The following is a 59,742-nucleotide window of genomic DNA, read 5'->3' as shown; positions in this document are numbered from 1 at the left end:
TCCTTATAATTATTGCTGTCAAGCTATCTCCGAAGTTGTAGATTTTTGTAATCAACATTGATTACATGAACCGTCTTCAGTACCATGAACACCACACTATTGTGGTCATCCTTATAATTATTGTTGTCTAGCTATCTCCGAAGTTGTAGATTTTTGTAATCAACATTGATTAAATGAACCATCTTCAGTACCATGAACACCACTATTGTGGTCATCCTTATAATTTTTGCTGTCAAGCTATCCCCGAAGTCGTAGATTTTTGTAATCAAGGTGATTACATGAACCATCTTCAGTACCATAAACACTACTATTGTGGCCATCCTTATAACTATTGCTGTCAAGCTATCCCTGAAGTTGTAGATTTTTGTAATCACCATTGATTACATGAACCATCTTCAGTACCATAAACACCACTATTGTGGCCATCCTTATAACTATTGCTGTCAAGCTATCTCCGAGATTTTAGATTTTTGTAATCAACATTGATTACATGAATAATCTTCTGTACCATGAACACCACCACTATTGTGGTCATCCTTATATTATTGCTGTCAAGCAATCCCCGAAGTTGTAGATTTTGTAATCAACATTGATTACATGAACCATCTTGGTACCATGAACACCACTATTGTGGTCATCCTTATAATTATTGCTGTCAAGCTATCCCCGAAGTTGTAGATTTTTGTAATCAACATTGATTACATGAACCATCTTAAGTACCATGAACACCACTATTGTGGTCATCCTTATAATTATTGCTGACAATCTGTCCCCGAAGTTGTAGATTTTTGTGATCACTATTGATTTCTTGAAACATCTTAAGTACCATGAAAACTACTATTGTGGTCATCCTTATAATTATTGCTGTCAAGCTATCCCTGAAATTATAGATTTCTGTAATCAACATTGATTACACGAACCGTCATCAGTACAATGAACAACACTATTGTGGTCATCCTTATAATTATTGCTGTCAAGCTATCTCCGAAGTTGTAGATTTTTGTAATCACCATTGATTACATGAACCATCTTCAGTACCATGAACACCACTATTGTGGTCATCCTTATAATTATTGCTGTCAAGCTATCCCTGAGACCTTAGATTTTTGTAATCACCATTGATTACATGAACCATCTTGAGTACCATGAACACTACTATTGTGGTCATCCTTATAATTATTGCTGTCAAGCTATCCCTGAAGTTGTAGATTTTTGTAATCACCATTGATTAAATGAGCCATCTTCAGTACCATTCAGTACCATGATTACAAGAACCATTCTAGATTACAAGAACCATCTTCAGTACCCTGAACACCACTATTGTGGTCATCCTTATAATTATTGCTGTCTAGCTATCCCCGAAGTTGTAGATTTTTGTAATTTACATTTATTTCCTGAGCAATATTGAGTACCCTGAACACCACTATTGTGGTAATCCTTATAATTATTGCTGTCAAGCTATCCCGGAAGTTGTAGATTTTTGTAATCACCATTGATTACATGAACCATCTTCAGTGCCATGAACACAACTATTGTGGTCATCCTTATAATTATTGCTGTCAATCTGTCCCCGAAGTTGTAGATTTTTGTAATTAACATTGATTACATGAACCATCTTTAGTACCATGAACACCACTATTGTGGCCATCCTTATAAGTATTGCTGTCAATCTGTCCCCGAAGTTGTAGATTTTTGTGATCAACATTGATTACATGAACCATCTTCAGTACCATGAAAACCACTATTGTGGTCATCCTTATAGGTATTGCTGTCAAGCTATCCCTGAAGTTATAGATTTCTGTAATCAACGTCGATTACATCAACGGTCTTGAGTACAATGATCAACATTAATGTGGTCATCCTTATAATTAATGTTTTCTAGCTATTTCTAAAATTGTATATTTTTATAATCACCCTTGATTACATGAACCGTCTTCAGTACCATGAACACCACTGGTGTGGTCATCCTTATAGTTATTGCTGTCTAGCTATCTCCGAAGTTGTAGATTTTTGTAAACACCATTGATTACATAAACCTTCTTCAGCACCATAAACACCACTATTATTGTCATTCTTGTGATTATTGCTGTCTAGCTGTCCCCGAAATTGTATATTTTTGTAATATACATTAATTACATGAGCCATCTTAAGTGCCGTGAACACCCCTATTGTGGTCATCCTTACAATTATTGCTATCAAGCTATCCCCGAAGTTGTAGATTTTTGTAATCACCATTGATTACATGAACCATCTTCAGTACCATGAACACCACTATTGTGGTCATCCTTATATTTATTGCTGTCAATCTGTCCCAGAAGTTGTAGATTTTTGTGATCAATGTTGATTACATGAGACATCTTCAGTACCATGAAAACCACTATTGCGGTCATCATTATAATTATTGCTGTCTAGCTATCACCGAAATTGTAGATTTTTGTAATTAACATTAATTACATGAGCCATCTTAAGTGCCATGAACACCACTATTGTGGTCATCCTTACAATTATTGCTGTCAAGCTATCCCGAAGTTGTAGATTTTTGTAATCACCATTGATTACATGAACCATCTTCAGTACCATGAAAACCACTATTGTGGTCATCCTTATAATTATTGCTCTCAATCTATCCCCGAAGTTGTAGATTTTTGTAATCAACTTTGATTACATGAGCCATCTTCAGTACCATGAACACCATAATTGTGGTCATACTTATAATTATTGCTGTCAAGCTATCCCTGAAGTTGTCGATTTTTGTAATCAACATTGATTAAAACAACAGTCTTCAGTACAATGATCAACATTATTGTGGTCGTCCTTATAATTATTGCTTTCAATCTATTTCCGAAGTTGTAGATTTTTGTAATCAACATTGATTACACGAACATTCTTCATTACCATGAACACCCCTATTGTTGTCATCTTTATGATTATTGATGTCTAGCTATTCCCGAATTTGTATATTTTTGTAATTAAAATTGATTACATGAGCCATCTTGAGTACCATGAACACCACTATTGTGGTCATCCTTATAATTATTGCTGTCAATCTATCCCCGAAGTTGTAGATTTTTGTAATCACCATTGATTACATGAACCATCTTCAGTGCCATGAACACCACTATTGTGGTCATCCTTATAATTATTGCTGTCAATCTGTCCCCGAAGTTGTAGATTTTTGTAATTAACATTGATTAAATAAGACGTCTTCAATACCATGAAAACTACATTTGCGGACAAAAGTATCGTTGTTGATTTCTATCTAGATCCTAAATTGCCCATTTCTGTAATCACCAGTGATTAAATGATCAGTTATCAGTACAATGATCTACGTTCTTATGGTTGTCCTTATAGTTATTGATTTCTACATATTTCCGAAGTTGTATATTTTTGTAATCAACATTGATTAAATGAGCCATCTTCAGTACCATGAACACCGCTATTGTGGTCATCCTTATAATTATTGCTGTCAAGCTACTCCTGAAGTATTAGATTTTTATAATCAACATTGATTACATGAAACGTCTTCAGTACCATGAACACCACTATTGTAGTCATCCTTATAATTATTGCTGTCAAGCTATCCCTTAAGTTGTCGATTTTTGTAATCAACATTGATTAAACGAACCGTCTTCAGTACCATGAACACCGCTATTGTGGTAATCCTTATAATTATTGCCGTCTAGCTATCTCCGAAGTTGTAGATTTTTGTAATCACCATTGATTACATGAACCTTCTTCAGTACCATGAACACCACTATTGTGGTCATCCTTATGATTATTGCTGTCTAGCTATCCCCGAATTTGTAGATTTTTGTAATTAACATTGATGACCACAATAGTGGTGTTCATGGTACTGAAGATGGTTCATGTAATCAATGTTAATTACAAAAATCTACAACTTCGGGGACAGATTGACAGCAATAATTATAAGGATGACCACAATAGTGGTGTTCATGGCACTGAAGATGGTTCATGTAATCAAAGGTGATTACAAAAATCTACAACTTCGGGGATAGATTGACAATCAATGTATAAGGATAGACCACAATAGTTGGTGTTCAAGGGTACTCAAGATGGCTCATGTAATCAATGTTAATTACAAAAATCTACAACTTCGGGGATAGCTAGACAACAATAATTATAAGGATGACCACAATAGTGGCGTTCATGGTACTGAAGATGGTTCTTGTAATCAATGTTGATTACAAAAATCTACAACTTCGGAGATAGCTAGACAGCAATAATTATAAGGATTACCACAATAGCGGTGTTCATGGTACTGAAGACGGTTCATTTAATCAATGTTGATTACAAAAATCTACAACTTCAGGGATAGCTTGACAGCAAATATTATAAGGATGACTACAATAGTGGTGTTCATGGTACTGAAGATGGTTCATTTAATCAATGGTGATTATAAAAATCTACAACTTCAGGGATAGCTTGACAGCAATAATTATAATGATGACCACAATTACATAGTTCATGGTATTGAAAATGGTTCATTTAATCAATGGTGATAATAAAAATCTAAAACTTCGGAGATAGCTTAACAGCAATAATATATGAGGATGACCACAATAGTGGTGTTCATGAGATGTGTTCATGTAATCAATGTTAATTACAAAAATCTACAACTTCGGGGACAGATTGAGAGCAATAATTATAAGGATGACCACAATAGTGGTGTTCATGGTACTGAAGATGGCTCATGTAATCAATGGTGATTACGAAAATCTACAACTTCGGGCATAGATTGACAGTAATAATTATAAGGATTACCACAATAGTGGTGTTCAGGGCGCTTAAAATTTATCAGGAGATCAATTTTTATTACAAAAATATACAACTTCTGGGATTGCTAGACAACAATAATCATAAAAATGACAACAATAGTGGTGTTTATGGTGCTGAAGAAGGTTTATGTAATCAATGTTGTTTACAAAAATCTACAACTTCGGAGATAGCTAGACAGCAATAATTATAAGGATGACCACAATAGTGGTGTTCATGGTACTGAAGACGGTTCGTGTAATCAATGTTGATTACAAAAATCTACAACTTCGGAGATAGCTTGACAGCAATAATTATAAGGACGACCACAATAATGGTGTTCATGGTACTGAAGACGGTTCATGTAATCAATGTTGATTACAAAAATCTACAACTTCGGGGATAGCTTGATAGCAATAATTATAAGGATGACCACAATAGTGGTGTTCATGGTACTAAAGATGGTTCATGTAATCAATGGTGATTACAAAAATCTATAACTTCGGGGATAGGTTGACTGCAATAGTTATAAGGATGACCACAATAGTTGTGTTCATGGTACTGAAGATGGTTCATGTAATCAATGTTGATTACAAAAATCTACAACTTCGGGGATAGCTAGACAGCAATAATTATAAGGATGTAGAAAATACCACTGTGGTATAATTACCACAATAGTTGTAATTATAAGGATGTAGAAGGAAATTTTTGGGAAAGTTTAGGCTGGCGGCTGGTCCTTATTTCTGCCCAATTTGTGGATTGGTGAATGAAAACTTATTTCATTTTGTATCCGAGTGTGAAGAGCTGTCTGAGTTGCGGAATGAATGTTTCGGACGAGTGTTTGGGAGCGAATGCTGGTTAATAGAGCGGATGGCTGAGAGGAATGCATGTGCTATTAAACAGTTTTGTAAGTTTTTCGTTTAGGCACTAAATATAAGGAATCCTGTTTGAGGGGATAGCCTGATACTATTTTTATGATTTGAATTTTATTATATGTTGTTGATTTTTACTATCTAAAGTTGTATTTTGTTCCTGAGTGTTGGTTTGTAGATTGTATTATGTGTTGCTATGGCCCACAGGGTTTTTGCAATAAATCTTATCTTATCTATCTTTAATCAATAGTGATTACAAAAATCTACAACTTCAGGGATAGCTTGACAGCAATAATTAAAAGGATGACCACAATAGTGGTGTTCATGGTACTGAAGATGGTTCTTCTAATCAATGTCGATTACAAAAATCTACAACTTCGGAGATAGCTAGACAGCAATAATTATAAGGATGACCACAATAGCGATGTTCATGGTACTGAAGACGGTTCCTCTCAGCCGGTGTTCATGGCACTGAAGTTCCTCTCAGCCATCCGCTCTATTAACCAGCATTCGCTCCCAAACACTTGTCCGAAACATTCATTCCGCAACTCAGACAGCTCTTCACACTCGGATACAAAATGAAATAAGTTTTCATTCACCAATCCACACATTGGGCAGAAATAAGGGCCAGCCGCCAGCCTAAACTTTCCCAAAAATTTCCTTCTCTCACCTGAATCCAAACTCTCCCCTCTTACCAACAACAAATTCTTCGAATCCTCTTTATTCAACCCCAATTTAAGATAAACCTCCTCCACCCAACAGTGTTTGGCTTGGGAATAAAACCTCAAAGATATAGAGTGGCCCTTGTGAGCTTGCCACTTTTGGATTTTTGGTCATTTAGGATTTACTGGACTTCCTTCCATATTGACATGCTTTCACCCTTTTGGCTCTTTCCTTCATTCAATACCTCCGAAAGTCCACAAAGGTCCAGTATTTTCTACATCCTTATAATTATTGCTGTCTAGCTATCCCCGAAGTTGTAGATTTTTGTAATCAACATTGATTACATGAACCATCTTCAGTACCATGAACACCACTATTGTGGTCATCCTTATAACTATTGCTGTCAACCAATCCCCGAAGTTATAGATTTTTTTAATCACCATTGATCATATGAACCATCTTTAGTGCCATGAACACCACTATAGTGACCATCCTTATATTTATTGCTCACAATCTGTCCCCGAAGTTGTAGATTTTTGTGATCAATGTTGATTACTTGAAACATCTTCAGTACCATGAAAGCTACTATTGTGGTCAAAATTATAATTATTGCTGTCAAGCTATCCCTGAAGTTGCAGATTTCTGTAATCAACATTGATTACATGAACCGTCTTGAGTACAATGAACAACACTAATGTGGTCATCCTTATAATTAAAGCTGTTAAGCTATTTCCAAAGTTGTATATTTTTATACTCAACCTTGATTACATGAAACGTCCTCAGTACCATGAAAACCACTAATGGGGCCATCATTATAATTATTGCTGTCTCGCTATCTCCGAAGTTGTAGATTTTTGTAATCACCATTGATTACATGAACCATCTTCAGTACCATGAACACCACTATTGTGGTCATCCTTATAATTATTGCTGTCAAGCTGTCTCCGAAGTAGTAGATTTTTTTGATCACTATTGATTTCTTGAAACATCTTAAGTACCATGAAAACTACTATTGTGGTCATCCTTATAATTATTGCTGTCAAGCTATCCCAGAAATTACAGATTTCTGTAATCAACATTGATTACATGAACCGTCATGAGTACAATGAACAACACTAATATGGTCATCCTTATAGTTAATGCTGTCTAGCTATCTCCGAAGTTGTAGATTTTTGTAATCACACATTGATTACATAAACCATCTTCAGTGCCCTGAACACCACTATTGTTGTCATCTTTATGATTATTGCTGTCTAGCTATCTCCGAATTTGTATATTTTTGTAATCACAATTTATCACATGAGCCATCTTAAGTACCATGAACACCACTATTGTGGTCATCCTTATAATTATTGCTGTCAATCTATCCCAGAAGTTGTAGATTTTTGTAATCACCATTGATTACATGAACCATCTTCAGTACCATGAACACCACTATTGTGGTCATCCTTACAATTATTGCTATCAAGCTATCCCCGAAGTTGTAGATTTTTGTAATCAACATTGATTACTTGAACCATCTTTAGTACCATGAACACCACTATTGTGGTCATCATTATAATTATTGCTGTCAAGCTATCCCTGAAGTTGTACATTTTTGTAATCAAAATTGATTACATGAACCCTCTTCAGTTCCATGAACACCACTATTGTGGTCATCCTTATAATTATTGCTGTCAAGCTATCTCCGAAGTTGTAGATTTTTGTAATCAACATTGATTACAAGAACCGTCTGCAGTACCATGAACACCACTATTGTGGTCATCCTTATAATTATTGTTGTCTAGCTATCTCCGAAGTCTCAGATTTTTGTAATCACCATTGATTACATAAACCATCTTAAGTACCATGAACACCACTTTTTTGGTCATCCTTATAATTATTGCTGTCAAGCTATCCCCGAAGTTGTATATTTTTTTAATCACCATTGATTACTTGAACCATCTTAAGTACCATGAACACCACTATTGTGGTCATCCTTATAATTATTGCTGTCAAGCTATCCCTGAAATTGCAGATTTTTGTAATCAACATTGATTACTTAAACCATCTTCAATACCATGAATACCACTATTGTGGTCAACATTATAATTATTGCTGTCAAGCTAGCCCTGAAGTTGTCCATTTTTGTAATCAACTTTGATTAAATCAACCCTTTTCAGTTCAATGATCTACACTATTGTGGTTATCCTTATAATTATTGCTTTTTAGCTATTACCAAAGTTGTATATTTTTATACTCAACCTTGATTACATGAACCGTCTTCATTACCATGATCACCACTGTTGGGGCCATCCTTATAATTATTGCTGTCTAGCTATCTCCGAAGTTGTAGATTTTTGTAATCACCATTGATTACATGAACCATCTTCAGTACCATGAACACCACTATTGTGGTCATCCTTATAATTATTGCTGTCAATCTGTCCCCGAAGTTGTAGATTTTTGTGATCAATATTGATTACATAAACCATCTTCAGTACCATGAACACCATTTGTGCGGTCAACATTATAATTATTGCTGTCAAGCTAGCCCAGAAGTTGTAGATTTTTGTAATCAACTTTGATTAAATCAACCCTCTTCAGTACCATGATCACTATTGTTGTGGTCATCCTTATAGTTATTGATGTCTAGTTATCTCTGAAGTTGTAGATTTTTGTAAACACCATTGATTACATAAACCTTCTTCAGTACCATGAACACCACTATTATGCTCATCCTTATGATTATTGCTGTCTAGCTATCCCGAAGTTGTAGATTTTTGTAATCAACATTGATTACATGAACCTTCTTCAGTACCATGAACACCCCTATTGTGGTCATCCTTACAATTATTGCTGTCAAGCTATCCCCGAAGTTGTAGATTTTTGTAAACACCATTGATTACATGAACCATCTTCAGTACCATGAACACCACTATTGTGGTCATCCTTACAATTATTGCTGTCAAGCTATCCCCGAAGTTGTAGATTTTTGTAATCAACATTGATTACATGAACCATCTTCAGTACCATGAACACCATTATTGTGGTCATCATTATAATTATTGCTGTCAAGCTATCTCTGAAGTTGTACATTTTTGTAATCACCATTGATTACATGAACCCTCTTCAGTTCCATGAACACCACTATTTTGGTCATCCTTATAATTATTGCTGTCAAGCTATCTCCGAAGTTGTAGATTTTTATAATCAACATTGATTACATGAACGGTCTTCAGTACCATGAACAACACTATTCTGGTCATCCTTATAATTATTGCTGTCAAGCTGTCCCCGAAGTTGTAGATTTTTGTAATCAACATTGATTACATGAACCATCTTCAGTACCATGAACACCACTATTGTGGTCATCCTTGCAATTATTGCTATCTAGCTATCCCTAAAGTTGTAGATTTTTTTAATCAACATTGATTACATGAATCATCTTCAGTGACATGAACACCACTATAGTGACCATCCTTATATTTATTGCTCACACTCTGTCACCAGAGTTGTAGATTTTTGTGATTAATGTTGATTACTTGAGACATCTTCAGTACCATGAAAGCTATTTTTGCGGTCAAAATTATAATTATTGCTGTCAAGCTAGCACTGAAGTTGCCCATTTTTGTAATCAACATTGATTAAATCAACACTTTTCAGTTCAATGATCAACACAATTGTGGTCATCCTTATAAATATTGCTGTCAAGCTATTTCCGAAGTTGTATATTTTTGTAATCAACATTGATTACATGAACCGTCTTCAGTACCATGAACACCACTATTGTGGTCATCCTTATAATTATTGCTGTCATAGCTATCTCCGAAGTTGTAGATTTTTGTAATCAACATTGATTACATGAACCATCTTCAGTACCATGAAAACCACTATTGTGGTCATCCTTATAATTATTGCTGTCAAGCTATCCCTGAAGTTGTACATTTTTGTAATCACCATTGATTACATGAGCCCTCTTCAGTTCCATGAACACCACTATAGTGGTCATCCTTATAATTATTGCTGTCAAGCTTACCCCGAAGTTGTAGATTTTTGTAATCAAAATTGATTACATGAACCATCTTCAGTACCATGAATACCACTATTGTGGTCATCCTTATAATTATTGCTGTCAAGCTATCCCTGAAGTTGTAGATTTTTGTAATCAACGTTGATTACATGAACCATCTTCAGTACCATGAACACCCCTATTGTGGACATCCTTATAATTATTGCTGTCAAGCTATCCCCGAAGTTGTAGATTTTTATAATTACACTTGATTACAAGAACCATCTTCAGTACCATGAAAGACACTATTGTGGTCCTCTTTTTAATTGTTATTGTCTAGCTATCCCTGAGGTTGTAGATTTTTGTAATCACCATTGATTACGTGAACCATCATGAGTACCATGAACACTACTATATCGGCCAGCCTTATAATTATTGCTGTCAAGCTTTCCCCGAAGTTGTAGATTTTTTTAATTAACATTGATTACATGAACCATCTTCACGTACCATGAACACCACTATTGTGGTCATCCTTATAATTATTGCTGTCAAGCTATCCCCGAAGTTGTAGATTTTTGTAATCAACATTGATTACATGAACCATCTTCAGTACCATGAACACCACTGTTGTGGTCATCCTTATAATTATTATTGCTGTTAAGCTATCCCTGAAGTTTTGGATTTTTGTAATCAACATTGATTACATGAACCATCTTCAGTACCATGAATGCCACTATTGTGGTCAAAATTATAATTATTGCTGTCAAGCTAGACCTGAAGTTGCCGATTTTTGTAATCACGATTGATTAAAACAACACTTTTGAGTTCAATGATCAATATTATTGTGGTTGTCCTTATAAATAATGCTGTTAAGCTTTTCCTAAAGTTGTATATTTTTATACTCAACCTTGATTACATGAACCGTCTGCAGTACCATGATAACCACTGATGGGGCCATCATTATAATTATTGTTGTCTCGCTATCTCCGAAGTTGTAGATTTTTGTAAACAACATTGAGTACATAAACCTTCTTCAGCAACATAAACACCACTATTATTGTCATCTTTGTGATTATTTATGTCTAGCAGTCCCCGAATTTGTATATTTTTGTAATTTAAATTTATCACCTGATCACTTTTGAGCTCCATGAACAACACTATTGTGGTAATCCTTATAATTATTACTGTCTAGCTGTGCCAGAAGTTGTAAATTTTCTTAATCAACATTGATTACATGAGTCATCTTAAGTGCCATGAACACCACTATTGTGGCCATCCTTATTATTATTGCTGACAATCTTTCCCCAGAGTTGTAGATTTTTTTGATTAATGTTGATTACTTGAAACATCTTCAGTACCATGAACGCCACTATTGTGGTCATCCTTATAATTATTGCTGTCAAGCTATCCCTGAAGTTGTAGATTTTTGTAATCAACATTGATTACATGAACCGTCTTCAGAACCATAGACACCACTATTGTGGTCATCCTTATAATTATTGCTGTCAAGCTATTTCCAAAGTTTTATATTTTTGTAATCAACATTGATTACATGAACCGTCTTCAGTACCATGAACACCACTATTGTGGTCATCATTATAATTATTGCTGTCTAGCTATCTCCGAAGTTGTAGATTTTTGTAATCACCATTGATTACATGAACCATCTTCAGTACCATGAACACCACTATTGTGGTCATCCTTATAATTATTGCTGTCAAGCTATCCCCGAAGTTGTAGATTTTTGTAATTTACATTGATTACATGAGCCATCTTGAGTACCATGAACACCACTATTGTGGTAATCCTTATAATTATTGCTGTCAATCTGTGCCAGAAGTTGTAAATTTTCGTAATCAACATTGATTACATGAGTCATCTTTAGTGCCATGAACACCACTATAGTGGCCATCCTTATTATTATTGCTCACAATCTGTCTCCAGAGTTGTAGATTTTTTTGATTAATGTTGATTACTTGAAACATCTTCAGTACCATGAAAGCCACTATTGCGGTCAAAATTATAATTATTGCTGTCAAGCTATCCCAGAAGTTGTACATTTTTGTAATCAACATTGATTACATCAACCGTCTTCAGTACCATGAACACCACTATTGTGGTCATCCTTATAAATATTGCTGTCAAGCTATCTCCGAAGTTGTAGATTTTTATAATCAACATTGATTACATGAACCATCTTCAGTACCATGAAATCCACTACTGTGGTCATCCTTATAATTATTGTTGTCAAGCTATCACAGAAGTTGTAGATTTTTGTAATCAACGTTGATTACATGAACCGTCTTCAGTACCATGAACACCGCTATTTTGGTCATCCTTATAATTATTGCTGTCTAGCTATTTCCGAAGTTGTAGATTTTTGTAATCAACATTGATTACAAGAACCATCTTCAGTACCATGAACACCACTATTGTGATCATCCTTATAATTATTGCTGTCAAGCTATCTCCGAAGTTGTAGATTTTTGTAATCAACATTGATTACATGAACCATCTTCAGTACCATGAACACCACTATTGTGGTCATCCTTATAATTATTGCTGTCAAGCTATCCCCGAAGTTGTATATTTTTGTAATAAAAATTGTTTAAATGAACCATCTTCAGAACCATAAACAGCACTATTGTGGGCATCTTTATAACTATTGCCGTCAAGCTATCCCTGAAGTTGTAGATTTTTGTAATCACCATTGATTACATGAACCATCTTCAGTACCATAAAGACCACTATTGTGGCCATCCTTATAACTACTGCTGTCAAGCTATCCCTGAAGTTGTAGATTTTTGTAATCACCATTGATTACACGAACCATCTTCAGTTACATGAACACCACTATTGTGTTCAACCTTATAATTATTGCTGTCAAGCTATCCCCGAAGTTGTAGATTTTTGTAATCACCATTGATTACATGAACCATCTTCAGTTACCATGAACACCACTATTGTGTTCATCCTTATAATTATTGCTGTCAATCTATCCCCGAAGTTGTAGATTTTTGTAATCACCATTGATTATTTGATCCATCTTCATTACCATGAACATCACTATTGTGGTCATCATTATAATTATTACTGTCAAGCTATCCCCGAAGTTGTAGATTTTTGTAATCAACATTGATTACATGAACCCTCTTCATTACCATGAACATCACTATTGTGGTCATCCTTATAATTATTATTGCTGTTAAGCTATCCCAGAAGTTTTGGATTTTTGTAATCACCATTGATTACATGAACCATCTTCAGTACCATGAACACCACTATTGTGGTCATCCTTATAATTATTGCTGTCAATCTATCCCCGAAGTTGTAGATTTTTGTAATCAACATTGATTACATGAACCATCTTCAGTACCATGAACTCCACTATTGTGGTCATCCTTATAATTATTGCTTTCAAGCTATCCCTGAAGTTGTAGATTTTTGTAATCAACATTGATTACATGAAACGTCTTCAGTACCATGAACACCACTGTTGTGGTCATCCTTATAATTATTGCTGTCAAGCTATCTCCGAAGTTGTAGATTTTTGTAATCAACATTGATTACATGAGCCATCTTCAGTACCATGAACTCCACTACTGTGGTCATCCTTATAATTATTGCTGTCAAGCTATCACAGAAGTTTTAGATTTTTGTAATCAACAATGATTAAATGAACCGTCTTTAGTACCATGAACATCGCTATTTTGGTCATCCTTATAATTATTGCTGTCAAGCTATTTCCGAAGTTGTAGATTTTTGTAATTAACATTGATTACAAGAACCATCTTCAGTACCATGAACGCCCCTATTGTGGTCATCCTTTTAAATGTTGATGTCAAGCTATCTCCGAAGTTGTAGATTTTTGTAATCAACATTGATTACATGAACCATCTTTAGTACCATGAAAACCACTATTGTGGTTATCCTTATAATTTTTGCTGTCAAGCTATCCCCGAAGTCGTAGATTTTTGTAATCAAAATTGATTACATGAACCATCTTCAGAACCATAAACACTACTATTGTGGCCATCCTTATAACTATTGCTGTCAAGCTATCCCTGAAGTTGTAGATTTTTGTAATCACCATTGATTACATGAACCATCTTCAGTACCATGAATACCACTATTGTGGTCATCCTTATAATTATTGCTGTCAAGCTATCCCCAAAGTTGTAGATTTTTGTAATTACCATTGATTACACGAACCATCTTCACTTACTTGAACACCACTATTGTGTTCATCCTTATAATTATTGCTGTCAAGCTATCCCCGAAGTTGTAGATTTTTTTAATCACCATTGATTACACGAACCATCTTCAGTTACATGAACACCACTATTGTGTTCAACCTTATAATTATTGCTGTCAAGCTATCCCCGAAGTTGTAGATTTTTGTAATCACAATTGATTATATGAACCATCTTCATTACCATGAACATCACTATTGTGGTCAACCTTATAATTATTACTGTCAAGCTATCCCCGAAGTTGTACATTTTTGTAATCAACATTGATTACATGAACCATCTTCATTACCATGAACATCACTATTGTGGTCATCCTTATAATTATTATTGCTGTTAAGCTATCCCAGAAGTTTTAGATTTTTGTAATCACCATTGATTACATGAACCATCTTCAGTACCATAAACACCACTATTGTGGTCATCCTTATAATTACTGCTGTCAAGCTATCCCCGAAGTTGTAGACTTTTGTAAACACCATAATTATCTCAATCATTATTCATCAATTTACTCTTGTTACCATCTTTAAGCTATCTGTGCGAGGTCAAATTTGAACACTTCCTGTCTTACTGATGATTTCGTTTCCAAGCTCCTAGCTCCCACCATTAGACTCCTCACCACCAACAGCTTCCTATCACACAAATCCCCACCAGTCGAAATCAGAAACTATTTCTAATTTTCAGTGAGTCCTCATTTTAGGTCTTTCAGTTTATGATCCTGAAATAGCAAAATTTTAAATTGGCGTCCAAAACAAAAGAATCAAAATAAAGGACTTAGTCTACGATATCCACAAATAGTTCTTCAGTTTCCACCAATGTTTGTATTTAGAAACATCTGAGCTTCAGATGGTTGTCCCCTCAGGAACAACCTAATAAAGAACCAATCCTAGCAAATAGTAACCAAAAATTGGAAAATGTATTCTCAAAAAAAAGGTTAGATGTGGAAAAACCACCCTTTGAATGTGATTCAGGAATGGTAACTATGGGAATGAAAAGTATCAGATATATATTGTTTTAGATTCGTATTCTCACTTGATTTGAGTTTTAAAAAAAGAACGAAAAAAGACACTGAAGTCAGTGAATCAGTAATCAGATTAATCAATGAATCAGTAATCAGATAAAATGTTAAATTAAATTCCTTTTGTTGTTGACTTGTATGTCTGTCAATTAAAAGATGATGTATATAATTAAAAGCTCCTTAACACTTTTTGAAATTAATTTTTTTTTTATGGACTCAAATGAGAGTAAGTTCAAACCAATTTGATTTGACGGCCGCATCTAACCTAATACAATGACTCTTTGGTAAATAATCATAATTATAATGATTATAGTGGCCAGATTGAGCTAGTGTCTTCTAAATCTGTGATTAAAACTCCAATTCGGCTAAAAAACTAAAACAAATTTTGACAGAGCTTATTCTTGGAAATTCCAACAACAAAGGCATGCTTGGAGATTTGGTGGAGAATTTTTATGCTTGGAGTTTGATTTGACGGCCAAATCTAACCTAATACAATGACTCTTTGGCTAATAAATAGAATTATTTTGACTATAGTTGCCCGATTGTGCTAGTTTCTTCTAAATGTGTGATTAAAGCTCCAATTTGGCTAACGGACTAAAACAAATCTTGGCAGAGCTTTCTTGGAAAGTCCAACAACATACTTACACTTGGAGATTTGGTGGATATTTGCCAAATCTGACCGTCCAGCTTCACTCAAAGTTTTCTCAATTTATCTCATCGAATGATTGCTTTCAACTCTCCCATGATTTCGATATAGACAAAGCCTTACCTTTTCAAAAGCATTGCTGAGAAGCTCAGGTACTGAATCAGGGACATCTGATAGAAACAATGGTACTGAAAGATCGTCTACATCAACAGATCTTGCACTTGAATTTAATATATTGTATATTATATTGAATAAGAAGGTTCCAAGACCGAGAGCACCGAGCACAACATAAGGATCGATGTAGCCACTACCATACCTATTTGAAAATGAAGGCTGAATTAATATTCTTTTATTAAGTGTAGTAAAATCAAAAGCAGCCAGCCTTATAAGAAAAACTAAAAATACAATCGTACTTTAAGGAACAGCGTTTAGGTAAACAGAAGATCAGACACTTATACAAAACAGCTTTTGTCCCCATGTTCGCCAAACCAACAAGTCTTGGGATGTGGTTTCCCTGAAATAACTTGTATTTCCCATACATTATTCTTATTTTTGTATTTTTCCACTGATTTTTCCCCTCTGGAAATAAGAAATCACTAAAATTTAAATTCCTGAGTAGGTTTTTGTAGAAAACATCTTGAATGTTTCTATTGAGTAATTAACACCTATTACTCATGTTTACCAATAGAAAGTGACTTAGATGGCTTGCAAATTGTCCCAAACATGTGCTTGGGGCTTTTCTATTTTTGACTAGTTGGTTATGGGTTAAAGGGTTTAATAGATTGTGACTTAGCTGGCTAGGTGCAATTTTTGATGGCAATTGGTTAGCTGAAGATTTCCCAACCAGTGTATTTACAGTAGCACCGAATTCCTTGAGCAATTTATAAAATAACAAATAAAAGATAAAAAAGGAGGAGATATGATTCAAGGATAGAATATTACCACAGAAAAGAGAATAAGGTCCTTAGACTTTTGCTGGAAGGTGACAAATTGATGTTGGCAGAAAGCCAGGCGGTGATTCCCCTTTCCTGAAAACGGAGCACAATAAAAACATACGTATAAATAGGAAAACGAGGAATGTTCCCATTCAAATATTGATGCTAAAATCGTTGAACTTGACCCCCCCCACACCCTGTGAAATTTCCTGGTGGTGCTCATGACCTCCCTACGTCTTCAATTTTATGCCGGTAAATATATGAATGCAGTCTTTTATGCAAATCACTTAAAAAAACTTAATCCAAAGAAGAAGGTTTTGAAAGAAAAGTAATGAGCTACGTTAAATCTAAGAGAGCAAAAATATAGTCAAATAGTAATCGAAGCGTAAAACAAGCACATATTACTTTTAATAAATAACTGAAACCTAAAACGAGCAAATCTTACGATAAATAATCAGGTCATCTTTAAAACGAGCAAAAACTGCCAGAAACAGGACTAGAGACCCTATGTCTTTTAAAGACCATAACGTCATTTGTGCCTTACCGAAAACAGTTTTTATTTCGATCTGCGTTTTTTGCCATGGCATCAACACAACAAAGGAAAAAATCACCAAGATAACGAACTTTACTGAAAAGAACTAATATAATTTAGAAAGTCAGTTTAGCATACAGTGAAAAGTTTTTTGTTAAATATTATTATATCCTTCTAGTCTTTGGCATGCCTCTTAAGACATATGATATTACTAAAAATAATTTGAGCAGCTGAAAATAAGGAACTTATTGAAAATTAAGACAAATTATCCCCCCCCCCTTATTAATTTTTCTTACAGACCTTAATGTTTGCTATAGTGTATGATTTTTATCATAGTTTTTTTTTTAAACAAGCCTTTTTTTCGCTATAATTCTTTTCCATTCTTTCCTGCAGAAAATAAGTTCGGCTTTAGACGATTTGGAAAACTTGCTATTAATATCCAATTTTAATTTTGCGCCATCAAATTTCTCTGTGACCGATGTTTTGGAGAATGGAGAATCCGTCTACATAAGAAGCAACTCGTGCTAATAGTGAACCGGAACCCTATAAAAAAAGAGGTTTTGACAACTATAAATTCATTAAAGCATTGGCTTTTAATGGCGATTCTAAAAATATAAAATTTATTAAATTTAAAGCTACCCTCCGAAATTGAGAGTGTGAGAAAATTTGCTTAGTTTTGGAAAAGGGGCAAAATAACCCAAAAAGGGCGAGGAATGTTGATGAAAGTTACAGCATCAATTTAGTCATATCAGAAAATTTTATTGCAGGGTTTCAAGCCCATATAAAAAAGAATGCAAATTTTGCATTTTTTTTTTTTCCTTTAATAAGAATGGTTATGGGTGTTTGTCTCTGTCAAACAGAATCAAAATTTCTAGAGCCGGGGGAGGTGGATGTGGTTAGGAGCACAACACAGTTTGGCAGAGAAATTTTCTAGCAGAGAGGGGATAGAGCAAATACTTCTAGGAGCTTCTTTTCACCAAAATTTAAACAAAAGTATTTCTCGGTTTAATTTTGGTAAGCATTTCCACTCTTTTCCTGCTTTCCAGGGTCCTTCAAGTACACATAGAAGGAGGTTTACTGGAGAAAAATAAATTAATCCCTAATCTCCCTTCATTGTGGGGATTGTTTTCGGACTAATCTCGCAAAAGGGGTGTACCGGGGTAAGAGTTCACCTTATTGGAAAAGAAACTTTCTATGTAAGGTCAAAGATTGCCTGCGTATACTTACCAGCGGAAATAGTGGAGATTTGGAGGGCATCATGAGTACTACAGGAAAATTTGTTTTTACCAAAATTTTGATAGAATATTTCTCATTTATGTTTATAAATGAGACATATTTAAATAAATTTTTAATTCTATCTTGTTCCAAGAAGGACATTGAGCCCTGGCCCCCATCCAGTGTCCACGGACCCCTATAAGAGGGACTCCTAAAAAAAATTTGTTCGAATAACTCATTTTGAAAACATAGAAATCTCTTAACGAACGAACTGTATCTTTTAACGAACCTTTAAAAACGGTGCCTGTTTCTGAACTTTTCGTAAATGATATTAATTTTTCTTACAGACCTTAATGTTTGCGGAACCTTTTTTAACGTATCTTTTAAAAGTGTATCTTTTAACGAACTGTAAGCAAGGAGTGACCCGGCTCAATAGTAACAGAAACTCTAAAAAAGGGAATTTTGATACCAATAGATATATCAAAAGAATTTGCTTTTTATGCTGATTTCAAATATATATATTTCTTTAAGTTTAGTCTTACCTATCAAAAGTTACGAGCCTGAAAAAATGTTCCTGATTTTCGAAAAAGGGGGAAACATCCCCTAAAAGTCAAGTGATCTTAATGAAAATCGCACCATCAGATTCAACGTATTAGAGAACACCCTACTGTATAGGTTTCAAGCTCTTATCTGCAAAAATATGGAATTTTGTATATTTTACAAGAAAAAGATCAGGGATGTGTGTTTTTTTTTCAGGGGTGATCGTATCGACCCAGAGGTCCTAGAATATCGGGAGAGGGCTCATTTGAACGGAAATTAAAAACTCTAGTCCACTTTTTTAAGTAACCAAACAAATTGGAGGGAAACTAGGCCCCCTCCCCGCCCCTTTTTCCCAAAATAGTCCGATAAAAACTTTGAAATAGCCATTTTGTTCATCATGATTGAAAGGCTCGAAAACTATGCCTTTGGGTATAAAATGACCCCCCCCCCCACAGCCCCAGGGAATGGTTCTTTAAGTTATAAAATTTTCCCATTGTTTACACATATTATTTGTCATTGGAATGCTTGCATTCTTTTTTGGGTTGGGGGGGGGGTGAATTTTCTGCAGGGAGTTTTTTCACGTGGAAATTTTCCAAGGGGAGGGAAGTTTCCAGCGAGTAAACTTGTCAGGGGAAATTATGCAATGCGGGAATTTACCAGAATTCTTATACAAAATTCTTTTTATAAGTCTTGCTTTCTCTTTTTCGTCTCAATTTTACGCGAGGAGTGGCCAAGAGTAATTGTCCGGGGTAAATTTTCAACGGGATTGGATTGTCTAGGGGTTATTTCCGTGGGGAGGGTGTATTTCCTTGGGGCTGTGGCCAGATTTCCTGACATTATTTAAAAAACGATCAGAAATTAAGTAAAAAAATAAGTTTTTTCAACTTAACTTAAGGAACAAAATTAAAACTTCAAACGAACCGGAATTATTACGTATATAAAGGGGGTTGCCTCCTCCTCAACACCTTGCTCTTTACGCTAAAGTTTGAATTTTGTTCAAATTCTTTAAGAATGAATCCTGAAACACAAGGACCGTTTAATTAGAGCAATAAGACGCTTTTTTGAAAGTACTATAAAACTTTAGCGTAAAGGGTGAGATGATGAGGAGAAGACAACCTTTATATGCGTAATAATATCTGTTAGTTTTAATTTTCAATGCTGCTCCTTACTTTCAGTTGAAAAAACTGTTTAATGCAAAAACAAAAGATAGATTGAAAGAAAAAGTAGCAGTATCCCTGACAATTGAGAAAGCCTTAGATCAAATAGTAAAAAAAGGTAATGAATACGGCATTAGACTTTACAGTCCCTACCGGTGGTGCTGATCTCCGTTTGTTGGCCCTTCAGCCAGGAAGTGCGACGGAGGGTTGGGAGCCAACCATCCTGTGCTTTCGCACACCCTTCCTGTTTACCTTCCCCAGATTTCTCCAGGTTCCCATTTAGAGCTGGGCTAACTAAGGATGAGCTTACAGAGTCACACCACTGATCCTCGTCCTAAACCAAATAATTGGGTACACTGGGATTCGAACCCTCGCCCTCTCGGACAAAGAATCCTAAATTCAGTCGGCAGTAATAATTAAGATACATGTAGATTATAAATCTATTATTTATGTGATTTCCAAACACATCAAATGTGTTTTAAATAAGTTAGTCAAAAGCTAATCAAAAATTTAAAAAAGCAAAATTAAAAACTAAATAGTTTTAGACATGAGAATTGAACTCCACCGAAAGGGACCTGGTTATGATGAAAATTATGCGATGAAATTCAGCCGACTATCGACAAAACACTCAACAATATCAAAACTTTCCATAGATAGATGGTCAGGTAGGTTTCAAACAGTTCGTGGTAACGAACTGTAAGTAAGGAGCGACCCGGCTCAATGGTAACCGAAACTCTAGAAAACGGTATTTTGATACAAATAGATACATTAAAAGAATCAGATTTTAATTTTCAAATATATAAGTTTCATCAAGTTTAATTCTACCCATCAAAAGTTAGGCACCTGAGAAAATTTGCCTGATTTTCCAAAAAATAAGGAAAGACCCCCTAAAAATTAGAGAACCTTAATGAAAATCACACCATCATATTCAGCGTATCAGAGAACCCTACTGTAGAGGTTTCAAGCTCCCATCTACAAAAATGTGGAATTTTGCATTTTTGCCAGATCACGGGTGCGTGTTTATTTGTTTTTTTGTTGTTTTTTTTCCCAGGGGTGATCGTATCGACCCAGTTGTCCTAGAATATCGTGGGAGGGCTCATTGGAATGGAAATTAAAAGTTCTAGTGCCCTTTTTAAGTGACCAAAAAAAATGGAGGGCAACTAGGCCCCCTCCCACGCTCATTTTTTTCCCAAAGTCACCTGATCAAAATTTTGAGATAGCCATTTCGTTCAGCATGTTCGAAAATATAATAAGTATGTCTTTTATGATGACTTAATCCCCCGAAATTCCCGGGGGGAGGGCTGAAATTTATGAACTTTACCCAATGTTATCATATAGTATTAGTTATTTGGAAGTATACAAACGTTTTCAGGGGAGATTTTTCCTGGTAGTGGGGGGTGGGTCGGCGGTTATGTGGGAGGATCCTTCCACGACGGAAGTTTTCATGGAGGAAGGGACATTACTATGAAGGGGACGCCGGACTTCCCAACATTATTTAAAAAAAGATCAGAAATTTAATATAAAAAAACAAGTATTTCAACTGCAATAGCAGCAACATCGAAACTTCAAACGAACAGAAAATATTACATATATGATTGGGTTCACCCCCTAGTCAGTACCTCGCTCTTTAAGCCAAAGATTTTTTAGTACTTTCATAAGAGCTATTTATTCTAATTAACGGCCTTTGTGATTAAGCGGTCATTTTTAAAGAATTGGAACAAAATTCGAACTTTCGCTTAAAGAGCAAGGTATTGACTAGGGGGCGAACCCCCTAATAAACAAATTAAAAATATATGAATATAGAAGTTCGTTACGTAAGTTAATTCGTAAGTTACGTATATTTATTACTAATAAAAACGTTCATAAAGAAAATTAAACAAGTTTCAAGAAAGCCATTTAACTAAATAAAAGTAAATTGATATGAAAATTTTGTTTTAATTATTCATGTACGGTGAGCCAAGACCAAAACCTGCATTTGTTCAAAAATGTTCAAAAATTAAATAAAAAAAACAAGTTTTTTAGACTGAAAGTAAGGAGCGACATTAAAACTTAAAACGAACAGAAATTATTCCGTCTATGAAAGGGACTGTCCCCTCCTCAACGCCTCGCTCTTTACGCTAAAGTTTGACTCTGTCTCACAATTTTGTTTTTTTAAACAATAAAAAAACTTTAGCGTAAAGAGCGAGGCGTTGAGGAGGGGACAGTCCTTTCATATAGGGAATAATTTCTGTTCGTTTTAAGTTTTAATGTCGCTCCTTACTTTCAGTTAAAAAAACTTGTTTTTTTTTTATTTAATTGCTATCCAAAGTCCATAGTCGTAGATTAAAAAATGGACTTCATTCAAATGAGTGTTCAAAGATTCAGTGCACAAAAGTAACGAAAGAGATCGAAAAAAAGGAATTTTGACCTGCAAACAGAAAATTTTACGCAAAACAGCATTTCATGTAATTAATATTTGTAATTTGAAGCGAATTTTATAGACTTACCTACAGTCAGGTTTGAAAGACTGGCAGCTCTTATTACACTTAGGGTAACCCTGACTACTGTATTAAAAACGAATAGGAATCCAATTAAAAAGTTATATTTCAGGGGGATATTCCTCCCTAGCCCCCCAGTTTTTGGACTATAGCTTGATGTTCTAGTCCACAATACCTTACAAACGACTCCTTTACTGCAAAGACAGTTTTAATGATTTTTTTTTTTACAAAATCTGAAAAATGGAATAGCCTACTGATATGCATTTGCTTTAAGCAGTACACTTTTCAGTACAAATGTTTCAAAAAACAATCGGTTGCACATTTGTTGCGCTTATAAATGCCTAATACTACGAAACACAAAGATTACACAGCAAAACCCTAAGGTAAAGAGCCTACCGTCAAAAAGGGGGAAGCAACCATATGCAGTAAAACTATTGTCCGTTTTAAGCTTTAATGTCGCTTGTTACTTCCATTTAAAAAACAAACTTGCTTTTATAATTTGATAATTATTAAAGAGTAATTACTTTTTTTGGATAAATACTTATGAAGGTAGTACATAAAAATAAGGCTCAAGCTAAAAATTTTGAGCCCGATTTAGCTAATCCTTTTTCGCAAGTAAGATTTGATATTTGAAAACAATTTTTTTGTATACTTAGGTTTGTCTTAAACTTTGAATGTTTTTGAAAACTCAATTAAAAGTGTTTAAATAATATTTGATTATGGTATGAAAAGGTTACAAAAAGAATATTTTCCACCTTGTCTTAAGGCTCACTATTTGGTTCTTAAGTTGTTATTTTTGATGGAAATACAATTTTGGGGTTGGATTTTGATTGATTCGGTGCACTTGCGACTATTTGAAGTTCTTATAGTGGATCCGCATTATGCCAGTTTAGCATAAATCAATAATTTATATATTCTTTTTTCTTAGAACCCCATTCAATTTTCTAGAAATTTAAATTATAATATTATGCTATAAAAATATTTTTAAATACAGGGTGTGGAAGAGTCTTTGGTCTGCAAAAGCATGCACACTAGAATCCTGTTTGGACGAACAAGAACACCAAAAGCTTGATATTTGTTGATTAGGACCACTACATCTCCTAGTGTTAACAACTCACTGCAACACCAAGCTCCCATTCCAATTTATTAAAAGTCTTTCTGTTTACACTCTCCCAAGAAGTTCCGGTTTCTCTTAAATCCTTTCTTACGGCCCCCTCCCATCCCACTCAGGGACGACCTGCTTTTCATTTGGCCCTAGATGGTTGGCCGAAAAGACCAATCTTTTGGTAATACGATAAGCATTATGAATAATCAATATAAGACTTACCCGCCTCCTCCCCCGTAGCCTCCTCCGCTCCGACTCATTTTGTTTGATTCTAGTCTTGCATTTATTCGAGTGAAGCTGAGAAAACCATCAGTAACATCTCTAATTAGGCTTCTTCCACTTCTGTCAAAGTCAGCATTATTTATTGCTCCAATCTGATCCAGAATGAAGTTAAAAGCATCATTTACATCAAACCTTGTGCTGTTCCCAATAAATGTTTCCAAGTTTTGACTTAAACGGGATGCAGTGTAAGCAGAGCTCAATGCTCTCTCGCTGAGACTTTCTTCGAGGTAGAGGTCTACTTTTGACAGAACTTCCGCAAAATATGCGTCTAGAACTTGAGAATCATTTGTGTAAAGTAACTTTGAAGAAGCCAAAGACGGTAGAAGAAGTAATGCAATACAAGCGCTTGGCGTCTAAAAAAAATTAAAATCTTTAAAAGCCGAACTTTGAGTTGGAACTTAGAGACAAAGATAGAAAAAGAAGAAGATAGAACATATCCTGATCGTCAACTCTTTATTGCTAAGAGCGACTTTAAAGGTATTCTTTTATTTGATTGTTAAATAAACTTGACAGGGGGCTGATGCTCCACAGCGTTGAATTGAACAACACAGAATATTTCGGACTATTCTGCAAAAATTGCAAATTTAACCGATGTATTATTTTTATTTATTTTTTCAAAGCTGCATTGTATAAATAAAATATATTGCTGAAAATTTGTATCCTTGCACAAATAATGAAAATGATAGTGAACAAGTTAATTATTTTGAGAGATTGCATCGCGCGTTTTTATTTTGCCTAATGGGTTTAACTAAGGATTAAATAAATAAAAAACAAGTTTTTTTTCAACTGAAAGTAAGGAGCAACATTAAAAATTAAAACGAGCAGAAATTATTACGTATATGAGGGGATTTGCCCCCTAGTCAATACCTTGTTCTTTACACTAAAGTTCGAATTTTGTTCGAATCACAAATCTCTGAATCACAAAGCCCGTTTAATTAGAATAGATAGTTCTTTGAAAGCACAAAAAAAACTTTAGCGTAAAGAGTGAGGTATTGATTAAGGGGTGAACTCCCTCATATACGTAATAATTTCTATTCGTTTTAAGTTTCAATGTTACTTTGAGTTGAAAAAACTTGTTTTTTTATTTCTGATCGTTTTTTAAATAATGCTGGGAAATCCGGCACCCCCTTCATAGAAACTTCGTCCCTTCTCCTAAGGAAACGTCCTCCATGGAACGATTCTCCCACGTAACCCCCTCCTCTCACTCCCCCCCCAACCAGAAAAAAATCCCTCCTAAAAATGTTTGTATACTTCCCAATAACAAATACTATCAGAGGCAACGCTATACCGTTGTCAGAGGCAACGCTATAGCGTTGCGAATAGAAAAGGCCATACGGCTCCAATGTTTTATTTTTTTCCCCCAGAGGATCTTAATACGGAAGGGGTCGTCATATAAACTTCAAAGATGGCTCATTCGGTTGGAAATCGAGAGTTCTAGTGCCCTTTTTAAGGGTCAAAAGTGATTAGAAGGCGACTAACACCCCTTCCACACCCACTATGTCCCCAAACACATCCAATCCAAATTTGTTCTAAGTAGTTGATTTCCAAATATAAATTATTTCTTTGAGGAGGACACTCCCCCCACAGCCCTCTGGGTAAGGGTTGTAAGTTATACCCTGGGGGCATATCAGCTTTTTATAGAAAGCCATGTCCTAGAAACTTCAAAAAGGGATGATTCGATTGGAAATTGAAAGAGTTATTGCCCTATTTAATAGTGGAAAGTGCTTGAAAGGCAACTGACCCCCCTCTCACGCCCACCTTTTCCCCAAACACATCCAATCAAAATTTTGAGATAGCCATTTTGTTCAACGTAGTTGAAAGGTCTGGAACTTATGTCTATGACGATGACAACCGCCCCCCCCCCCTACAGCCCTCAGAGCAAGGGATGTAAGTTATGCCCTAGGGACATGTGAGATTTTGCTAGAAAGTGTTGTCGTAGAAACTTCAAAAATGGCTTATTCGATTGGAAATTTAAATGGCTAGTGTCATTTTTAATATCGAAACTGATTGGAAGGCAACTAACACCCTTCCACGCCCACCATTTCCCCAAACACATCCAATCAAAGATTTTAGATAGCTATTTTGTTAAAATAGTTCAAAGATCATATAACAAAAACTCTGGTGTCAACACAGCCCCCCAGGGCCCGGGGGCCGGCGTTGTAAGTTATGCCCTGGGGACATATACGGTTCCTATGGAAGGGTTGCTCGTATAAACTTCAGAGAGGGCTCATTTGATTGGAAATTGAAAGTTCTAGTTCACTTTTTAAGAGTCAAAAGAGATTGGAGGGCACCTAGCTCCTCCCCCTCCCCTCCCGCGTCCTTTTTTTCTCAAACCCATGTAATAAGAACTTTGACATAGCCGTTTTTAAAAAAATAGTTCAAAGACCATATAAAAAAACTCCGGGGTAGACACCTCCCCCCAGGGCACAAGGGCAGGCTTTGTAACTTATGTCCTGGGGGAATATATAGTTCTTATGGAAGCGATGCTCGTAAAAACTTCTCAGAGGGCTCATTTGATTGGAAGTTGAAAGTTCTAGTTCAGTTTTTGAGAGTCAAAAGAGATTAGAGGGCAATTAGCCTCCCCCTCCCCACCCCCGGTGCCACTTTTTTCCCGAATGCATCAGATAAAATTTTTGAGATAGCCATTAATTTTAAAATTGTTCAAAAGTCAGATAACAAAAATCAGGTGTTGACACAACCCCTCAGGACCCGGGGGCAGGCCTTTTAAAATCTGGGGTATATATGGTTCTTATGAAAGGGATGCTCGTAAAAACTTCAGAAAGGCCTCATTTGATTGGAAATTGAAAGTTCGAGCTCACTTCTTAATAGTCAAAAGAGATTCGAGGGCAACTAACCACCCCCCCCCCGCACCTTCTTTTCCAAAACCATCTGATGAAAACATAAAGAAAGAAAAACGAGCAAAAATGGGGTTTTTTAAACCCCATTTTTGCTCGTTTTTCTTTCTTTATGTTATGTAAGGCCAATGTGGTTTAAGAAATTATCTGATGAAAATTTTGCGATAGACATTTTGTTAAGAAAAATGGTTCAAAGCTCGAATAAGAAAAACTCCGGTGTCAATACAACCTGCCAGGGCCCGGGGGAAGGCGTTCTAAGTTATGCCCTAAAGGCATGTATGGTTCTTATGAAAGGGATGCTCGTATAAACTTCATAGAGGGCTCATTTGATTGGAAGTTGAAAGTTCTAGTTCACTTTTTAAGAGTCAACAGATTTAAGGGCGACTAGCCACCCCCCCAAGCCCTTTTTTCCCAAAACCCATCCACTACAAATTTTGAGACCGCCAGTTTTTTAAAAATTGTTCAAAAATTAGATAACAAAAACTCCGGTGTCAACACAGCCCCCCAGGGCCTGGGGGACAGGCGTTGTAACTGTTGCCCTGGCGGTATATATGGTTCTTATAAAAGGGATGCTCGTATATACTTCAAAGGGCGCTTATTTGATTCGCAATTGAAAGTTCTAGTTCGCTCTTTAAAAGTCAAAAGATATCCGAGGACAACTAGCCCCCCCCCCCACACACCCTTTTTTCCCCAAGCCTATCCAATTAAATTTTTAAAATAGCTATTTAATCAAAAATAGTTCAATGCTAAGACAAAAAAAACTCCTGTGTTGACGCAACCCCCTAGGGCCCGGAGGCAGGCGTTAACAGTAATGCACTGGGGGCAGATATGGTTTTTTATGGAAAGGGAAGCTCGCATAAACTTCGGAGAGGGTTCATTTGATTGGAAATTGAAAGTTCTCATTTACTTTTTAAGAGTCAAAAGAGATCGGAGGGTAACTACCCCCCCCCCCTCCATGCCGTAAATGCATCAGTTAAAAATTTTGAGATAGACATTTTGTTAAAAATATTTCAAAGTTCAGATAACAAAAACTCCGGTGTCGACAAATCCCCCCAGGGCCCGAGGGTAGGCGTTGTAAGCTACGTCCTGGGGGCGTATATGGTTGTTATGGAAGGGATGCTCGTATAAACTTCATAGAGGGATCATTTGATTGAAAATTTAAAGTTTTAATTCACTTTTTAAGAGTAAAAAGTGATCTGAGGGCAGCTAGCCTCTCCCCCGAACTCCATTTATTTTTTTCCCAGAGGCACTTCATATAGAAGGAGTCATCGTATAAACTTAAAAGGGGATTCATTCGATTGCAAATCGAGATTTCTAGTGCCCTTTTTAAGAGTCAAAGGTGATCGGAGGGCAACTAGCCTCCTCCCCAAACCCTTTTTCCACAAATATATCTGATTTAAAGTTTGAGGTAGCCATTCCATCAGATAATATTTTTGAGATAGCCATTTTGTTAAAATAGTTCCAAGGTCATATAAAAAAGCTCTGATGTCAACACAACCAATCCACCCCCCCACCACCCCAGGGCCCGAGGACTGGCGTTTTAAGTTATGCCCAGGGTGTCATATAAGGTTCTTATGGAAAGGATACTCGTATAAACTTCAAAGAGGAATCATTTGATTGGAAATTGGAAGTTCTAGTTTAGTTTTTATAAATCAAAAGTGATCGGAGGTCAGCTAGCCCCCCTCTCGAACTTTTTCCTCAAATGCATCAGATTAAAACTTTGAGACAAACATTTTGTAAAAATAGTTCAATGTTCAGATAACAAAAAATCCGGTGTCGAAAAAACCCCACAGGGCCCGGGGGCAGGTGTTGTAAGTAATGCCCTGGGGGGTTATAAGGTTCTTATGGAAGGGATGCTCGTATAAACTTCATAGAGGGCTCATTTGATTGTAAATTCAAATTTCAAGTTCACTTTTTATAAGTTAAAAGTGATCGGAGGGGAGCTAGCCTCCTTCCCCCATGCCTTTTCCCCCAAATGTGTCAAATAAAAATTTTGAGATAGACATTTTGTTAGAAATAGTTAAAAATTTAGATAAAAAAAACACCGGTGTCGACAAAGCCCCACAGGGCCTGGGCGCAGGTGTTGTAAGTTATGCCCTAAGGGTATATGGTTGGTATGGAAGGGATGCTCGTATAGACCTCATAGAGGGCTCATTTGATTGGAAACTGAAAGTTGTAGTTCACTTTTCAAGAATCAAAAGTGATTGAAGGGCAGCTAGACCCCTCCACCACGTCCTTTTCCCCCCAAATGCATCAGATAAAAAATTTTGAGATAGCCATTTTGTTAATAATAGCTCAAGGGTCAGATAACAAAGTTTCCTGTGTCGACACAACCCTCCAGGGTCCGGTAACAGACGTTGTAAGTTATGCTTTGGGGGTATAGATGGTTCTTATGCAAGGGATGCACGTATAAACTTCAGAGAGGGTTCATTTGTTTGGAAAGAGAAAGTTCTAGTTCACGTTTTCAGAGTCAAAAGAGATCGGAGGGCAACTAGCCCTTCCCCCTCCATGCCTTTTTCCCCCAACCAAATCCGATAAAATTTTAAGATGGTCATTTTGTTAAAAATAGTTCAAATATCAAATATTAAAACTTCCGGGTCGACACAACTCCCCAGGGCCCGGTGACATGAGTTGTAAGTTATGCCCTGGGGGTATATATGGTTCTTCTAGAAGGGATGGTCGTGTAAACTTCATAGAGGGCTCATTTGATTTAAAATTGAAAGTTCTAGTTCACTTTTATAGAGTCAAAAGAGATCGAAGGGCAATTAGTCCCTCCCCTTCACGCCCTTATTTCCCAAAACCCATCCAATGAAAAAATTGAGATAGTCAGTTTTTAATAATAGTTCAAACATCAGATAATAAAGCTTTTGAGGTTGGCACAAACCCCCAGAGCCCAGGACCAAGTGTTTTGAGTTATGCCCCGGGATATATAAGGTTTTTTATTTAAGGAGAGGTCATATAAACTTCAAGGAGTGGCTCATTTGATTGGATATTGAAAGTTCTTGTTTCCTATTTATGAGCCAAAAGGGATCAGAGGGCCTCTCCCCCCTCCCAAACACACACACACACTGTGTGTGTGGTCACACACAAATAATGTGTGACCTGATATATCCAATCAAAATTTTGAGATTGCAAGTTTGTTTGAAGTAGTCCAACGATCAGATAACAAAAAATTCGGGGTAAGCATGCTCCCCTCCCCACAGTGCGGGGGAGGGACTTATGCTGCGGGGGCATATAAGGTTTTAATGGAAGAGGTGGTCGTATAAACTTTGGAGGGGAATCAGATGACAATGTGAGTCTCCTCGTTCATCGGATGCGTCCTCCTCACCGTACCCTGAGGGCTGTGGGGGGAGTGTCCTCCTCGAAAACATAATTTCTGTTTGGAAATCAACTACGTAGAACAAAATAGCTATCTCAAAATTTTGATTGGACGTGTTTGGGGAAACGGTTGGCGTGGAAGGGGTGTCATTTGCTTGGAAATTGAAAGTTGTAATTCACTTTTTAAGAGTATTAGTTAAAAAAAAAAACTTTCCGAAAAATAAGTTTTTCAAAGAAAAGTAAAGGCCAGTTTAAACTTAAGCTCAGGAGATACAAATACCTGTTAAAATTCAAACTCAAAATGACAAGAAATTACTACTAAAGAATAAATGAAATCCAAAACGAACAGTATTTAAATAAACAATCATAGCAAAAAAAATCAACAAGTAATAATATAAATGAATAAATAAATCTTAAAGCGATTAATGCTTAGATAGAATATGAAAATCAAGCTGAAAACGAAAACAAATATTTGGCTATGAAAGTATAAATGAAACTTAACACGAACAGAAATTAAATGAACAATCAATGCGAACAAACATACAATATATATTAATGTAAATGAATAAATAAATCTTAAAACGAGTGAAACTTAAATTGAATATGCAATCAAGTTTGAATCGAATAAAAAATAACTACAAACAAGAGTTTGGGTATCGTCTCACTGCAGAAGCCTAAAACATACTGCGTCATTGGCGCTTTACTGAAAACAATTCTTTGAAATATTTTCACTTTTGTAAACTTAAGAAATCAAAAATTAATTAAGATTTCAGGAACAAATATCAGCATATGTATATTAAATTGACAATGCACATTTTTTTTCAGTAAACTCATTTGAATTTTTTTTCAGTAAAGTACAAATTATATTCTGGCTTTTAGAAAGCATAGGGGTTTTGAACCCTACTCACATTAATTTATGACTCGTTTTGAGTTTGACTCTAATATTTATTTTAATTTTTGTTCGTTTTGGGTTTCATTTATTTATTGATACTGATTTGGGGTAGTTGTATGCTTGGTAGATTATATGATAGTCCAGACGCCAGGTGTTGAAAATGTGAACCATACCACGATGGAATGGGGCTGCTACGAGAATTAGCCTACCATCCATCCCCTTAATTGACCATGCGGATACAAAAATACCAATGGCACTTGCTTGCGAGTGGTGGAACACTTTAAAACTTGACATTTTATTATATTTTGGCGTTTCATGCAAGAAAATGCATGTTCCACAAAGTTTGCGGTGCAGTTTTCCGCTCAAATAGAAATGCCTAGAAGCCATAGAATGTTTTCATAACAAACTAACACGATTAGTTACAAAAAATGGCAGAGTTGAAAAATGGCGAAACTATATGAGTCTTGAACAGTCTTGGAAAGTATAAACAAAATCAAATTGAATATTAGATATATAATGACATTAATTGTTGAAAGGTCCATCAGTTCAAGATTTTTTTTCACTGTAATTTTATTTTCATTTTCAATGCTGTAAGAACTGGAAAATAATAAATTTGTAATATACGAGTAATCCGTTTTCAGTGAAGCACCAATGACGCAGAAGGCTTTACGTTTTTACAGTTAAAGAAGGGGGCAGTATCCAAATTTTGCTTGTAGTGAAACTATATTTCTCTTGACCAATCTCGAAAAGAACTAATAAATTAAACTGAATATTTGATGAATATATTTATATATATATATATATATATATATATATATATATATATATATATATATATATATATATATATATATATATATATATATATATATATATATATATATATATATATATATATATATATATATATATATATATATATATATATATATATACATATATATATATATATATATATATATATATATATATATATATATATATATATATATATATATATATATATATATATATATATATATATATATATATATATATATATATATATATATATATATATATATATATATATATATATATATATATATATATATATATATATATATATATATATATATATATATATATATATATATATATATATATATATATATATATATATATGTATATATATATGAGTGCGCGCGCGCGCGCGCGCGCGCGCGCGCGCGCGCGCGCGCGCGCGCGCGCGCGCGCGCGCGCGCGCGCGCGCGCGCGCGCGCGCGCGATATATATATGTATATGCATATGTATATATATATATATATATATGTATATATATATGTATATATGTATATATATATATATATATATATATATATATATATATATATATATATATATATATATATATATATATATATATGTATATATATATATATATATATATATATATATATATATATATATATATATATATATATATATATATATATATATATATATATATATATATATATATATATATATATATATATATATATATATATATATATATATATATATATATATATGTATATATCATATATATATATATATATATATATATATATATATATATATATATATATATATATATATATATATATATATATATATATATATATATATATATATATATATATATATATATATATATATATATATATATATATATATATATATATATATATATATATATATATATATATATATATATCCATATATATATATATGTATATCCATATATATATATATATATATATATATATATATATATATATATGTATATATATATATATCGACTTAAACCTGTATTTGTCTGAAGCCTGTATATATCTGTCTGAAGCCTGTATCTGTATATCGACTTAAACCTGTATCTGTCTTATCCTATTCGACTTAAACCTGCTCTGTCTGAAGTTTTTTATTGTAAATAATGAAGAGATTTCGCTGGATATGGAGATTTCAATGGTGTTTAGTTATTTTTATTCTTATAAAACAGCATTTGATGCTGAACCTGAAAAAAAATAAAAAAAGGCAAAGAAGAAAAGTAATTTTTTTTGGACTATATTTTTATATCCACCGAGGTGAACCTTAATAGTCGTTATTCGTATGACGTCATTTTTAGCGATGGAGCCATTTCAAATTGTACAAGCGTCATATCATTGCAGAAAATATGACATCATTTTGGTATAAACATGATGTCGTTTTCACAATATAATGCTGGATTTTCCTGGCAGTAGATTCATTTATCTTAAAATGTGCTTGAATAAGTTTCTCACAGTTGGTATTCCAGTTTCGTGTGTTGGGATAGTAGTATGTTGGGCTATTAGAAAATATAGACAGCCCAAAACGGATGAAAGTTCTAATGATTATGCAAGAGGGCTTAACTCTCATTCTAGTACGAAGAGTGAGCCCAATTCAGCTTTAGCCTCAACAGAACCTCTTCAAATGGAGCAACGCATTAGAATTGACAATGGAACCCTGATTGACAAAAGCCAGAATTGTGCGACTAGTAAAGTCTATGAAAACATGTTACTTTCTGCTGAAGAAATCATTAAGGACAAGGTTGGTTGTGACGAAAGATGTTCACCGGCAAGTGTTGAAAATGAGACCATAACTGAGGTAACTGCCAAAAAAACTTTGATTGAAAGTAGCAAGGGTGCTTCATGTCAAGAACCTATCCAGGAACAACTTCTAGCAGACGGTGAAAGTTTGTTACTTACTGCAGAAGACATCATTAAAGACGTAGTTGGTTGTGACGAAAGATGTTCACTTGCAAGTGCTGAAAATGAGGCCATAGCTGAGGTAACAGATAAAAAAACTTTGACTGAAAGTAGCAAGGATGCTTCTTATGAAAAACCTACCCAGGAACAACTGTTAGCAGCCGAACATAAACTAATTTTAATGTCTGGTGCTGAAAAATTCAACGAGAAACCGACCAAAGACATTCAGTTTTTGCAAGAAGAAGGGTTATTGTCCACCCCTGAAAAGCATCTGGAGAAATGTTTTAAAAAACAAATGGTTCCAAAAAAGCAACTTAACAAACACTTAAAGCAAGAAATACGTCTTTCGATTGGTCAATTTGACGCCGTGACTACCAGAAAAGGCTCTGGAAAGCTGCCTCAGGAATCACAGCCTGACCGCACGTGGCCATTCCAGCCACCTGTGGCACCATTCCAGCCAGAAGCGGCATCGTTCCAGCAATGCGCGGCACCTTTCCAATCAAGTATAGGACCTATTCAACCACAAGCAGCACCGTTCCAGCCACACTTGCCACCTTTACAGCCAAGTGTAGGCTATTTTGAGCCACGTCCAGCACCCTTCCAGCCGCATATGGTCCCTTTCCAGCCGTATGCGGAACATTCCCAATCATTTATAGCACCATTCCAGACACAATTAGCACCGTTCCAGACCCATGCGGTACCTTTCGGTCCAGGTGCAGACCCGTAGCCGCCGCATATGGCACCATTCCAGCCACAAGCGGCATCGTTCAAACCGAGACTAGAGAATTTTCAACCACGTGCAGCACCGTTCCAGCCACACCATTCAAAGTTTGGTAGATAGTTAAGTTTCATGAGAAGTCCATCAGTTCCATCAGATCCATCAGTTCAAGATTTTTTTTCACTGTAATTTTTATTTTCATTTTCAATGCTGTAAGAACTGGAAAAAAAATAAATTTGTAATATACGAGTAATTCGTTTTCAGTGAAGCGCCAATGACGCAGAAGGCTTTAGGTTTTTACTGTTAAAGAAGGGGGCAGTATGCAAATTTTGATTGTAGTGAAATTAAATTTGTCTTGACCAATCTTGAAAAGAACTAATAAATTAAAATGAACATTTGATGCATAATGATATTAATTGCTAAAAGTTCATTAGTTCAAAATTTTACTTTAATTTTAATATTTATGTTCAATATTAAGTACAAAAGAAAACATTTGTAATATAATTCGTTTTCAGTAAAGCGCCAATGACGCAGTAGGTTTTAGGCTTCTGCAGTGAGACGATACCCAAACTCTTGTTTGTAGTTATTTTTATTCGATTCAAACTTGATTTGCATATTCAATTTAAGATTCACTCGTTTTAAGATTTATTTATTCATTTACATTAATATAAATTGTATGTTTGTTCGCATTGATTGTTTATTTAATTTCTGTTCGTTTTTAGTTTCATTTATACTTTAATAGCAATACATTTTTTTTCGTTTTAAGCTTGATTGTAATATTCAATCTAAGTATTAGTCACTTTAAGTTCTATCTATTCATTTATGTTATTACTTGTTGAATGTTTTTTCCCATTATTGTTGATTTAATTTCTGTTCGTTTTGGGTTTCATTTATTCTTTAATAGTAAGTTCTGGTCGTTTTAAGTTTTAATTTTAAAAAATATTTGTATCTGTTGAGCTTAACTTTAAAATAGTCTTTAATTTTCTTTGAAAAACTTATTTTTCCGAATTTTTTTTTAATTGTTCGTTTTTGATTGCAAAAAGTTTCAAGTTTTTCTGGCCTGGGGGGGGGGTGCTTACTGTCCGATTATTCTTGACTTTAATAACGGATCTAGAACTTTCAATTTAAATCGAATGAGGCTTTTTTCAAAGTCTATACGATTACCTCTTTGATAAAAACTTTATATATGAACAATAGACAGCTTGCATAACTTGTGGACAGCGATTGACAACAATGAATGGATTGAAAAAATAGCTCCAATAAGGGGGTTTAGACCATTTCACTAGCTGACACAAAGGGATCGTGACCGTTTGGAATTGACCTTAATAGAAATTTGTGTGCCAATGCAATTTTGCATCTATCACAGAGTATGGATTTCAACCTTATAATTCGATAAATATAATAGATTTTCTATGTGTTCTTCCCATACAAAACCCCTTCCCATAAGTTATAAACCCCCCTTAATAAGTTATGCCCCATGGCATAACTTACAACGCCTACCCCTTGGCCCTGGTGGGCTGTGTCGACACCGAAGTTTTTTGTTATCAGAACTTTGAACTATTTTAACAAAATGTCTATCTCAAAATTTTTATCTGATGCATATAGGGCGTGGAGGAGGGAGACGGGCTAGTTAACCTTCAATCTCTTTTGACTCTTAAAAAGTGAACAAGAACTTTCAATTTTTCAATTAAATGAGCCCTCTCTAAAGTTTATACGAGCATCCCTTCCATAAGAAATAATATGAAGGATTCGGAGAATCCTTAACTTACAATCCTTGCCCTGAGGGCTGTGGGGGAGTTGTAATCCTCAAAGACCTAATTTCCAAAACTTAAAACTACGTTTAATAAAATGGCTGTCTTAAAATTTTGATTGGATGTGTATGGGGAAAAGGTAGGCGTGAGAGGGGGGTTAGTTGCCCTCAAATCACTTTCGACTATTACAAAGGGCACCAGCCCCTGGAATTTCCAATCGAATAAGCATGTTTTGAAGTTTCTACGACAACGCTTTCTATAAAAACCTTATATGCCCCCAGGGCATAACTTAAAACCCTTGCCCTGAGGGTTGGGGGGAGTATCCTCCTCAAGAATATGTGTTCTATCTGGAAATCAACTACGCTGAACAAAATGGCTATCTCAAAATTTTGATTGGATGTGTTCGGGGGAATGATGGGCGGGGGGGGGGGGGGGGCTAGTTGCCCTCCAATCATTTTCGACTATTAAAAGGGCACTAGCCCTTTAATTTCCAATCGAATGAGCCTGTTTTGAAGTTTCTACGACAAAGCCTTCTATGAAAACCTTATATGCCCCCAGGGCATAACTTAAAACCTTGCCCTGAGGGTTGTGGGGGAGTGTCCTCCTCAAAATATGTTTTCTATCTGGAAATCAACTACGCTGAACAAAATGAATTTCTGAAAATTTTGATTGGATGTGTTTGGGGAAATGATGGGCGTGGGGGGGGGGCTAGTTACACTCCAATCACTTTCGACTATTAAAAAGGGCACTAGCTCTTTTTAAATTACAATCGAATGAGCCTGTTTTGAAGTTTCTACGACAACACCTTCTATAAAAACCTTATATGCCCCCAGGGCATAATCTCAAAATATTGCCCTGAGGGCTGTGGGGGAGTGTCCTCCTAAAAACTATATTTTCTATCTGGGAATCAACTACGCTGAACAAAATGGCTATCTGAAAATTTTGATTGGATGTGTTTGGGGGAATGATGGGCGTGGAGGGGGGCTAGTTACACTCCAATCACTTTCGACTATTAAAAGGGCACTAGCCCCTTTAATTTCCAATCAAATGAGCATGTTTTGAAGCTTCTACGACAACGCCTTCTATAAAAACCTTATATGCCCCCAGGGCATAACTTAAAACCCTTGCCCTGACGGTTGTGGGGGAGTATCCTCCTCAAAAATATATTTTCTATCTGGAAATCAACTACGATGAACAAAATGGCTATTTCAATGTTTTGATTGGATGTGTTTGGGGGAATGATGGGCGTGGGGGGGGGCTAGTTGCCCTCCAATCACTTTCGACTATTAAAAACGGCACTAGCCCTTTAATTTCCAATCGAATGAGCCTGTTTTTAAGTTTCTACGACAACGCATTCTAGAAAAACCTTATGTGCCCCCAGGGCATAACTTAAAACCCTTGCCCTGAGGGTTGTGGGGGACTTTTCTCCTCAAAAATATATTTTCTATCTGGAAATCAACTACGCTGAACAAAATGGTTATCTGAAAATTTTGATTTGATGTGTTTGGGGAAATGATGGGCGTGGGGGGGGGAGGGGGGATAGTTACACTCCAATCATTTTCGACTATTAAAAAGGGCACTAGCTCTTTAATTTCCAATCGATTGAGCCTGTTTTGAAGTTTCTACGACAACGCCTTCTATAAAAACCTTATATGTCCCCAGGGCATAACTTAAAACCCTTGCCCTGAGGGTTGGGGGGAGTATCCTCCTCAAGAATATGTGTTCTATCTGGAAATCAACTACGCTGAACAGAATGGCTATCTCAAAATTTTGATTGGATGTGTTTGGGGGAATGATGGGCGTGAGGGGGCCAGTTACCCTCCAATCATTTTTGACTATTAAAAAGGGCACTAGAACTCTCGATTTCCAATCGAATGAGCCACCTTTGAAATTTCTACGACGACCCCTTCCATATGAAGTGCCTCTGGGAAAAAAATATAATAAAACATTGGAGCCGTATGGCCTTTACTATAGGCAACGCTACGGCGTTGCCTCTGAAAAAGTGATCGGAGGGCAGCTAGCCTCCCCCAACACTCCATTTATTTTTTTCCCTGAGGCAATTCATATAGAAAGAGTCGTCGTGTAAACTTCAAAGAAGGCTCATTCGATTGAAAAATCGAGAGTTTTAGTGCCCTTTTTAAGAGTCAAAGGTGATCGGAGGTCAGCTAGCCCCTCCCAAGCCCATTTTTCCACAAATGTATCTGAGAGACAATTTGAGGTAGCTGTTTTGTTAAAAATAGTTCAAAGATCATATAAAAAACTGATTTCCGTATTTCTATTTCGTTAAAAATAGTTCGAAGGTCAGATAAGAAAAACTCCTGTGTCGATGCAACCAGTTAACCTCCCCCCCACACCCCATTTATTTTTTCCCAGAGGCACTTCATATGGAAGGGGTGGTTCTATAAACTTCGGAGGGGCACATTCGATTAGAAATTGGAAGTTCTAGCGCCGTTTTTAAGAGTCAAAACTGATCAGAGGGCAACTAGCCACCCACGGCCTTTTTCCCGCAAACACATCCGATAAAAATTTTGGGATAACGTTTTTGTTAAAAATAGTTCAAAGATCAGATACAAAATAACTTCAGAGTCGACAACATCCCCAGGGCCCAGGGGTAGGCGTTGTAAGTTATTCCCTGGGGGCATATATGGTTCTTATAGAAGGGATGATCGTATAAGCTTCAGGGGGAACTCCTTTGATGGGAAATTGAAAGGTTTAGTTCACTGTTTAAGATCCAAAAGAAACCGCAGGGTAACTACCCCCCCCCCCTAGCCTTTTCCCCCAAACCCATGCGATAAAAATGTAAAGATAGCCATTTTGTTGAAAATATCTCAAACATCAAATAACAAAACCCCAGGGTAAACATAAGCCCCCAGAGCCCGGGGGTAAGTGTTTTAAGCTATGCCCCGGGGGCATATAAGGTTTTTTGTAAGGGATGGCCATAAAAACCTCAGAGGTGGCTCTTTTTATTAGAAATTGAGAATTATAGTTACCTTTTTATGAGTAAAAAAGAAATGCAGGGCATCTACCTCCCCCTCCCCCCAAAAAACACACACACACACATACCCTCTTTTCCCCAAATGCATCCGATCAAAATTTTGAGATTCCCAGCTTGTTTGAAATAGTTCCACTTGCAGATAACAAAAACTTCAAGATTAACATACCCCCCCCCTCCCAGAGCCCGGGGGAGAATTTTAACTTATACCCTGGGGGCATATAAATTTTTTATGGAAAAAGTATTCGCATAAACCTCGGAGGGGACTCGAATGATTAAATTTGAAGGTATAATTCCCTTTTATAAAAGTCAAAAGGGATATGATGGCAACTAGTCCCCCCCCCAACCCTCTTTTCTCCGAGTGCGTCCGAATGAATTTTTTATATAGCCATTTTGTTCAAAAAAGACCGAATATTTATATAGCAAAAACTCCAGGGATTACATAAGCCCCCAGAACCTGGGGACAAGTGTTGTAAATTGTGTCCTGGGGGCATATAAATTTTTAAAGGAAGAGATGATCGTATAAACTTAAGAGGGAGCTCATTCCATTGTAAATCGAAATTTCTAGTGCCCTTTTTCAGAGTCAAAAGTGATCGGAGGGCAAGTAGCTCCCCCCCCCCAAAGCCCTTTTTTTCCCAAATACATCCGATCAAAATTTTGAGACAGCCATTTTTCAAAATAGTTTAAAGATCAAATAACAAGAAATCAGGAATCGACAAAACCCCCCAAAGCCCGGGAGAAGTGTTGTAAGTTATGTCCCGGGGGCATACAAGGTTTTACGAAAGGGTGGTCGTATAAACATCAGAGGTTGCTCATTCTATTGGAGATTGAAAGTTCTATTTACATTTTTAAGATTCGTCAAAAGTAATCAGCAGGCATAGACCCCCCTCCCCCCACACACATACACAGACACAAACCCAAAATTGCATCCTCAATCTTTTCCCCAAATGCATCCGCTCAAAATTTTTAGATAGTCAATTTGTTTGAAATAGTCTAACGATCAGATGACAAAAAATTTGGGGTCAACATACCCTGACCCCGACTCCCCGGGGCAAAGGCTGTAACTTATGCCCTGAGGGCATATGAGGTTCTTATGGAAGAAGTAGTCATATAAACCTCGGAGGGGATTCAAATGATTAGAAATTGAAAGTTCTAATTCCCTATTTAAAAGTCAAAAGTAATCCGATGGCAACTAGCCTCCCCCCATCAGACTATAAAAATTTTAAGATAGCCATTTTATTAAAAATAGTTATAAGATCAGATGAAAAAATTCTGAGGTCAACACCCCAGCCCCCTGAGCCCAGTGGCAATTGTTTGAAGTTATGCCCCGGGGGCATATAAGGTTTTTATAGAAGAGGCAGTCTTATAAACTTCGAATGGGGCTCAATTGACAATAAACTCAAAGTTCTAGTTCCCTTTTTAAAAGTCAAAAGCGATCTAATGGCAACTAGCCCCCCCTCCCCTACGAAGCTTCTTTTCCGCAAATGCGTCCGATCGAATTTTTTATATAACTATTTTGTTCAAAATAGACTAAAAACTCCAGATAACTCCATATAACAAAAACTCCAGATAACTCCATATATTAAAAACTCCAGAGATAACACAGCCCCACAGAACCCGGGGGCAAGTGTTGTAAATTATGCCCCCGGGCATATAAGGTTTTTATGGAAGGGATTGTTTTCATTCGATTAAAAATCAGAATTTCTAGTACCCTTTTTAAGAGTCAAAAGTTATCGGAGGGCAAACTACCCCCCTGCCAAGACCTTTTCTTCGCAAATACATCTGATCAAAATTTTAAGATAGCAATTTAGTTCAAAATAGTTCAAAGATAACATAATAAAACTCTGGGGTAGACACAACACCCCAGAGCCCGGGGGCAAGTGTTCTAAGTTATACACCGGGGGCAAATAAGATTTTTATGTAAGGGGTGGTCGTATAAACTTCAGAAGTGGCTCATTTGATTGGAAATTGAAATTTTGGGTTACTTTTTTAACAGTTAAAAGTGAAAGGAGAGCGTCTACCCCTCCTCCTTATTCACACACACCCTCTTTTCCCCAAATGTATTCAATTAAAATTTTGAGGTAGTCATTTTGTTTGAAATAGTAAACCGATCACATAACAAAACATCTGGGTTAACATAACCCCATCCCCGAGTCTGGGGGAAGGGTTGTAACTTGCGTCCGGGACATAGAAAGTTTTGTAACTTGCGTCCAGCCCTATGAGGTAAATTATAGAGTAATGCCTTTTGAAAAGTACTGTTTAGTATTGGGGTATGAATAAAGTCAAAATTAGTAAATTCGTATATATTGTAAGCAATGGTATGACAGCCCATATGAGGGAAATGATAAAATAAAGCCTTTTGGAATGTTTGGCTTAGTATTAGGAATATGCATAAAGTTGAAATTAATAAAGCCTTATATGTCTTAAGTGATGATACAACAGCTTATATCAGGTAAATTATAGAATAATACCATTTGAAAAGTATTGTTTTTTTATTAGGGTATGTATAAAGTCAAAATTAATAAAGTCATATACATTTTAAGCGATGATATAAAAGCCCTAAGACAGAAATGATAAAATAAAGCATTTTGAAAATTATTGCTTTGCATAAGGGCTATGCATAAAGTCAAAATTAGTGTATTCGTATTTATTCCAGCGATGATACAACAGTTTATAAGAGGGAAATGATAGAATAACGCCTTTTAAAAAGTATTACTTAGTATTGGAGGGTGTATAAAGTAGAAATTAATAGTCATATATATTTTAAGTGATGATACGACACCCCTTTGAGGTTAATGATAGAATAATGCCTTTTTGAAAAGTATTGCTTATTATTAGGGATACCCATAAAGTCAAAATTAATAAGGTTGTATATATTTTATGCAATTATATGACGGTCCTATGCAGGGAAAAGATAGAATAATGCCTTTTGAAAAGTATTGTTTAGTATATTGGTATGCTTAATGTCAAAATAGTATTGGGACATGCATAAAGTTAAAATTAATAAAGTCTTATATACTTTAAGCGATGCTATGACAGCAATTAAGGGAAATGATAGAAGAAAGCCTTTTCAAAAGTATTTCTTAGTATTAGGGATATACGTAAAATCGAAATCAAAAAATTCGTATATATTTTAGGTAACGATACAACAACTCAGATGAGGGAAATGATAGAAAAATGCCTTTAAAAGAAATGTTTAGTATTGGTGTGTGCATAAAGTCGAAATAAGTAAAGTCCATATATAGTTTAAGAGATGATACGATAGCCCTGTGAGGGAGATGATAGAATAAAACCTTTTGAAAAGTATTGCTTAGCATTAAGGATTTTCATAAAGTCAAAATTAACGAGGTTGTATATATTTTAAGTGATGATACGACAGCTCTCTGAGGGAACTGATAGAATGATGCCCTTTGAAAAGTATTGTTAAGTATTGGGGTATGCATAAAGTCATAATTAATAAAGTCGTATATATTTTAAGTGACGATATGATAGCCATAAGAGAAAAATGAAAGAATAAAGCCTTTTGAAAAATATTGCTTAGCATTAGGAATATGCATAATTTCTAAATTAATAAAGTTTTATATATTTTAAGCGATCCTACAACGGCCCTATGAGATAAATAATAGAACAATGCCTTTTTAAAACTATTACTTAGTATTAGGGTATGCATAAAGTCAAAATTAATAAATTCATATATAATTCAGGCGATGATACGACAGTCCTATGTGGAAAACGTATAAAATAATGCCTTTTAAAAAGTATTGTTTAGTATTGTAGTATGTATAAAGTTGAAATCTATTAAGTTGTATATATTTTAAGCGATGATACCTCATCTCAAATGGGAGAAATGATAGAAAATGCATTTTCAAAATATTGCTTAATATTGGGGTGTGTATACAGTTGAAATTATTAAAATCATATATATTTTAAGTGATGATACGCCATCCATAAGAGGGAAATGATAGAATAATGCCTTATGAAAAGTATTGTTTAATATTGGGGTATGCATAAAGTCAAATTTGATACAGTCGTATATATTTTAAGCGATGATATGACAGCCCTACAAGGGAAATGATAGAATAAAGCCTTTTGAAAAGTATTGCTTAATATTGGAGTTTGCAGAAAGTCGAGATTAATATGGTCGTATATATTTTAAGCGATAATACGGCAGCTCTATAAGTAAAATGAAAGAAAAATACCTTTTGAAAAGTATTTTTCAGTCTTGGGGTATGCAAAAAGTCAAAATTGATAAATTCGTATATATTTTAAGCGATGATATGACAGCCCTATGAGGGAAATTGTAGAATAAAGACTTTTGAAGCATTTTTTACTATTGGGGTATTTATAAAGTCGAAATTAATAAAGTCATATATATTTTAAGTGTTGTTATGATAGCCCTGTGAGGAAAATAATAGAATAATTCCTTTGGAAAAGTATTATTTAGTAATGGGGTATGCATAAAGTCGAATTTAATAAGGTCATATATGTATTTTAAGTGATGATAAGACAACATTATGAGGGAAATGATAGAATAATTCCTATTCTCTACTGTCATCATCTATTCATATACAATCATAGATGACAATTTTTTGTTTTACTGCCCCAAGTACTGCCATTTTGCCCACCTTAGGGTAAACGCAGCTAACCTTCCACAACCCTTTCACTGCCACATCTACGATTGTATATGGATAGATAATAGCAGTAGAGATTCGCCGTTATTCTATCATTTCCCTCATAATGCTGTCGTATAATCACTTAAAATATATATATGACCTTATTAATTTTGACTTTATGCAGCCCCAATGCTAAACAATAATTTTCAAAAGGCACTGTTCTATTACTTCCCTCCAATACTTTTTACAAGGCCTTATTTTATCATTTCCTTTATATGTGTGTCATATCATCGCTTCAAATATATATGACTTTATTAATTTCGACTTTATGCATACCTCAATACCAAGCAATACTTTTCAAAATGCATTATTCTATCATTTCCCTCATATCAGCTGTTGTATAATCGCTTAAAATATATACGACTGTGCATATTTCCAATACTGAACGATGCTTTCCAAAGGGCTTTAATCTATAATCTCCCTCATAGGGCTGCTATATTATCGCTTAGAACATATACGACTTTATTAATTTTGATGTTATGCATATCCTTAATGCTAATCAATACTTTTCAAAAGGCATTACTTTATCATTTCCCTCATAGTGCTGTCGTATCATCACTTAAAATATATACAACCCTAATTTCAACTTTATGTATACTCCAATACTAAACAATATTTTTAAAAGGACGTTATTCTATCATTTCCCTTATATGGATATCCTATCATCGCTTAAAATATTTATGAATTTAATACTTTCAACTTTATATATACCCCACTACAATAAATTTTAAATGGCGTTATTCTATCATTTTCCTCATATGAGCTGTTGTATCATTGCTTAAAATATACACGACTTCATACATACCCCAATACTAAAAAATACTTATGCAAAGGCATTATTCTATCATTTTTTTTATAGACCTGTCGTATCATCACTTAAAATATATATGAATGTAATAATTATGACTTTGCGCATACCCTTATACTAAGCAATACTTTTTAAAAGGTATTGTTCTATCGTTTCCCTCATAGGAATCTTGTATCATTGCTTAAAATATATATATTTATTAATTTGGACTTAGTGTATATCCCTAATACCAAGCAATACTTTCCAAAAGACTTTATTCAATGATTTCCCTCTTATGGCTGTCATATCATCGATTAAAATATGAACGAATTTATTAATTTTGACTTTATGCTTACCCCAATACTAAACAATACTTTTCAAAAGTTATTATTCTATCATTTCTCTCTTTATAATGTCGTATCAGCACTTAAAATATATAGAACTTTATTAATTTTGACTTTATACATACCGCAATACTAAGAAAAAGTTTTTAAAGTGCATTATTCTTTCCCTTTCCCTCTTCATTTCTCTCGTCCTTTCCTCCTTATCATTTCCCTCCCTTTCACGCATTATTCTTTCCCTTTCAATATCATTTTCCTCATATTAGATGTTGTGTCCTCACTTAAAATATATACGACTTTATTAATTTTGACTTTATGATTATCTCTAATACTAAGGAATACTTTTCAAAGGGCTTTACTCTATCATTTTCCTCATTACATTTCAAAAGAAATAATTCTATCATTTCCCTCATTGGGCTGTCGCATCATCACTTAAAATATGTATGACCTTATTAGTTTTGACTTTATACATCCTCCAATACTAAGTAATACTTTTCAAAATACATTATTCAATCATTTCCCTCATTTTAGCTGTTTTTTCATCGCTTAAAATATATAAGACATTATTAATTTTTAGTTTATGCGTTACCCAATACTAAATAATACTTTTCAAAAAGCATTATTATATTATTTCCCTCATAGAGCTATTGTATCATCTATTAAAATATATACAACTTTATTAATTCGACTTGATGCATACTCCAATATTTAGAAATAATTTTCAAAAGGCATTATTGTATCATTTCCTTCATATGGCTGTCGTATAATCGCTTGAAATATATTTGACTTTAATTTTGACTTTATGCATACCCCAATACGAAGCAATACTGTTCCAAAAGCATTGTTCTGTCACCTCCATCATAGGGCTATTGTATCATCACTTAAAATATATACAACCTTATTAATTTCGAGTTTATGCATACCCAAGTACTAAAAAATAATTTTAAAAAGGCATTATTCTATTATACCCCTCATACGGTTGTCGTTTCATCACCTAAAATATTATATGACTTTATTAATTTCGAATTTATGCATACCCCAATACTAAGCAATAATTGATAAATTCCCACTTCATATATCTCTAACTCTAAAAGGAATTCGATTCGTCTCTCTCTGACTATGGTAAAAACTCTGTTAATATATCTCAGATTCTAATAAATCCCCTATGAGCCCGATAGTAGTATCTATATCTCTGAAATTTCCTTTTCTTACATCTCCGAGTTTTCAATAAACATTCTAAAACGTCCGATTTGCTAACTTACCCTAAAAATAATGGAAACATAACAAAGTAATGCATAAAATATTTCTACTGAAATAACGACATGTAGAATATCATCCTAAACAACAAAAATGAATGCTTTGAATCAATTTTATAATATACTTCATTGTGTTTTCTCTTGACATGGCACTTATTCTGTCTTGGTTTCATACACGAGTTTTAACAAGGTTTCAGCTACAATCGCATCACAGATTTCATCATTGGTATTATTAGGTTAATTGAGTATATCTCTGGGTACATGATAATTGATAGTAATAATATCCACATGCACTTTGTTTTCCATTCAGTCTAGCCCATTCCTTCAGCCCATTCAATTTCCAATTTAATGATCCCTTTTGAAGTTTCTACGACAACACTTTCAATAAAAACCTTATATGCCCCCATTGCGTAACTCAAACGCTTGCCCTGAGGGCTGTGTGGGGAGGGGCTGTCATCCTTAAAGACCTAATTTCCAAAACTTTCAACTACGTGGAATAAAATGGCTATCTAAAAATTTTGATTGGATGTATTTCGGGAAAAGGTGGGTGTAACAGGGGGGTTAGTTGCCCTCAAATAACTTTTGACTATTAAAAAGGGCACTAGTCCTTTGAATTTACAATCGAATGAGCCCTTTTTCAAGTTTCTACGACAAAGCGTTCAATAAAAAACTTATTTGCTCCCAGGGCATATCTTATAACCCTTGCCATGAAGACTGTGGGAGGAGTGTCTTGCTCAAAGGTATAATTTCCTGAACTTTTAACTGCGTGGAACAAAATGGCTAAACTTCGATTGAATGTTTGGGAAAATGGTGGGCCTGAGAGGGGAGTTAGTTACTCTCCACTCACTTTCGACTATTAAAAAGGGCAATTTCAATTTCCAATCAAATGATCCCTTTTTGAAATTTCTACAACAACTTTCTATACAAACCTTATATGCCCCCAGGGCATAACTTACAACTCTTGCACTGAGGGCTCTGAGGGGGTTATCATCCTAAAAGACCCAATTTCCTGAACTTTAAACTGCGTTGAACAAAATGACTATCTCAAAATTTTGATTGGATATGTTTGGGGAAATGGTGGTCGTGGAAGGGGTGTTAGTTACCTTCCAATCACTTTCGACTATTAAAAAAGGCACTAGCCATTTCAATTTCGAATTGAATGAGCCTTTTTCGAAGTTTCTACGACAACGCGTTGTATACAAACTTTATATGCCCCCGGAGCGTAACTTATAACCCTTGCCCTGAGGGCTCTGGGGGGGCAGGGGGATGTCATTCTCAAAGACCTAATTTCTAGACCTTAAAAGTGCGTTGAATAAAATGGTTATCTCAAAATTTTGATTGGATGTGTTTGGGGAAAAGGTGGGCGTCAGAGGGGGATTAGTTGTCCTCCAATTACTTTCAACTATTAAAAAGGGCCCTAGCCCTTTGAATTTCCAATGAAATGAGCCTTTTTTTAAGTTTCTATGACAACGCCTTCTATAAAAACCTTATATGCCCCCAGGGCATAACCTACGACCCTTGCCCTGAGGATTGTGGGGGGATGTCCTCATCAAAAACATTATTTCTATCTGGAAATCAACTACGCTGAATAAAATGGCTGAAATTCCATATTTAACGTTTCACCACGGATGTCATTAATAGAATTTCAATTTATTTCATTATGTTTATTGCTAAAACTGAATTTCACCTCAGGGCCAATATGCGAGAAACAATTAGCAATTTTCATGAACAATAAATGTATACAAAAAATACGAAAAATTTACTTGTTCGTTCACTTGATTTGAATCGAATTTTTCCGATGTGATTATGCTTCCTGAGTCTGATCATCTTCCACTGTCAGCTGCTATTTGTTGTAGTGTTAAACGAGTCCAAAAAAAAAAATTCGGCTGACGAAAAAAGAAAACCTCCTAAGGTTGTCAGAGAAAGTGAGTGTAATAGACTGGAGTCAATTGTTTCAAGAGAAAGAATGCCCTACTAAAGCCCTGGATTGCCTGATGGAAGTCACTAACCCTATTTATGAAAGAACGTGTCCAGTAAAAGTTTTTAAATCCAAGAAGCTTGTTCCCCGTAAATTATGGGTAACAGAGGAGATAATTGACCAACTAGAATTAAGAAATCGGCTTTGTGAAACATACTTGAATTCCAAAAGGATGAGTCTTTTATTTCATTTACAAAGCAAAGAAATCTGGTGAATAAATTGAGGAGAAAAGCAATGTCTGATTATTATGGAAACAAATTGGAAGAAAGCAAAGGTAATATGAAAGAAACATGGAATATTTTAAATGAGATCATGGGTGGTAAAGTAAAAGAGACCACGGAAGACATTAATTTGGAAGGATGTAACCGTGGTGATCCAGCTGAAATTGCAAATAAGTTTGCTAGTTTTTTCTCGAATATTGGCCCTGAGGTGCAATTTAGTTTTAGCAATAAACATAATGAAATAAACTGAAATACTATTAATGACATCCGTGGTGAAACATTAAATATGGAATTTCAGACGTGCACAAGTGAAGAAGTGCGTAAATCTGTGCAATCACTTAAGACTAATTCTGCCAGTGTTGATGGTTTGTCCCTTCGAGTTCTTAAAATGATTTTAAGATACATTATCCCCTGTCTAGTTCTTATCATTAATCTTTCCCTAGAAATGGGAAGTTTTCCGGTGCAGTTTAAGGTGGCGAAGGTCATTTTCCTTCACAAAGGTGGTTGCAAGGGAGACATAGAAAACTGGAGACCCATATCAATTCTACCTATCTTTTCGAAGATAATGGAGAAAGTAGTACATAAACGGCTCTACAATTTCCTTCAGATGAATAGGTTTTTGATTCAGACACAGTTTGGGTTTTGTAAGGGTCATTTTACGGCGCACACCTTACAGTAACTGGTTCAAAGTGTTAACTGTGCATTAAACTCAGATAACCTATGTCTATTTTTATTGACATTAGAAAAGCATTTGACACGGCTGACTACCAAGTGTTGCTTCTTCGAATGAGAAGTCTTGGAATAAATGTAGTTTGTCTAAGATGGTTTGAGAGCTATATTTACGGTAGGTCCCTTAAATTCGTTTTAAATGATGTAGTCTCATTGTCTTTTCCTTTAAAGTGCGGTGTGCCTCAGGGCTCTGTGCGGGGCCATTTACTTTTTCTAGTTTACGTGAAGATGATACGCTTTTATCTACAGGATGTATTTACTACTTCTTTGCGGATAACACTGTGCTAACAGTATTTGCAAAATCAGTCGATGATTTAGTAGCAAATGCTAATGATGCTCTCAAAACACTGGAAATGTTTACGAGTTTAAGTTTTCTGTGCGTGAATGTAAAGAAGACATTTTTAACGACATTCTGTAGAGTGGGTGACTCTATTGATGTAAGTAGTAAAGTCCTGTCATAGGCAGCGCAATCACGCTGCCTAAGTAAAGAACGATGTTGGCACAATGTATTATTTTTTTCCATACCAGGGCACTTCGTATCGAAGGAGTTGTCGTAGAAACTTCTAAAGGGGCTCATTCAATTGCAGCAAATGGCTAGCTCCCTTTTTAATAGTCAAAAGTGATTGTAGGGAAACTAGCCCCCCCCCCCACGCCCATCATTCCCCCAAACACATCCCATCATAATTTTGAGATAGCCATTTTGTTCAACGTAGTTGATTCCCACAGAGAAAATATGTTTTTGAGGAGGAAACTCCCCCACAACCCTTAGGGCAACGGTTTTAAATTATTCCCCGGGGGTATATAAGAACGATGTTGGCACAATGTATATTATTTATTATTTTTTTCCTTTAGAGCAGGGCACTTCGTATCGAAGAAATTGTCGTAGAAACTTCAAAAAGGGATCATTCAATTTGAAATTGGAGTGGCTTGTGCCCCTTTGAATAGTCGAAAGTGATTGGAAGGCAACTAACACCCCTTCCACGCCCACCATTTCCCGAAACACATCCAATCAAAATTTTGAGATAGCCATTTGGGTCAGCGTAGTTGATTTACAGATAGAAATTATGTTTTTGAGGAGAACACTCCCCCACAGACCTCAGGGCAAGGGTTGTAAGTTATGCCCTGGGGCCGAATAAGGTTTTTATAGAAGGCGTTGTCGTAGGGACATCAAAAAGGGCTCATTCGATTTGAAATTGAAATAGCTAGTGCCCTTTTTAATAGTCGAAAGTCATTAGAAGGCAACTAACACCCCTTCCACGTTCACCATTTCCCCAAACACATCCAATAAGAATTTTCAGATAGCCATTTTATTCCACGCAGTTGAAAATTCTGGTAAATATATCTTTGAGCAGGACACTCTCCCCACAGTCTTCAAGACAAGGGTTATAATTTATACCCTGGGGGCATATAAGGTTTTTATTGAAAGTTTTGTCGTAGAGACTTGAAAAAGGGCTCATTCGATTGGAAATTCAAAGGGTTAGTGCCCTTTTTAATAGTCGAAAGTGACTTGAGGGCAACTAACCCCCCTCTCACGGCCACCTTTTCCCCAAATACATCCAATCAAAATTTTTAGATAGCGATTTTATTCAACTTAGTTGAAAACCTTGGAAATCAGGTCTTTAAGGATGATAGCCCTCCCCTCCCCCACAGTCCTCAGGGCAAGGGTTGGAAGTTATGCTCTTGGGGCATATAAGGTTTTTATTGAAAGAGTAGTCGTAGAAACTTCAAAGCCCAAATTATGTTAATTTCTGCTCGTTTTGAGTTTGACTCGCTTATTTATTGTAATTTCTGTTCGTTTTACTACTACTACTACTACTACTAACAACTCATCGCAGCACCAAGCCGCCTGAGGCCAACACAGCTACGCACGCTCCTCCTCCACCCCAATCTATTCAAAGCCTCCCTTTTTACACCCGCCCACGAAGTTCCCATTTCCTTTAAATCTTTCTTTATGACGTCCTCCCACCCCAGACGGGGACGACCTGCTTTCCGTTTAGCCCTTAGATGGTTGGCTGAAAAGAACAATCTTCGGCAATCTGTCATCTTTCATCCGCACAACATGCCCTAACCACCTCAACCTTTCTTTCATTATAGACCTAGAAAGCGGTATTGAACCACATTTTTCGTATAGCCTATTTAGTTTGGAGCAGCAATTTTATGTTAATTACAAACGTGTGAAAATTCTGCAAAATGCAGCAAGAATAATTGAAAAGTACGTAAAAAATGTGAAAAACACTAATACGTGCTTTAAGTATCTAAAGCTGCTCGATGTTGGACAAATAAGGGACCCTGTGTTTAAGTGTGTGCATAATCTAGTCCCGGAAATTTCTAATGAGTTTTACCGTTCAGAAGTTCTGTTCATGAGTATGATATAAGAAGATGTGATAACTTGGTTATGGAGGTTGAAAACACTAAAGATCTATTTTTACTTTGAAGTATCTTGACCCTTCTGTGTAGAATTCGCTTCGTGTGAGTGTTGGGGCAGCTGAGTACCTCCCACGGTTAAGAAATAGATTAGAAGAGTATTTCTTGGGGATTTTTTTTTTTTGGGGGGGGGGGGATTTGAACGGGTTATAGGGCTGGAGAGAGGAGTGGGTTGATGGGTGGGGGTAGATGGAGTTGTATTTGGATGGTGATTGTTACCCTGGGGGTTTTTGGGAGAAGGTGATTGTCTCTTTATTATAATTTTTATTATTATTTTAATTAGTCTTAGATGATTCTAGGAATATTTGTGTAGTTTTGTTTTATATTAATTTAGGATGCCTTTAGGAATGTTCATGTAGTTAAACGCTCCGCGTTAGCAAAATTTAAATTTTTCTCTAGCGTAGTGATTATATATGTAATAATTTATATTTTTGTTTATTATGTTAACAGCCAAAAAAGTTTTATGTGTTCAAGGTGTTAGAATATGCTTGAAAATAAATGTTAAGAAGACTAAGTCACTAAGGCTAGGAATAAGTGAAGATGAAAAAGTGACGTTGGGTAATGAAAAGATTGATCAGGTGGACTGCTTCACTTACCTTGGTAGTATTATTAATAAAGACGGCGGGAGCAGTGAAGATGTTAAAAGTTGAATAACCAAGGCTCAAGGTGTTTTTTCACAGTTAAAAAAAGTTTGGAAGAATAGGAAGAAAGTCTGCAAACAAATATTAGAACATTGGAAGCTACAGTGATGACAGTGGTCAAATATGGCTCTGAAGCATAGGCGCTCCGAAAAGCGGATGAAGATTTGCTAGATGTTTTCGAGAGAAATTGCCTAGGGATTATTCTGGGTCCCCGGCTGACCGTATTTCAAACATGTTTCAAACAGCTGTAACGAAAAGTTGGTTCAATCCCGCTTTCTAGGGTTATAATCAGAGAAAGGTTGTGATGGCTAGGGCACGTTCTGCGGATGAAGAATGACAGGTTGCCAAAGATTGTCCTTTTTGGACAACCGTCTAGTGCTAAACGAAAAACAAGTCACCCGTGGTGGGGGTGGAAGGATGTCATAAAGAAATATTAAAAGGAAATGGGAACTTCCTGGGAGGGTGTAAAGAAAAAGGCTTTGAATGAATTAGGATGGAGGAGGAGCGTGCGTTGCTGTGTACGCCTCGGGTGGGTTGGTGCTGCGGTGAATTGTTAGTAGTAATAGTTGTAGCAGTTTCAGTAAAACGCTACTTTTCTAAAATCCTACAAACATAGGGAAATATCCTCAGCTGGTTTATTTTTACTAGTTATATTGATTTATGTTATATAGACCATGAAATAATAATTTTTATTAGTTTTAAGTTCCAACTTCGCTCTTTACTTCCTTCAGAAGAACTCTTTTTTATTAATTAAACTTCTAAAATTTGTATCACGCATTGATTTGTTGATATTATACAAGTGACTAGTTTGCTAAAGAAGATTTTCAAGGTCTTCAAAACCTAAGCATAATTTGAGTATCTATCATAAAGTTTCGTCAGCTTTGTATGGTCTTCATCCTCCCTCCCCCCCATCATTCTGTTCTGATTTCTGGGTCCAAATTTACCTTCCTTGTATCATAAAATACAATAGTACGAGGAGGATTCCAAAATATACGTAAATAATACGTAAAATTGTTTTCAACAAAGTAATGGAAACCATTTTCTAGGACTGGGAAGGAGTTGTACTTGTGAACTTTTTTGAAGGTTGAAGAGATCTCTTTATTTCCCTAAAAATAGTCCAAAACGATTAAAGTATCACCCAGAAAAGTGATCTGACATTGAAGGAGGAAAAAAATGAAGATCAATCTCGAAAAAATCAATTGAATGCTGTAAAACCATTGAAAGATCAATTGTAATAGAAAATTCAATAAAACATTACACAATTCTGCTTATTATTTTAATAAATATGTACTATCTGAAATATGAGCCACATTTATATGGAACCAGGTGGTTTTTCCTGCAAAACGTGAAGTTTACAATAAAAAGTTTTTTTTCCCTACTACAAAATAATACATGTTTAGGCACCAGGAAAAGGAATGTAGGATGGAACTAGTTGAGTATCCAGATCACTGTAGAGAGATATAACTTATAAATTTCTAATTATAAATTAGAAATTTCTCTACAGTGATTCCGATATTGGAACCGACATTGGTTTGGGTTTTCCGTTTTAATATATTTTATAAGTTTAATACCACACAGAGCAAGCAAGAAAACATGCACTCTTCTATATTAAAATGGAACTGCACAGTAAGAAATAACTTCTAATATTTTTATAGCGCATCGATTACCTTGGTCTTCTAGAAGTAACTTTTTTAGAGAAGATTTTCAAGCCGAACAAATAAACTTTCAACTGGGGATAAATCAATTTATTTAGACACTGAAAAAACAGGTAAAAAAAATCCAGAGATTTCGATCACATATACAGCTACCGTCTTCAGTAGAAATACTAAATATTTATATAAAACAAAATATATAACTTTTCGGGTCATTCAAAAAACAATGAACTTCCGGATTATTCACTAGGTTATTTTCAGAGAGAGTTCATTGACAAAGTTCATTCTAAGTTCTTGATGTAAATTTTCTTCTTTAATCTTGTCCAAATGTAAAACAAATTTCCAATGAAAGTGGCAAAGTCTTCTGTGTCTTCTAATTGAAAACCAAATGTTGATTTTATAGATGTTTACTGGGTTGGTCTCATTTCCACATACATAAGACGTATTTTTGACGCAAGACCGTTTTCTTAGACCACACTGCCGTTCTAAGACGAATTTCCACTTTCATTGGAAATTTGTTTTACATTTGGGCCAGATTATTCGTCAGACTTTCTAAAAAAAAAAAAAATACTCCCTATAACTCACAGAATGTGAATGAAAATCCCACCATCAGATGCGGCGTATCAGAAAACTCTTGAAACCATTGGAGGGGACCATTGAGGGGAGCCATTGAGGGGAGCTTGAAACCATTGGAGGTTTCAAGCTCCTTTCTGCAAACATGAAGAATTTTGTATTTTTTGCCGGAAGAAAGATCACGGACGCGTGTTTGTTTGTTTTTGTTTTTTTGTTGTTTTTTCCCCAGAGGTGATCGTGTCGACCCAGTGGTCCTAGAATATCGTGGGAAGGCTCATTCGAACGGAATTTAAAAGATCTACTGCCCTTTTTAAGTGACCAAAAAGATTTGAGGGCAACTAGTCCCTCTCCTTTGCCCATTTTTTCCCAAAATCGTTTGATCAAAATTTTGATATAGCCATTTTGTTTATCATAGTTGAAAGACCCAATTATGCCTTTGGATATAACAATATCTCCCCCCCCCTACAGCCCCAGGGGAAAGGTCTTTAAGTTATAAAGTTTGTCCGTCGTTTACACATAGTGTTTGTTATTGGGAAGCATGTATACATTTTTGGCTGGGGGGGGGATTTTCTGCCGAGGGTTTCTAACGGGTGATATTTTCCATGGGGAGGAAAGTTTCCAGGGGGGAACTTGTCAGGGAAAATTATACACTGGGGATATTTGGCAGAATTGTTTTTCTGTTCTTTGCTGCCTTCACAGAAAATTCTTCTTCTGCGTCCTGCTTTCTCTTTTCCGTCTCATTTTTACGCGTGGAGTTGTTAAGGGTAACAGTACGGGGTAGATTTCCACCAGGATGGATTTGTCTATTGTATATATCCGTGGAGAGGGGTATTCTGGCTTCATGGAGGTGGGGCCAGATTTCCTGGTATTATTAAAAACACAATCAGTTTTTTTTTAACTTAAAGTAAGGAGCAACACTAAAATTAAAACGAACAGAAACTATTAGGTATATGAAGGGGATTTCCCCCTCCTCGACACCTCACTCTTTACGCTAAAGTTTGAATTTTGTCCCAATTGTTAAAAATGACTCCTGAAACAGACGGGTTGTTTAATTAGAACAATAAGAAGTTTTTTTTTTACTAATAAGCAAATTTAGCGTAAAGAGCGAGGTGTTGATGAGGGAGAAATCCCCTTCATATACGTAATAACTTCCGTTTGTTTTGAATTTTAATGTTGCTCCTTACTTTAAGTTTAAAAAAAAAACATTATTTGATTATATAGTAGGGACAAAACCGTGATCGAAAAGGAACAAGCAGGAATCCAACGCGAAACACTCTAATTTGAAGTCCGATACTCTACCAACTGAACCACGACTCTAAAAATGTAATTTGATATATTGATGTTTGTAGGACCTTAATTGCATAACTTATTAAGGGGGCTTGGAGGGGGAAATACGGGAGGTATTCTTGCAGATGTCCAGTTAAGGGTTTTTGACCGTAATTATTACAATGATACCGTTTTGTACTTCCAAGCTTTTCTTATAAGAAGTGACATCAAAAGTGTTGTTTTTAGTGCTATATCACACTTAAGGATGTTAGAATTGATACAAATCACGTAGATATGAGCAATAGCTTTCAAATGTTTAAATAATCATCACTCTAAAAAGTTCTGATAGCCCACTAGCCCCAGCTTTTCCACTTGAAATATGGCACCAAAATCGTCCATTTTAGTGCTATTTGGAAGTTGCGGATGGTGGAATTTGTAGGAAGAACGTAGATATGAGCAAAATCTTTTATATGAGCTATTAAAAATTTGTCTACGATGTTCTGGTAGCCTGCTAGCCACGCCCCTTCAGAAATGGCACACAAAGTGTCATTTGTGGTGCCATATGGCACTTGCATATGGCAGAATTTATAAAAAGAACATAGATAGAAAAAAACAGCTTTTGAATGAGTCAATAAGCTTTTCTCTATGATGTTCAGGTAAACCACTAGCCCTGGAAAAAAAAATAAAAACAAGAGATAAATCAGTGCTACCCATGCAAAAAAAGGGATTTTCTTTGTTGTTCAAGATGGGGGACTGTAATTTCCCTTTGCGAGGTTTTCAACTATACTGATTCCGATGGTACACTTTTCATTTTGATCTGACGACACTTTCTAGCTTTTTTCGAAATCACCATAAATTCTTTTTGCAAAAAATTTTTACTTTTAAGACAAACCGAAATGAAAGTTACAAGTCCTGAATCACTGTCTTTTGTTTTGGCATTTTTTTTCTCAACACGTTTATTAATTTTTGGTTACAATGGGCTGTGGTTCGCTCTTTACTAGGCTGCAGCTACTCTGCAACCATAATTACCGGCTTTCCAGTCTTGATACCTTTAAAAAATTAATTAATAAAATTGATGATATGACGGCATCTCTTTGTGTATTATAAAGAGCGGCCATCGATACGTTCTAGCAAAACTAAATATTTAACTCTTATGGCTTTACAGTTTGGGTTTATAGCGGGTGAGGGGGGGGGGAATACATTAGAAGATACCAACTCTAGATGAAAAATAAAAATATTTTAACTAGCTTAAATATTATACGCCTATTTACCAAAGCAAAATTGTCATTTAGGTATATTTTTTTTTTTTTGCTGTAATTCATGTCACCAGGCGGATGAAGAATTAGAACCGGATATACCACTAGCCTAGTCAAACATTTACCCGTTGTTAGCTTTCAATAGAAGCCAGTATGGAAGTTGCTGCTTTCTAGTCCAAATTAGGAAGCTGCTGCCCCAACTTTAGATTCAGAGTAGCCCAATCAACGTACCAAAAACCAACTTTGGCTTTACCCTAGAAATCAGTCCCTGAAGTAAGTATCTGATAGCAGTTTTTCAAAGGAAATTACGTAAGGTAACACAACTTTTCTTTTGAGCTAAGTATGGCATAAAAAAAGAAAAGAAAAATTTGGGCAACTTACTAACATAGCGCATCCGCTTTACTCCCAATAAACCTTGTGACTGAATAAAATAGGATTAGTTACTCACAGTGAGATTTACGGTGTATTTGTCGCTGACAAAACAATTACGGTATTTCTATGACATTCTTTCAACTAAAAATGAGTTGAAAAAAAATAGAAAAAAATTATTGAACCGCGAAATAGTATCTCTACAGAAGTTGTAACGGCTTCTTCTGTTCTTTTCTTCAGATTCTTTCTGGGTTCAAACTTATGCCTAAAAAGAAACAGCTAATCAATTATCACTTCATCAAACAGTTCGTGGTAACGAACTGTAAATAAGGAGCCGCACATCTTAATAGTAGCCGAAAATTCAAAAAATTAGTTTTGATAATTATAGATGTATCAACAGAACTGTATTTTTTATGCTGATTCAGAATACAAGAAATTTATTAACTTTACTGCGACCCATCAAAAGTTATGGGCCTAAAAAAATTTGCCCAATTTTTGAAAAGGAGGGACACCCTCAAAACCTCAAGCAATTTTTATGAAAAGTATACCACCAGATTCAGCATATTAGAGAACCCTATTATAAAGGTTTCAAGCTCCTATATACAAAAATATGGAATTTTGCATGTTTTGGCAGAAGAAAGATCGCGGATGAGTATAATTTGTTGTTTTTTTTTGTCCAAGGGGCTATTTGTCGAACCAGTGATCTTAGAAGGTCAGGAAAGGGTTCATTTCATCTGAAATTGAAATTTCTAGTGCCTTTCATAAGTCACCAAACAGATTGGAGGGCAGCTAGCCTCCTCCCACGTCAATTCTTCACAAAAGCCATCCGATCAAAAATTTGAGATTATCATTTTGTTCAGCATAGTTGAAAGACCAAATAACTATGCCTTTGGGGATAAAATGTCCCCCTAGAGTCCCTGGGGAAAAGGCTGTAAGTTATGAAACATGCCCATTGTTTACATATGGTATTTGTTACTGGGAAGTATACAGGCATTTTTTTTGTAGGGGGAGGGGAGAATTTCCCGCTTGGAAAGAAATACTATGATGAAAAATTTACGTGGAGAGGGAAGTTTCCGGGGGTGAGCTTTTCAGGAGAAATTTTACGCTGGGGTAATTTGCCGGAATACATTTAAGAAATTCCTTTTATTTGTCTTACTTTGTTTTCGCCGAATAAACTAAACACCATTTTCTTGTGACACGATCTATTTTGTTTTGTTAAAAATATTATGTTCAAAGGCTCCCTAAGAAAATTTCCAGGGGGGGGGGGAATCAGTGGCGTGGTTCAGGGGGCAAGGGGGGGGGCGTTGACCCCCAGTGATTTGGGATAAAACTATAATTAATTAAGTAGCTTTAAAACTGTTACTCATTTTAAGTATCAAATTTGCTCTTTATTTTGAGTAGACAATTTTGTTTCTAATTAATCCATGTTCATTTTTGACATAAGGAAAACGAGAAAAATAGAGGTTCATCAAACTTCATAATATGTTCTACATTAATATTTTTCCAATATACTGCCTTAGAGACCTTATTACCAAGTACAGATGTGAAAATAGTTAATGCCAAAATTGAAAAATGTTCTGTGCTTCCTGTTTCGCTACATTTACTCAGTTCAATTTTTTCAGTGATTAATTTAAAAAACTTTTTCCGCAAAATAAGTTTTTCAAAGAAAAGTAAAGAACTCAATTAAACAAAAAATTAGCAAAAATAAAATCAAATAATCTACCAAGCGTGAAACTACCACAAATCAGCATCGATAAATAAGTGAAACCCAAAACGAACGGAAATTACAATAATTAACCGAGTCAGACTCAAAACGAGCAGAAATTAACATAGGTCGGGCGCAAAACCCT

At 35.4% G+C, this 59,742-nt stretch overlaps 1 protein-coding gene across 1 annotated transcript; it reads right to left on the bottom strand.

Moving 5' to 3' along the window:
• Nucleotides 1-13,855: 13,855 nt before the first annotated feature.
• LOC148954797 (uncharacterized) lies at nt 13,856-58,102 on the bottom strand. The gene is made up of 4 exons (XM_089105167.1): nt 57,905-58,102; nt 24,397-24,809; nt 16,337-16,529; nt 13,856-13,933 (listed from the first exon to the last, which is right to left on the bottom strand). The coding sequence occupies exons 1-4, from the start codon at nt 57,908-57,910 to the stop codon at nt 13,856-13,858; spliced, it is 690 nt and encodes a 229-aa protein (XP_088961293.1). The 5' UTR covers nt 57,911-58,102.
• Nucleotides 58,103-59,742: the final 1,640 nt, after the last annotated feature.

Source organism: Artemia sp. Qi Xiang Cuo, chromosome 2, assembly GCF_049724085.1.
Source record: "Artemia sp. Qi Xiang Cuo chromosome 2, ASM4972408v1, whole genome shotgun sequence".
In the NCBI taxonomy this organism is placed as follows: Eukaryota; Metazoa; Arthropoda; class Branchiopoda; order Anostraca; family Artemiidae; genus Artemia; species Artemia sp. Qi Xiang Cuo.
The sequence above is the reverse complement of the archived record's forward strand: the minus strand, read 5'-3'. Positions and strand labels throughout refer to the sequence as shown.

Bases quoted from the DNA above. Each gene is read 5' to 3' on its own strand.
- LOC148954797 (XM_089105167.1), bottom strand. The intron at 16,530-24,396 runs GTAAGTCTTATA...ATTTTCAAATAG, and splicing joins GGCTACGGGGGAGGAGGCGG to GTATGGTAGTGGCTACATCG. The intron at 13,934-16,336 runs GTAAGGCTTTGT...CTTCTGTGATAG, and splicing joins TCAGCAATGCTTTTGAAAAG to CTTGACAGCAATAATTATAA.